The 70,663-nt window shown below is 47.2% G+C and overlaps 3 protein-coding genes across 5 annotated transcripts; 1 reads left to right on the top strand and 2 right to left on the bottom strand.

Moving 5' to 3' along the window:
- Nucleotides 1-24,862: 24,862 nt before the first annotated feature.
- Nucleotides 24,863-27,238, bottom strand: RHOB (ras homolog family member B). The gene has a single exon (XM_009467307.2). The coding sequence runs from the start codon at nucleotides 26,965-26,967 to the stop codon at nucleotides 26,377-26,379; it is 591 nt and encodes a 196-aa protein (XP_009465582.1). The 5' UTR covers nucleotides 26,968-27,238; the 3' UTR covers nucleotides 24,863-26,376.
- Nucleotides 27,239-32,944: 5,706 nt separating this feature from the next.
- On the top strand, nucleotides 32,945-36,674 carry LOC104014639 (ras-like GTP-binding protein RHO). 2 transcript variants are annotated; one of them, XM_009467306.2, is made up of 3 exons: nucleotides 32,945-33,078; nucleotides 33,710-34,350; nucleotides 35,148-36,674. In XM_009467306.2, the coding sequence occupies exon 2, from the start codon at nucleotides 33,712-33,714 to the stop codon at nucleotides 34,303-34,305; it is 594 nt and encodes a 197-aa protein (XP_009465581.1). In that variant the 5' UTR covers nucleotides 32,945-33,078; nucleotides 33,710-33,711; the 3' UTR covers nucleotides 34,306-34,350; nucleotides 35,148-36,674. The 2 variants fall into 2 exon arrangements, with proteins under 2 accessions (XP_009465581.1, XP_087631324.1); XM_087775198.1 differs by having other exon boundaries at nucleotides 32,973-33,078; nucleotides 33,670-34,350.
- Nucleotides 36,675-54,148: 17,474 nt separating this feature from the next.
- On the bottom strand, nucleotides 54,149-69,097 carry LOC104014724 (b(0,+)-type amino acid transporter 1). 2 transcript variants are annotated; one of them, XM_087777133.1, is made up of 7 exons: nucleotides 66,932-69,097; nucleotides 65,215-65,348; nucleotides 62,198-62,327; nucleotides 60,049-60,173; nucleotides 59,518-59,605; nucleotides 57,878-57,943; nucleotides 54,149-57,069 (listed from the first exon to the last, which is right to left on the bottom strand). In XM_087777133.1, exons 1-7 carry the CDS (start codon nucleotides 67,673-67,675, stop codon nucleotides 56,836-56,838), a joined length of 1,521 nt encoding a protein of 506 aa, XP_087633259.1. In that variant the 5' UTR covers nucleotides 67,676-69,097; the 3' UTR covers nucleotides 54,149-56,835. The 2 variants fall into 2 exon arrangements, with proteins under 2 accessions (XP_087633259.1, XP_009465676.1); XM_009467401.2 differs by lacking the exon at nucleotides 57,878-57,943 and having other exon boundaries at nucleotides 54,152-57,069.
- Nucleotides 69,098-70,663: the final 1,566 nt, after the last annotated feature.

Below are 70,663 nucleotides of genomic sequence, written 5' to 3'. Positions count from 1 at the left end.
GTCCCGATTTATTGTTATTGTCTATTTGCCTTTAGCACACCAGTCCAAAGACTGTTTATTGTGGGAAGCATGCACAAGACTCTTCCCCATTCAAATTGAGTACTTTGGGTTTTGTTTAGAAATGCTGCTCAGCAGATTTCTGCCATTTCAGGTAGTATCATAAACATCTCTGTGTTCAGAGGCTGTGAGAATTTGTTGTAACACTTAATTCACTGCTAGAAGATGCCCAAAATAGAGCAGATGAGCCTGATATAAAAGTCAACATACAGCAGAATCAGCAGTATAACTCTACCGTAAGAAATTGGAACTTGTTTCAATTTGAGCGAAGGGAAGAAGTGACTTGCTCAGCTTTGAACTAACTTTTAAGTCAGTCTGCCTGCTTTCACATGACAGAAATAAATAAAAACAAAGGTAAGCCCCTGATGTTTTTATTCAACTAGGGTTCATGATTAAAGCTAAAGTTAACAACCTACTTAAAAATATAAAGTTACTACATTGAGGCAAATGAATGAACTCTCAACTTTGAGATGAAAAGGCGTTTCTCCAGACGCTGGGGATCAGTGACCCCGAGCACTGCAGGATCTAAACATCTCTTGCAAATTTGTTTTTCAACAAGCCCTGACTTGCAAATTAGCAGAACTGCAAGTCCCACTTGGAGCACATGAGCAGCAGCAAGCACTTGAGTTACAACTGTAGATTTAAAAATGTTTAACAAAATGGCGGTTCCCTGCCATAAAATGGTAGCCAGAACAAAGCCAAAGTGTGACTCTTGCACCAGTGCTCCTCCACCGAGCCATGATAACCAATTCACTGTACCCACAAAGGGAAACAGTCACAGAAACCCCCTTGGAGGCTCCAGCAAGAGTCCTGCCACTGGAGGAATACGCAGTATGACCCTTGACAGCCATAAATGATGCTCCAGGTTTAGTCCTCTGCTCTGCCCACCCCACCCCACTCCCCAGGAAGTTCTCCACACTGAGCATGTTTGGTTGCTCTCAGTTCTGGCTCAATTTGCCTTTATCACCAATAAGTTTCACCTGATCCAATGCACAGAAGTTAGAGGCAGTTTTCTTCTCAGCTGCCCAACCTCCACCCGTTAACACAACAGCAGAGCCAACATACAGTAATTTTTTTCCATTGTCCACCAGTCTGATTCTTGAAGGGTTTCCAAAAGCTTACATGCAAAGGCAACAAATACCCTTTCTGAGCATTTGCAAGGTAACACATTGGCTTGTGAGTTCAGGCAATTTAAACAAATAAAAAACCACACTCCTTTTTTGGGGAAGTCTCATCCTTTTCCCTTGTTCTTCCATGCACCTGCTAAGTTTTGGCATTTGAAAATTGGCTTGGCTGAGGACAAAAAAATGCCAGCCAGGCTTTTTCAGAGAGTGCCATATACACTGTGAGAGGTATTTCAGACTCACACGAGGAAATCTCTGTGTGGCGAACACTGTCCCATCAGCTGGTGCAATGTGATTGCCACTAATGCTGACAGCTGAACAGAAAAATCTGGGAGCCCTCATCTGTACCATAGACAAAGCATACTTCTACAAAAATGTTTGGTTTTCATTTATAGAACAGGGCATGTCATGTATCTGTCCTCAAAGGTCTTTTATGATCAGCGGGTATACCAAACTTAGAAGACATTTAAAACGTGTACTGTGGCACTCTGCTTTAGATCCAGTAGTACTCCATATTTCTATGAACAGTTTGGACGATGAACAAGACGATATACTTTAAAAATTTGCTGGCAACAAGAACATCCCAGTAGATAAGTTCAGAGATCAAAAAGCTTGAAAAAAAATCAGAAATAAACCAAACTCTGCAAGATATAATTCAGTACGTACACAGGCAAAATACCAAACTTGAGAAGGATGAACCAGATGCACAGACACAAATGAGGAACACGTAGGTTGGCAGCAGTGCAGCAAAAGAGGGCCTGGATTTATAATAGATCAGAAAATAAAGATGCGTCAACAATACGAGGCGCTCTGAGACAGGAGATAATTATTCTGCTCTGCCCTACACTGGAAAAGCCTCAAGTAGACCACTGTGGCTCAATTAGAAAGAACATAGATAAACTGGGGAGACTACAGCGCAGCAGTCAGAATGATGATTCAAAACTATGACCTACGGGCAAAGGCTGAAGAATCAGGGTTTGCTTTGTCTAATAAAGGGAAATCTTAAGGGGTTAAAAATGGAGCTTTCCATTATGTAGAAAGGATAATACAGAGTTTTTCCCCAGGTAAAGTGGGAGAAAGATAGAACAAAGTTATGTTTTCAGTAAGAGAAATGTGGGTAGGTTATTGCATACCTGCGCAGGTGTTAGACCCCTTGACATAAACGAGAGATTTTAGACAGACTAGATATGCTTAATTCCTTGTCAGTATTAATTATGCTTAATCCCATTCACAGAGAGTTGCACTGCTGGGGCTATGCCTGTCTGGATTCGTATCTGAGCCTACACCGAGCACAGCATCCTGAACAGACGGAGTTAGTGCCGGACAGCCGAGAGGGACCAGGAATGAAGAGCTGCAGCGATCTGGGCTGGATGCGTGTGTGATCCTCTGCTCTGCTAAAAGCAAAGCTCATGTGTGGCCTTACCTAAATCCTGTATCTGACCATATGGGAAAGAGAGCACGTGCCATGTGGGAACTGCCTTCGTGACTTACAGGAAAGTTTCTTGCCTGTTCTTCTGGAGAGGGAGAGTATTTTGTTGTGGGATAGGCGAGTGAAAAAAAAAAAAAGGGGAAGTTCTTTAAACCAAGAAGATTGCTGCACCATGTAGGCAAATCTTGGTTTTGTAATGCAAGTAACCATTTGAAACAAGGCCACGACTGCTCTTAGTAACACTGGTGGTTTTTTACAGCAAATAGCTACTTCCAACAGTATCCTGTTCTGGCATAGCCAAAGCATGACACAGAGCAGTATTTATTGAATTTCTGTCCTAATAACCCCCAAGAGCTTGAAATCTGCCAGGGCAAGAGCTTACTAATACCTGCAACACACTCCTACTATTGCTGAAGGGAGTTAAAAGGCTTGGAAACTTAGCAGGTGCATGGAAGGACGAGGGAAAAGGATGAGGTGTCCCCAAAAAAGGAGTGATTTTTTTTTAAATGACCTGAACTCACAAGCCAATGTGAGAATGCAAATCCACCCTAAAACGCAGCAGATATAACTTGCATCTTCTTGCTGGAGTTGCATCCAACTGTGCTGCACCCCGGTGTGAGAGTTGTCTTTGTCCTGCATTGCCCTGTCCCATGTAGCAGCAAGAGACTCAGACCAAAATCTTTCAACCAAGTTGAGTGATCAGCTTCTGCAAAGCAGTTATTTCTAGGCAGTAGCCTTGATCTCCATGGGCTGTTGGCATAAGAAAGGTTTGGCTGTGTGAAAAGGGATAAAGATACAGGTCCTGAAACATTTTGTCTGAAACAACCTGGGAATGTTCCTCCATGCTGTGAGCAACCCGGCACTCAATCATCTGAAGTAGCTGCTCTGACAGGATTTTAAGTCCCCATAATTAGGTCTTTCACATAAAAATCCAAAGCACAGCCTTTCAGTTTTAAATAGTTCTCGCCTGTATTCACCCTGCTGCCTGGGTTTTGTGCTGCTCTGCCTTGTGTCTGTGGAGGCTGTGTCATTATCCACCCACAGCAGCAGCAGAAAATTTTCTTGGGCCTGAACCTAACTTTTGTTTTAGTTCAGTTTCTGACACCTCACTCCCACTCCTGCCCTCGGGAACAACTCCTAGAGAGGGTGAGTCACTTCACAGGTTGTGAAGATGGAAATGAGAAGCTCATTCTGGCTCCAGCACCTTCCTAAAACAGTTTGCGCAGTCTCAGGGCGTACACAGGTGCAGCCCCTGGAGCACTGCAGCCAGCAGAGAGACCTTTCCCTATCTCTGACTGGGGAGCCCAAAGGAGCCAGGCTTTGCAGAAGGTCTCAAGCATTTCCCCGATTTCCCCAGCACGCACACACAAACACAGACCACATTCACTCTTCCATGCCCTCTCCCAGCTAAGGTGCGACTGCAAACGGGAAGGCATAAGCCTATGGAGACGGGCAGCAGGCAAAGAGTCAGCTGAGGGCTGTGGGAGTTGTTGGTACCTTCTGCTCTGGCTTTCACAGAGCTCCTTCCCTCTCCCTTACCCGAGCTTGCTCACGTGGTTTCATCGTCTATCTCTGTCCTAGAGGTCTCCTCACTGCCACGCTCCGCATTGCTTTCCTGGCAGCATCTCAATCGCAGAGAAGTCCCAAGACGTGAGTACCTGGGAAGGTGGCGATGGTGCTGTTGACCACCTCTAAGCCCCTGGCATGGTGAGAGGATAGCGGGGAGGCCTCCAGCTGGCAGCTGCCAGCTGGGAACTTGCTGTGGACAGAGGAGGCAGATAGCTGGCAGCTGATAGATAGCTCCACAAACAGCAGTAAGCTGATTTTAAAGACTTTTTAAAGATTGGAGAGAGTTAATGATAAGGTCTAAACACAATCTGCCTTCTGAAGGAGAGCTCATGTTCGAAGCAGGAGCCTTTTGGACAACTTTAATGGCAAATAATCATGACTCTCATCCTTGACACACAAGTTGTTGATGTGGCTGTATGAGCTTCAGGCTGCTTCAAAGAGGGGTGACAATTTAAATGTCCTAAACACACATGAAAATGAGGATTATTCACAGAAAAGCGACATAAGGCTAACCTAATTGGCTTACTGTGCCTGCAAGATTATTTGTCTAGTGATGGATAATTGTCAGAATATTTAGAATTATGGTTTGGAAAAGCATAAGAGATCTGGACATCAGTCTGAACCCTCTGAACCCTCCCTTTGCAAATGAAGGCTGGCAGCCTCACACAACTGGGCTTTCCTGTTGAGTCCCCTGGCACTACTGTGTGTGTTCCTGGCTAGACGTGCCGTGAGTGAAACCTCTCCTGTGTGAACGTGGCAGCCGTGCTTGCAGTCTTAGCCAGGAAAGCAAACAAAACTGAAATGCATATGTTATCTGACGACTTCTAAACTTCAAAAGCATTTAAGGTTAAGCTGGGATGTTGGGATATAGATATGCATTAAAAAATAGCAGCAGTTGGAAAGGCAGAGAAAAGAAGCTTCCTGTGGTTGGGGTTTTTTCCCCCCAGACTGGATTTCCTGTCCAAGTACACCCAGCATCAGGAGAAAGGCACAACTGTGTGGATCAGGAGGAAGAAAGTCAAAGACGATCCCTGATGAGGACTGAAAAGAGGTAGGTGCTCTGAGTATGACTGAACTCCAGGAATCCTTTCGCAACCTCAGCCTGGCACTGAACATGCTCCAAGCTGCCCGTGGCCCATATGATGCCTGTCATCGAGCCCTCTGACACGCAGGCATTTCCTCACAGGCACTTCCCCAAGCATCTCCTGTGCAACATGGACCTGCCCATTACTTACTGTTATACATAACCAAGTAGGAGAGACTGAAAAAGGCACAGTGAAATTAGGCACATGTGTTCAAATTGCCATGTCAAACTATAACATGACATAGATATTGAAGTTAATCATAGAAGTTTCATTTTTTTTAACCCACCTACTTGCTTTTTTCCTGCGCAAACTCACAATTCAGGTATTCTTTGCCCAATGAAGCATTATGCAACTTGTTAATTAAGGCAGGCAGAGACTTTGTAATCCTAAATTCTGCCTGAGAGGCTGTCCTATGGCACAGGGCTCCCCTGGGCTCTTAAGGGCAAGCCACTGGCTTTAGCCATGTCAGCAGCAAACACTGCCTATCTTCCACAGCGAAACTCTTTTACAGCATTCCCATGGGAACAGGGGGAGTAATCTAATATACTTGCGGCCATCTGACCCACAGAAGCAGGAAAGTCAATTTTGTTTGAACTCAAACTTTTCTGTATGAGTGCAAAGTCACTAAGGGATGTGTTTTGCCAATGTACAAGACTGGCAATTTCTGTTTGCAGAGAGATTGTGCAGTTTTCTGCATCTGTGCTGAGTGAAAGGCAACTGATCTCAGGAATGAGAGCACATGCAACTCTTTAGGGCTGGTCCTTCCTTGGTGCATCCACTCAGTCTCCTGAGAGCTCAGCTGGGGTGTTGGTGGCACTAATTCAGTGCCCAATCAACAGCCCAATCTCCAAACCAGGCAGCACACAGTGACCTGCGGCCGGCTGTAACTTGTGTTGGGAAGGTAGGTGCCCTCCCTCATCACTGCACAAAACAGTCTCCATCCTCGGGACAAGCACTTGGCAAAGCTCTCATCATGTGTTACTGCGCTTACAGGCAGGGCTCACATAAGCACAAATAAACCAGCATAAATTCAGCAGCTCACAGAGCTGTGTAAGGCATCTGTTGGTCCACTTGAGTGGCATATTGCCTGCATACAATAGCAGAAAAGTGCTTTGGCTGGGAGGAGAGTGCTTCAGCAGATCCAGATGGCAGAGGGTCAGTGGGCTAGGACAGCCAGTGCTCCTCTAAAGCCTGCAGGGAACCTAGAGATGGGGACAATCCCATGTAATGGTGACCATGTGTCTATACTGCCTTTTCCCAGAAAGACGGACCTACCTCCCTGCTGAGACTACCACGGCAGCAGGCAAATTCATCCCTTACAGGTGTACATACAGCTAGCATTGAATTTAGTGGCTGTGTGGCCACCCAAAGATGGAGATTCAGCCCTGAATGCATAAACCTAGATGTTGCCTTGAAAACGAAGCCATAATTTCCCCCCTTCTTAGGGGAGATGTGAGCTTTGCCACGGCTGACAGCACTGTTTTGTCAGAGGGCACCTTCCTCTCATTTTTAGGGCTAAGAGACTCAGCTCTGTCCCATTGCCTCAAATGAGTGCTTCTCTTTGAAGGCTCATGGAGGGTTGAGCCCGGAGACCTGGATGGTTTCACCTCCAGCCTAGAAATGCTGGGACTGAGAGTGCAGTGGTGCTGATGGCTCAGCAGGCAACAAAAGCACTGAAAATCAGCTCTGTGGGTTTTCAGGAGCAGGCACGAAGGAAAGGACATGTTTTAGGGTTGCTGTCAGAGGGGGAAAGGCTGCTTTCATGTCACGTTAATGCTGGAGAAGCCTGACCGGGTTTCATCATTGCTCTCAGTGCAGCACACAGTCTGCCGCCCTGCCCAGGTGAGAGATGGTTATTCATTCACCAAACTTCAAACGCTAGGGGAAGGTCATTTAGCACCTGAGCACACGCATGTAAATCATCAGCTGTGTCAAAGAGTCTGAGGAGTTTTAAAAGGCACCCTGCCTCCTGACACAGCCTCCTTGGTGCACCAGCAAAGGCACCACCAGCCTTTGATAAGGGAAGCAAAGCAAGCCATGCACAGGCAAAGAGCTAATTCTTGGATACCAGCTTCAGCCCTGGAGCCCCACCTCACAACACAGCTTCCTCCTTCAGCCTGTGGAAGCAGAGAGAAAAGAAAACCAAAGTGTTATCCCAATTTTAATGATTCATTGCTTCAAGCCTTACTTTGGGGGAAACAGAAGACTGAAGGTAAAGAGCATGGAAAATACAAGGTGTACCTTTGGGACAAGGTCCCCAGTACATGTGTCTTTATGACTGCCCAGTCTTGGCTCATTTGGCATTTAATTGCTAAGGCTACTCCTGCTGTGTCTTCTCCATAGCAGAAAATAAGGATAGTCTGGAGAAATGAAGGTCACAGCTGGGTAGCAAATATCTCTGCCACTTAAAGGCTTGGTAGATGTGAGTAGGGATGGCAGGGTTAGGGAGAGCTACAGCATTACAACTCTTTCCCTCATCCAACACAGAACTTGTCAGTCAGAGTAGCATTACAGCCCCCTTTGCCTGCTGGGAAAAGCACCTCTGCTAAGAAGGAACATTTCTGCAAGGGCCAGCTGCACTGGTGCTGTTCCCATGTTGACAGCCTTGAAACAAAGAGCAAAGCCAGCACTAAGAGAAAATTGTTCTATCCGTATACACAATCCCAAAGGCCCACTGCTGAAAGCAGGGAATCCCTAAAAAGCCTTCTGCAGGTTTGAAATAAGGGATTCAAGAGATGGAGAAAAGGAGATGTTTCCATGCATCAAGTTCTCCCTGTTACATGAGCAAGAGGTGAAAGATAAATCTCCATTCATGGAACAACTGCCTCCCGGGCACTCCCTCTTTGACTAGAAAATCAGCCCTTATGGGGCTTTGATTTGCCAGTGGCTGAGAAGAAAATAATACAGAAACACAGTAGGATGTCCCTGCCTTCCAGCTGGCTTACAGCAGCCCAGAGCTATTGCAGGAGAGATGAGGGGTTTGTGGATCAGATCAAATCCTGCCCCTTCTTACTCAATGTAACAAAGCATCCTTATGCCAAGCCTGTTTCCTATGGAGAGGAAAGCCCCTAGATGGCCAGCTCTTGGGCTTCTTGGGAAAATCTTGCCTGTAGGAGCTCATTTTCCCCCACAATTAAACTTATCTCCTTCCTAGTTTATATGTCATTCCCTGTAAAAATTTCAGAGGACTGAAGAGGAGGGGAGATTAAAATAAAATTAATCCCTCAGGCCAGGAAAGCAGCCATTAATTCATTTGCAACCATGGCTGTATGACTGCAACTTTCTCGGCACAGCCACTTGGGTCTGAGGAAGGTCCTCTAGATGGAAGAGCAAGAAGTGCTCTAATATGAGTGTAATGCTTTGGTCTCTCCAGCTGCACCCTGGCAAACCCCAGCTCTTCCAGCTGGTAAACAGGGCACTTTTTGCCATAGGCACAGAATATAAAACAGGGCAGCAAAGCACACCCCTTCTGAGGATAGATAAGGCTTTCTACACTTTCCTTTTCCCCTCTGTTATGATCAATCCAACCTAACAGAACATCTGTATTTGTGATATATTGTTCCTAGACATCCACCAAGCAACTGGACGTTGGGGCAGCATTGCCCCATCACAGAGCGTGTTTAATAGGGGCATGGCAACATGTCAGAGCAATGGCAAGCTTGTGAGTCCTTGCTGAGACTTCAAGGGTGTCACTGGAGCAGGCAAAGATGACATGGCCTATATGGGAATCGGGCTGCAAGGATGGGGCTGATTGATAGAGAATTAGGCGAGCACTGCAGAGGCTGAACTGTGTTGGATGGTCATGGAGCAGGGCCGTCGCTGCTGCACCAGCCCCTGCAGCCCACGGCTGCCTGGTCGAGGGCACGAGCCAACCCAGCCAGGGAATGCCGTCCTCTTCGGCGCTCGGGCTGCCGTTGCAGGCGGTCTGGGCTGGCCATCAGGCTCTACGACCGCACTGTTCGAAGCTCACCGCAATATTCGCAGCCAAACACCACAGTCGTGTTTCCATGGCTTTCATGTTTGACATTAAGCATATATCTAAACATCTCAGCTGAAGAGAGGTTTTGCTTCTTGCCTGGCTGGCTATGTACATTAGCAAAGGAAAGCTTAACTAGGCCTTTACAGATCTTCATTTTTCTGTTACACTTGACATATCACAAGTTTCATCACTAAACTGAAAACCAAGGCATTTCTTGTGGCATCGAAGCTGCAAATTGGAATGTCAAGTAAAATGAAGACTTATAGGGTTGTAATTCCCTGGGAGAAAAGAGGGGCCGCTTCTATAAAACACTTCTGTCAGCTCCTTGGAAATCTTTCCAGCAGGTTCAGCCTCTGAAGGAGGAATTTACAAGCTGGCAATGATTAAAAGCCAGAATTGTGAAAATGGCTAGCAGCCCTTGCTTAAAGGGCTACTTTGGTCCAAGTCAATAATAGCACAGCTAATGGAAAGGCAGTAAGCATTCAATACATAATTTCATCCACTGTCACTAATGTAGGGTGAAACTCCACCACAGTCCTGGATATTCGTTCTGATCGCAAGTTGCAAATCTGTCACTTTGCATCAGCACCTAAAACCTCTCAGATTCCCTTCCGAGGAACATTTGGGGCCTAGCGCGGATCTAATTAAATGCACAAAAATGGGGTGAAATCCAAAATGAATGGTCAGAGTCTGCCTTCCTTACATTCGGGTCAGGTTTCGGCACTGAACAAAGTGGGCAGAATCTGGTCCTGATATCCCAAAGATATTGCGAGCTGAGGCAGAAGAGGCTGTGCTGGCTCTACCCACTGCTAGTTGCCTTCTCATGCGACTCCAGTCATGCAGTGTTCCCCAAATAGCAGTTCATACCTTTTCACCTTCAGAGCTGGCCTATTTCTGCTCTCTGGTATTCAAAAATAAGTCTCTCTCCCTCCCAGGAAGGAGCCACACTATAAATATCCCCATGCAAGTTTCCTGAGTCCTAACGTTTCTCGCAGAAGAGTGCGGCTCCTTGTCCGGCAGCGACAAGCCTGGCTGGGTTTTGCAATGCTTTTAATAACGTCAATGTGCTGCTACAGTTCCATGATTGCAGAGAAGGAACGGAGATGCATGCAGGAGCAGTAGCGTTGCTGTAGCCATGGTGGTGTAGACACCAGTGAGACAAAGTTAGGATAATCTCTTCTAACTTTAACGTATCGGCTCATTCAGGAGGAGGGCTTGATTGTGAAAAGTGCATTAACTCATGAGTGTTTTCAATGGTGTTTTACATTGGGCCCAAGGCCCTCAAAAAATAAGACACTATTTTTTTTTAGGTACTGGTTGAACTGATGGAACCAGTAAGAATTGTGCGAGGGGAGAGGGGGCCTGAAGGGGCAAAGTGTTGTGCCCAAGAGAATCAGCAGGCCCAGGAGCAGAGCCGAGGGCTCCTGACGCCATGCAGCAACACACTAGTAGGCCACACTTTTCATGCCTGAAAGGAACTTATAAAAAATAAAATAAGCAATGCCAAACTGCATGGTTTTAGCTACCTTATGGTGCCTGCAAAACAGGCATAATTGTTGCTTCAACACAACTTCAGGCTGGCAGTTTGCAATAGAGCATCTTGGCAGATGTTGGCACAGCTGAATTTTGCCTTTAGGAAAAGGAAAAGTCAAGGTTTGGTCTGGGGAAGGGGGGGAACAGGGAAAGAGAGAGACCTGCAGGGAAACCTACAGCATCAGAGAGCAGGGAAGTGAGGATGAGCCTGGGGTGTTGCTGGTGCTGGCTCTGACCATCCTCCGCTCCTCAGCTAAACCCTCTCAGCTTTCTTAGGCTGGAGCCCTGGGAAGGGAGGCAGCTCACGGTGGTGGCTCTTCTCTGTCCCTGCAGCCACTGCCCCAGGTGCCTGCGCCTCTGATCCCCATCAAGAGCCGAGAGCTGAGCAGCAGCTGGCACTGCACCCTGTTAAACTCCCGGGACACAGAACCAGGGGGTGCAGAAGAGACTCAAAGTGGAGGAGGAAATGCTTTCTACATCGTGCGTAATTAACTCAGTGCCACAAGTGTTTTGGAGTCAGGCGGTCCGCCTTGTCTGCACACAAAAATTGGCACTCTGAAAGAAATATAAACCCTGTAGTGCAGAAGCAGTGATGCCCGCATAAATGTGTTGTAGCCAGTCCCATATGGGAGGGAGACAAGCTAACTGGTGTATAGCATCTCCACACTCTGAGCTGCACTGATAGCGCCATTTCAGGGGATTTCTAAATCACCTCCTTGTTCCAAACAGTTTTCACATGAAACTAATGCCAGAAGTGCGTGTGAGCCAGGCCTGCCAAGGAGGATGCAGAGCAGAGCAATATTTGGGGTGGCTGAGGGTATTAGGCACAACCAAGCCAGTAATGAGAAACGTTTATAAGGAGCACTAGCTCTCGGCCTCAAGGCATGAAAAGATTGAGGGGGCATCTCATGCCCAGCTTATTTCTCCTGAGAAAAAGTTTTTCACCAGAGAACCCCTTCTGAAGCGTCAAACCCTCCCACCAAAGCCCAGCGTGACCTGCCGTGGCAGAGCCTGCGACTCGGTGACAGCCCTAGAGACCCCAAAACCAGCCACTGGATTAAATGGACTGTGTGGAACCCCAAAATTTGGGTAATCCTAAGAAATACAAGCTCTATGACTAAAAAAGATGCTGTCAGACTGTTAAATATTTAGCTGCCTGCTGGGGTTACTATGGAGAAGGGTGGCTTTGCATATGTTGTGTACGGTAAGGAACACTGAGAGCACAATTTAAGAGCCTGAAAGGAAGAAAAACAGTCGGGACAACAATACATGTAAGTATAAGATGGACAGATGGAAGTCCAACACCTTTCAGGCTGTTCATTTGATGCCCTGGTGGTATCTCCTTTGCCTCGTATTTTCTGAGTTCTGTAAACAACAGGCACTCGGTCATCAACAGGAGAAGAAGAAATACTGAGAGGGGAAAAAAACCTTTGTGAGTCAGCTATAAATGAACATGAGGAGAGGGAGGAGAGTCAGGTGTCCCTGGGACCTCCTCAGCCTTCTTTGCTTCTTATCTACAGGGGAGAAAAGATGAACAGGGAGAGCTGAGAGTTTCCTCAGCTGTCCAAAAATGACACGGGTGAAGGGCAAACGGTGCAGTTCATGTCTGCGGCCAGATAAGAGCTGTGCAGAGATGCAGATAAAGGCGACATTTCTTATCCAGTTATCAGGCAGTTTGGGAGTTTGGCAGGCGTGCCATATGTTTGATGTGAAAGGAAGGGACTCCCCACACCCGCTCTGCACTGGCTGCTTGCTGCGGGCCCAGCAGTGCCTGGCTGGTAACTCTCCCCAGCCTGGGAGGAATACTGCTGGCTTTGGAGGGGCTGAATATTTTCCTCTGCTAAAAAACAAATAAATAAATAGAAAAATAATAGGAAAAAGACCTCATACAAACTGTTTCCAGAACTGATTAAACCACTGAGCGAGCTTGAAAAGCAAGCAGTGCCCTACACACACTTAATCCACCTAGGAAGCATCCCTTCCTTCCGCTAGTGACTACAGCCTGAACGGGGAGAGGACGCACACCTCGGGCGTGACGGCGCGGTTTTGTAAAAGCGATTTGTTGATCTCACAGTACAAAGCTGAGTTACTGAAGGTGTAGGAGGAATAAATGTTCTGCAGGCGCAGTCTAGCTCCATCAGTCCTAATCACTAATAGGCGGTTGCAGGCATTTGCCGCTGTTTTTCCTTCCTCATTTAAAACAGAAAAACAAAGCTGCTTTCCATGACTGACAGCTATGGAAAGTAAAATCAGTTGTTTTGACCACAGAAACGGGCTGAGCGTGAGAATCGGCTGTGACTCAGCTCCCTCTCACCTTCCCCACTTCTGGTTTGGCCTCGCTGCTGGTGAGAGGCATCCGTCGAGGGGCGGGCAGCAAACAGGGCTCAGGAGTGTGGTGCACCCTCCGATCAACATGATGCTGCTCAGAGGAGCCCTGCAGCTGTGCTCACCGGTGCTGCGTCCTCACCTGCATGTGTCCTTGGGCCTGGGGGGGGGACAGCCTGCAGCTCCCTGTGCTGCAGCTACCTCAGTTGTCCCCCAGAACTGTGGCTGAGACTGGTTCCCTTCCCCAGTGGCAGGGGAGTGTGCTATATTTGCATTTGTACTGTTCCCCGTGAAAAAAGCTTCATCAAATGCAGGTCAGATGGTTCCGTGAAAAGCCAAAAGAAAGGCTGGGGGTAAGACTCAAAATTAATAGTCCTTTCCTGCTCGTACTTAAACTGGGAAATGTTGCACGCATGCTGCTGCATCGCAGGGACAATGAATCTCCCCTAGAGATGCTCAAGAGAAAAACAGAGGCTGAAACATCTCCATAGAAGTCCAGCTGAAAATTTTCCATCTGTAAAGGCGGGAGCATCCATCAGGTTCCAGTTCTTCCAAGAACATTTAGGAAAGGATCAAAATTCAGGTGCTTGCCAGGACAAAGGACATTTACCTTCCTTCTAAAAAAGTCGGACTCCTTTATGAAGACTGGGATGAGGGACAACAGTCAGGGTCAGACAGGAATGACTGGGAAATGCACAAGCAAGACGTGAATCCCAGCGACAAACGCAACCTTCTGAGCGCAGAATCTTAAATGCTTCCCATTTAAGAACTGCTTTGATCCAAGAGCTCCTCTCAGTTTGTACAGACAGGAAATATATGTATTCAGTAATTTAGCAATATGGTTTTCCTACACCAGGGAAAAGGTTCATTAATCTTGGCATATTAATAAATGGGCATCTATTAGCAACAAATAAGCTGGAGACCAGATTTCAAGTGTAAGGAGGTGATGCTCAGAGCAGCTTTCTGATGCTAGAAGTAAAGGTCAGTGGAGGAAAAAAATTAAAATCTGACTGACTTCCAGAGGGGTTTTGATAATATGGGAAAATCACAGGGGATTAGCATGCCCCAGGGTGGAGAGAGCACACAGATAACCCAGTCGGGATCCAGCCAGGTCTGCAGCCAGGACCAGGGCTCTCGGGTGCAGCGCTGGCTGTGAATGCCCACGCAAAGGGGCAGCGCCTGGGACACCAGGGTCAGCTGTGGCTGGATGGGAAGGGGCTGCCGGGCTGGCGTGTGCCCACTGGCCTGGAGGGGAGTCCTGACCTCCGTGTCTGCTGAATGACTGGTATCCCGTGTGGTCCTGTCCTGCCGAGGGAGCGACACAAGAGCAGGAGCCACAGCTCAAGCACGTGGATCCCTGTCCAGATACACGTTACAGCTGTCAGCACTGCACGTTGCGCAGGGAAAATGCAAGGAAAACAGTATTACGTGGCAAAGCAGCAATCGAGTGACATTTCGCTGGGTGTTCGACTGCCGTCCGGAAGACAAAAGCATCATGCAGCGTGTCTCAGTTTGTCAGCAATCGAAGCAGTATTTACACATTGGCAATGGGGAGTCACTTGGGCTCTGCTTCCACCAGAAATCAGCATGCAGCTCCCAGCTGAGAGGGGCCTGAGCAGCTTGGCGGGTCCCTGACTGCTGGCAGGGCACTGTCAGCTACATGGGCTGTGGAAGAGGCTCCGGCCACCTGCATGGACCTTCCTGCTTCACCTCTCCTGCAAACGCTGCCTGCTGCGATGTGTAAGCACGCAAGGTTCCTGGCAGAGCTGTATAGAAATGGGTGCAGGAGCACATGCCATGGAGTGATGCCAGCCTCAAACCCCAATGGTCAGTAAGGAAATGTCCTCCCAGTGCAGGGCATGGCCCTGGGCTGGAGAAGCTCCTGTCAGTGGACAGAGCAAGCCGGGGGAAGGTCCACTCCTCTGCACCAACACCTCGGTTCACTCATCTCATGTCCCATGTGGGTGAGGACTGGATACTCTGGTACTCGTTTCACCTGTGAAACCCAATTGATCCCTCAATTTAAATAATGCCCTCAGAGTTTAGCAGGATGGAAAGAGGTCACTTCGGATCACGTGGGCTTGGTGACTACGCATGTAAGCTGTAGTGTGATGGGTAGGACAGTCACTGTCACATCAAAGCTGTCCCTCAAAGAGGAGAGATATTTGAACATAGGTCTACCCAGCAAATAATAGATGAAAGATGAGCTTGAACCCCTCTTAACTTTGTGAGTGACAGCTAACCCTTGATGTACAGAATCAGCGTAATTTAGGTTGGAAGGACCTCAGGAGGTCACCTGGTCCAAGGGTGGGCTAATACTGACATTAGTCCAGGTGAAACACCAGCGTGAATTTCTTCTGAATTCACAGGCAGTTTCTGGCTGATCAAACCTCTGCTTGGTGGCAAATAACGCATCCAACAAAGAAAAAGAAAAACAACAACGCTGGCTCTCACCGTGGGCTGGGCTTTGCCATTCAGTGCTCTGCTCCCCAGAGACACAACCCACCCTCTCGGTGAAAGACCTTTGGGTCACAGGGACGGGAAGGGGTTAACAAACTCCTCAGCAAATGAAGCATCATTAGAAAAAGCAGGACTGCTACTTTCTAGGATCTACAACCCTTAGCCAAGGGACTCAATTTGCTGGGAATCGGTCCCAGAGCACGGCAGTAGCCCAGACAGCGCGGCTGAGTGCTGGCATGATGCCTTTCGCACTGGGAGATTTTTGCTGAAAACATCTAGTGGTTTCTTGAGAACTGCTGGGTTCTGTGGGGTGTTTTTTGTTTTTCTTTTTACTTCAGGCTTCATGGCTATCAATTATTTTTATAGCATCATTTTCAAGCACAACAGGCGTTGTCTAATCGGAGTTGTTTAAAATATAAAAAAAAAAGGCTGAAGAGCTTTATGAGAGATGTCAGGAAATTCTGTAGAACAGTTATGAAAGTCAGAAATTCTGGAAAATTTTAATCCTGATGACTTTATGGATGGAATCCCATTAACATAGCTATTTGCATATGATTTTGCAGACCTACCTTTTGTCCAGAAAAGTATCACACATCTGTGTCACCTACAGCATTGCTGAGACACCTCAATTACCCTATCTGCAACAGTTCCCTCGCCCAGAAATACATGTTACAGTCTCAAATCCACCAGGGCTTTACCCTGGGTGGACAAAGATTTAAAATATGATTAGGTTGTATCTGCCCAACAACAATAGCACACATTGGCTCTAAGGACAATCTTATTATAATTTCATAAAGACTCAAATTCATACACCATCCAACAAATATTTCTGGACAGAAAAGTAATCTTTTCACAACCTTTACTTGAATTTGCTTCAGTTTGTTGGTAGTAGGTTTGAGAAGCTGGTGACTGAAGCCTGGATATGGCCCTACGTCATTTCACCAAGCAGGCAGCCATCCTCAGTGCCACCCCGCAGTGATGCCAAGAGGCGAGTCGTAGCCAGCCCGCCAGCCGGGGCTGGAAAAGCCCACCAGCCCCACTGCCGCTGCCTCCCCCATTCGTTTCATCCACCAATCCGGCAAATTTTAGCATGTGAGCTCTTTCTGGGCTGCTTTATTTTTTATGTTAATTTTTAAAGCATGGCCACTGGATTGCCTTGCAAAGTTAACATGTGAAAATGTATATTTTTCTTGGGTTTATTAAAACCGTTCGTGTACAAAATTAAGATGGTCTGACAGTAGAAGAGCTGCTAGTTCTGAGACCGGTGTGTGACTACTTTATGAAACAGCCATCTGGGAATGCCTAATAAACAATTGCTTTTAATTTTAAACATCTGTATCTTTAGCAATAAGAGCAGCCAATGCTGCCCTCCATCAGTCCCGGGATCAAGCTTTAGTTGACTAAGGACTGGCTGCAGCCTGAAACCTATCTTGTCTCACCCTGCTTCTTTGCGTGCCAGTAATTCTATCCCTCTGTGGCTTGTCCTGGCTGATTTTCCCCTGAAACTGGATCCTTTTTCAACAGATCAAAGGAGCAAAATGAGAAACAAGAAACTTTTGCAGTGAAATTTCAGCCACTGCAGCTTGAGCTGCGTCTCCAGTTTAACCATCAGTCCCGGCCAGCCACTGGGCTGCCTGCGGAGGAGCGTGCTGGTGTTTCCACCCCTGTGTCCCCGTCCCGCTGGCACAGTTTGCCACATGGACACTCCCACATGGAGAGGGCTAACCTGAAACAGGGCAGCGTTGCTCCCAATCGCACGGGGAGTTTTACCTGTGCAACAACAGTCGTACAATTATGCTGATAATGGGATGATTATGCTGATAAACTGACCTCCTAAGATAAACCAATGATAATCCCAAAGCTTAACAAAGAGTTCATGAGTTTAGTATCACCAGCAGAGTGAACCAATACATTAGGGTCTGGAGCACAAGTCTTATGAGGAGCAACTGAGGGAGCTGGGGTTGTTTAGCCTGGAGAAGAGGAGGCTGAGGGGAGACCTTATTGCTCTCTACAACTACCTGAAAGGAGGTTGTAGCGAGGTGGGGGTCGGTCTCTTCTCCCAAGTAACCAGCGATAGGACGAGAAGAAATGGCCTCAAGCTGTGCCAGGGGAAGTTTAGGTTGGATATTAGGAAAAACTTCTTCACCGAAAGGGTAGTCAGGCACTGGAACAGGCTGCCCAGGGAAGTGGTTGAGTCTCCATCCCTGGAGGTATTTAAAAGATGGTAGACGTGGTGCTTAGGGACATGGTCTAGTGGTGGACTTGGCTGTGACAGGTTAACGGTTGGACTCAATGATCTTAAGGGTCTTTTCCAACCTTAACGATTCTATGATTCTATGATTCTATGATTATTTACACCTTGTCTGCTGTATGGTACAGGGGAACCCCCCCATCCCTGCATGATGCCGTGTCCCCAGGGCAGGAGGGAGGCTGGCACCAAACACAAGAGCATGGCAGCTACCCCGGACGCCCGCAGCACTTGCACAGCCTTCAGCAGGGTGTAGGTAGCAGGCAATTAGTGGTAAGCTAGGAAAGAAACCTTCGATGGGCATTTCTGCAGGGGTGTGCAGTGGAATGGGCATCCCTAAACCTGCCAGATACCTACACCGAGCTCAAGGACCAGGCTTCGACTCCTTTAAATGACCGCGGCCACCAGTTTCTCACGATCACATGGGAGAAATACGTGTGGCTTATTCCTTTGCCTAGTATGTGACATGTAAAATTTCAGAAGTTTGTGTTTCAAATACATGCTTATGCTAAGGGGAGTGGCTGAAAAAACGATGTCTCAGAATACATAGTACCACCAGTATAGCCATGTCATTCTAAGCATGCAAGCGAAGCATCCTGTCATCCTTAGCTGCTTCCCTGGCACGATGAAGAATTAAGAATATTCTTAGATGAAGACTGTGCAGAGGAGGGATGGCTTTTTATTAAACTCAGTGGTACAGCTGGAAAAGGCAGAGAGGCCTTCAGGCTCCAAAGCCCTTCTTCCAGTCTGAAATCTTCCCAGCAAGATACAGGCTGAGAGCAGTTGCTCTGAATTTCACACGACAGCGTTAAATCAGTGAGCCCACCCAAGAGGAGAGGCCACTGGTGCGTGGGAGCTGAGGTGGGCTGTTAGCAAGGAGCCCAGGCATTAGGCACATCTTTGCTAAATTCCTAGCCGCAAGGTAATTACTACAGTTTCCTTCCCTTTTTACCATTTTACTAGTACATGTGTGTCTTTGTCATGCCAGCATCTCATTCTAGCTAATCCTTAGGAGTGTTTTGAGTGAAATGCAGCAATCGCCATCAATGCAAAGTGTCCTATTACCATCAGGAGGGACTGAGCTCATTTCTGTCCCTAGCTGAAGGGCACTTTGTTTGGGAACACTTTGATAAAGAGCAAACATGGGAGTGACACACATCTTCCTGCCCATCGCCTCACCGTGGGAAGACAGGTTGGTACACAGCTGTTTTGACACAAGGTCTCTCCCATTCATTCTCCTTGGTCCTCTAGGTGCTGGCAGCTTTAGTGTTCCTCCCACCTGACTTTCAGAGAAAATAAAAAGAAGTTATGAGTACTTTTAGGGTAGCCTGAAACTTGGAGTTTCTTCCAGATGCTCATGAGGGCATGGTTGGTTTAAAACCAAAACATACAGATTATTTTCCCTTCAGGATTTTAAAAAAAAAGAATATATTCATCTTGCAAGGTGGCTGTGTAACTTCTACCACTGACATTCAGTTACACTTGCACACCAGGCAGTGATGTTCCTTGATATCTTCAGGGATGATGAGGCTGAAAATACAAAGCACCCATTTACTCCTATAAGAATCTTGAATGCAGAGGGCTGAATTTTCATCTTTTCTGATTTTTATACAGATAGTGTGACTACATCTAGCTATGCACATACCTTATGAAAAGCCCTGGTCTAAAACTCACTCTGTTTCCATGGGAGGAGAAAACCAGCTGTCACCAGGAAGGGTCAGACTGCTGCCACCAACCCCAGAGAATGCTGCAAAGCAGGAACCTGATTCTGCAGTCCTGGCTTGTCCTGCTGAGGGCAGAGGGAAGAGTCCCACAGAGCAAGGACTATAGGGTCATACCTCATTGTATAAAAAAAAAACCCCACTGCACAAAAGCTTAGGAGAAGGAGAAAAGGCTCTTCCAGGGCTGTCCCCTGCCAGCGCCTCCCTCCCCACCTCCCGGATGGCTCCCGGAGCTGCCACCACCCTCCCTTCCTGGGAGCCGGGAGGGAAGGGGACATTATCATGCAAATGAACCCACCAGGAAATCCACTTTGTTTCCAAATTCCTATCTCCAGCGCTGCCACATCAAGCTTTGAATGCAGAAGAGGATGAATGGCCTAAAAGCAACGGAATTAAGCATTTAGCACAAAATCCCACCCACTGGTCCCCTTTACTTGGAAGCAAGATTTAGCACACACACAAAAACCACACAGACTAGCAGGCTAGGGGAAAAATGGACACATACATTTAGTACGTGCTGTAGGCACCAATCTAATATTCTTCCTGCTATGCTGCTCCGGTTCCGTATAGGTATTCAATCAGTGCCACCGGTTTTAACCCCCACTCTTACACCCCACCTTTTAACATGAGTTTGATATTTCAGTCATGTAAGAAAAGCAGATATGCCTGCAGTTATTATTATACCAAATGGTAGTTGCTGCTGGATTACGGATGGATAATACACTGCTGACATGTAGAGGCACCTCTTACAGGTAACCGCAAAGCCTCTTGCTTCGTGGACCCTCTGAAGAACTGCAGAGAGGTCGGTCCTTCTGCGCAGGGCATGAGCATCTGACCACAAAACTTAATCTACCTGGCTGCTGCTTATCACAGACTGTGGCTTACCACTGTCACTGGGAGCAAACTTGAAGAAAACTCCTTGCTCTCAACGTGAATTTGGAAAAATTCAAGGGGGTAGGTGAGAAGGGGGAAGAGCAACTCATTCCCTTCCTCTAGTGGCATTGAAAAAAATGGTCAATGGACAACACTTCTCCCACGCCTGCCCCGGCCCAGCACCAGCGCTGAACAAGCCCCACACAGATCCAGCTCAGCTCACCAGCCCGGCAGAGAAACTTCTGCTTCCCTGCAGCAGAGGCTGTATGCGCCCCGCCGCACGTGGGACCATGCCCTGCTCTGTCTGCTGACTGACCAGGGCATGGAAACAGTGCACGTTGCCCAGACATCAGGCAGGTAAAACTGGAGGGGGTGAATGCTCCCAGTGGGAATAGACCTGCAGTGGTGTGAGCCAGCCTGCTGGGAGGGGAGGAGGCACTGGTTGGCAAAGCTCGATTCACACAGCTTCACCTGCAAGCCCTTCCAGAGGGTGAGGATGCCCCTTCTTGGGCAGTGGAGAGAGGCCCTCCGGAGCTGCCTGTTTCTGCCTGCTGGTGGTAAAGGGACCTTGGGCAATTAGCTTACATGAGATACATAACATCGAGACTGCTGAAGTGAGCTGAAATCCTTCCTCCCTTGGACTCCACACCTAAAGATGTCCACAAGGAGTTCCACAAGGTTTCAAAGAGACTCCTCCAGCAATAGATCTCAGCCTTTCTCCAAAAGCTTCTTTGAAGTAGATGCTTATCAGATTCCTCCACCCCACCATCTCTGCTGGCTCCCTCTCTGTGAAGAAGGCTTTGAGTTGCTGACCTGGAGCATCTGTATCTTCACGCACAAACTACGTTAGCCAGACCTGCAAACAGTTCTTTGGACCTGTGGGGGCAAATGGCTTGTCTTAGATAGATCTTTTAAGTTAGCTCAATGGGATATTAATGTGATTTCTATTTATGAATAGGTATTGTTACAGAACCAGCAAAACCAAAGGAACTGGATTCACTACTGCTACAGTCCACTAAAACCTGAAGGATGAAACTGGGCATTTTTTCCTTTCTGAAGTCAAGGAATAAAATCTGTGAGTGAATTAGTTAGTGACACTGATTCTAGTAAAACACTTGCGGACTTCCTCAAAGCACTTTTCTTCTTGCAGTGAGTTTGTGTCCATTCCATATTGAATTGCTAAAACAGACTTGCAACCTGTCTGATATACTGTAAGGCAAATGAAGCTAAATTAAGTTATTGCTGCAAAACCAGAAAGCCATATAAGAGGGCATTGCTTCAAATTCTCCTCCTGCTTACACTGATGCAACTCCACTGTAGTATGTGGAGTTGCAGGAGAGTTTAAAAAAAAAAAGGCAAAAACATGTGGTTTGACTTCAATGCATAATAACTGCATTAAAAAACATTTTGCCAAAACAACCAAGAATTTTGACTGATGTCTTTCTCCCACCAAAGACAATTTACCCCTTTTTTGGCACACCCTACTGAGAATGCTTTCTAAGCAGAGTCCCCATTTGATTGTGCAAGGACTACCCAGAGCTGCTGTTACTGTATCTCCAGAAGGGGAGAAGGTGATACCGACCTTCCCTGGGACGCTTCATTTTCAGGCTGCCCAGGTGAGACACCCTCACACTGCCAGAGGGTCCAACCCAGTCTTGGGGTGGGAGTGCATAAGTGAGAGCAATGGAGCCTTTCAGTGAAGCTTTTCTACATTTCCAAGATTTGCTGCTAAGGTCGCACAGGATCACCATGGGACAAACACCCACGGTGGAGCGCTGGCTCCCACCAGAACAAACACCTTTTGTAGAGGTTGAACTTGGTCTGAACAGAGTAAGGGAAGGTGCAACCTTTCCTCAGCTGGGGACATCTGTGCAGGCATGTGGACACAGCCAGGAAAGTCTCTGCGTGTCCAGCAGTGTGCACGGGGACTGTGAGATGGTTGTTGACCTTCCTTTGATGCTCTGACTAACTTACTCCCTGTCACCTCCTCTCCAGTCATAAAGTTACAGAACACAGACTGGGACCAGATGAACGCGAGCTAGGGGACGAGATGAAGACAAGCAAGGGGAGGTCCACATGAAACCAATCCTTCATCTGAACACACGGTGTGGGTCGTGGGGTGGCCTGCCCGGAGCTCGGCGCCTGGCTGGCCCCGGTGGTGGGCAGACCCTCCGTGTTAAATTGGGCAGACCCTCCGTGTTAAATTGGGCAGATGCAGCTACAGGGTGGAGTTGGTGGGTGCGATGTCCTCGCACCGCAGCCGGTGCTGCCCTGGGGCGTCAGCCCAGCCATGTCAGCACCGCTGAGTCAAGGAGGGTGGGACGAGCCACACCTCCTGTCCCCCGCCACCAAAGCCGTGACGCTAACGAGCAAGCGTAGCAATGTGGCACAGACCAAAACGAGTTATGGCTCTGATCCCACCGTCTGACCCCAACGGGTGGACTCCCACACGGTGATCTCACTCTGTCGGCTTACTCACAGCTTCACAAGTAGCAGAGAAAGGTCACGTTCAGTTAAAACTGAAATGTGTTTTCTTACAGTTTTTCCCCCTTGGGCCAGATGCTGTAGCCCTGACATGGGCAAAGGTCCAACTGGAAATAATGAATGTAATTACCTTGTAGGCACCTTAGTGGAAAATATTGGTATAGTTAATTATACAGGAATGCAATGCTAACTAATTTCCCAGTGTTTAAAATACAAATATTAATGCTTTCTCCTTGGGGGTTTTGAGAAGATTAGTTATTGCTGCAGTCTAACAGAATTTATAAGTTTTGCAGCTATTGCAATTAGTTTAAGGAAACAATTTCCAATGCTGATTTTAATATCACTGGCTGATATTGTGCAGAACAGTGCTACGCTGCACAGAATCAGGCTTTTGAGTGCCTTTGCAAGAATGAGGTCTTTGGCCGTGGCCCTTTAAACATCCAAAACTTAGATTTTTTTCAAAGGATGTTTTAGGACCAAAAAGTGATTTTAGGATTCTCAAATTGAAGATAAGAAACTCACCCTTTGAATATCAGGAGAATTGAGGTCCTTGGAGACGGATACCCAAAACCTGGTACTTGGGTACCTTTTAAGAAATCCTGGCTAAATTGCCTGAGTGAAAATGCCATTGTCTTTCATTAAGGATCATAGGAAACCATGCAATAAACTCATAGCATGGACTGAGTGTGTACTGTAGCATTTGAATGCAAACCCAGGTATTTCCACAGTATTTCTGATTGACTTCCCAGCTATCAAACAAGGAGCCCGCTATTTCTATGTTAGTCTGCTGAAAAGGCCCCATTGCTCTCAGTCGGCAGCTGGCAGAGCCCCCTGTGAATAAACAAGCAAAAGCCACTAAATATGTTTTGCTTGCCTTGGTATCTGTTAACATCTCTGAACAATCCAGTGTGCCCTAGCAGATATCCATAGGCTGGAAAAACAAAAGGCCCCACTCCTTTCTCACACCTCTGCAAAAGGAGTCGAGAGGATTTACAAAAACATAAAACTGTCCTGAGATTTGCCTTATAGGTACCTGAGGGAGTTTTTCAGGAAAAAAAATGGGCAAAAAAAAAGGGAGACATCAGCACTTCAGGCATAGACCTTGCTGTTCAGTGAAAACCGTGCAATGCATTTTGCACCAGGCCACCTCTTCTGCCAGGAGCCGCAGCTGCAGGCAGCACCCGCAGGGCCCCGTGCTCCTGCCTGCACCGGCCCGGGCACCCAGGCTAGGGCAGGGAGCACGCCTGAAGCACGGAGACGGCGAGGGAAGAGGCAGGCACGATGCCCTGCCGGGGATCCCTGATGTGCAGGGGCCTAGACTTTTTCCATTGCTAAGGGAATTAGCAAGGCCAGCAATTAGGAGATCTAGCAAGGGAGCTTGGGGGACTCCTGCAGCACAAGCACAGCCTCCTGCTTCTGATTCAACAGCGAGCCAGGCCTGTCCACATGTCCTGCTGCAGCAACACGGATATTCGCTCCAGGCAGAGGGGAGGTCACTCATAAAAACTGCTTTTATCTAAATATTTTCTTTGAAAAATAAGCGCCATTGCCTCTGCTACTTTTCAGTTCTCTGCCTGTTTTGCTGCTACACAAGCCCAGACCTCGCCCCAGCCACCGCCAGGCAGCAAGGGCAGCGGGTAAAGGAGCACGGGCAGCCTGAGCCCAAGCTCACCCCGCACAAGGCACAGAGGCTTCTTACGCTAAACAGCAAGAAAGACAGATTAGTCACCACCTTGAGTTTTGAGTACACTTCCACATGCCAGCCGTACAGAAAAATTAAGGAAGCAGCTCCCCCAAAGGAAAATATAACCACCGTTCCTCTGAAAGCTGCCAGACAGGTAATTCAGCCAGCGGAGAAAATACAAATAGGACTGCACGCAGGCAGTGGGCAAACTCTGGTCCAGTTCAACACCACCCAGGTGTAGTGTTGCAAGCTGAGGACAGTCTCCATAAATCACAACACCACTCTCACGAGTGTCAGCATAGAATCTTTTAATACTTTACATAAAAAACTGCATACACAGTTCATAATTTTATGTAAACATCATATACATCTCAGTTTTTGCCATGTTAGTTTATTAAAAACAGAACCAGAAACAGTCTCAGTACCACTGTTGAGGGAAGAGGGGAAAAAAAGTAAACAAACATAAATCGATACATTTGTTCTCTGAACCAGAGAAACACAAGATTATTTTCACCTGGGTTGGCTACCCTGTGAAAATAAAGTTTTAAATAAACCTAGATTCTTTAAATCGCCCTGTAGTATTAATGTCTGATGTACACACTGCATAAGGAACAGTGCTTTCACCCATTTTTTCCAAGGCAAAAAGATACAGTGGTTTTATTCTGTCTTGTGTTGGAATCACAATTTAAAACAAGACCCAGATGAGGTTACTGAGTAAGAATGTTTCCAATGCTACAGTGTTGTATGCAGATGACAAGTGCATTGAGAGTGTAATTTAAAAAACAAAAATCCACCAAGTTGTGCAAAGTAATTTCTTTTGAAAACAAAACTTTTAAATAAGCCCAAATGAACATACTTGCAGAAGACAACATTAAAGGAAGGAGCAGGCACCAAGATCATAATATGGCAATATCATCCCTTTCCCCCTTGCTCACCCTGCCTCGGCTGTCAGGAGGAGGACGTCCAGCAAGGAGGACAGAGCAGTTCAGCTTTACTTTCCAGCCTGGTGGCTTCTGCAGCTGGAGTCAGTTCAAGGCTCGCGTTATCAGCAGGCATCAGTCACTCAGGGCAAGTTCCTTTGCACAACACAAGTCCCAGCTGCGCACCCCCTCCCCACCTCACTTTAAATAAAGCAGCCCCTGCACCACCCCGGTTTGCACAAGACAAAAAAAGGTAAGATATATACAGGCTTCGCTTGGGATGACCCCCCCCCTCCCAGTCTCAGTCTTCAGGGCACTAACTTCCACAGCAGGTCAGGCTCAGGCCAAAACATCTGCGGGAGAGGCGAGGATGCCGCAGGCAGCCCGGGAGAGGCAGCCCCCTTCCCCAGCCCGCCTGGGGGGAGGCACATGCAGGCAGGAGGCAGAAGTCCCTTGGAGCATCACAGCTCCACCACTCTCCTCTTGCAAAAGAGAGGAGGCTGGCTGGGAGCCGGGAGCAGCAGGTGGTGGGCAAAGGGGAAGAGCCAGGTGCAGTTTGCTCAGTCCAGTCTCAGCAGCTTTTTGTTGTTGAGAGTCTGCAATTAACTCACAGGGGCCGGTGGTGGGAAAAGGCTTCTCCCCACTTTATTCCCAATACTCAGGGCATGCAATCCCCCCCTCCCTCTGTCCCCACGGCTGAGCCAGCACAAGCCTTCTCAGCCAAGGCTAAGGGACCGTGCTCCCTCCCTCAGCCCCCACCCCGATTCATCACCAGCCCCCCACGGAGGGGACGGGCAGATGCCGTGTGCGTGCATAACCCGGCTCCTCTCCGCCTGCCAACAGGTGACCCAGGCGCTGTGCCCAGCGCCGCGCTCCGGCCGCGCCCTATAGGACTTTGCAGCAGTTGATGCAGCCGTTCTGGGTGCCGTAGCGCTTCTGCAAGGCCGCCCGGGTGGCGGTCTCGAAGACCTCCCGGACACCCTCCTTGGTCTTGGCCGAGCACTCCAGGTAGTCGTAGGCCTGGATGCGAATGGCCATAGCGCGGCCATCCTCGGTGCGCACCGGCTCCTGCTTCATGCGGGCCAGCTCGTTGCGCACATGCTCGTCGTTGCGCAGGTCTTTCTTGTTGGCCACCAGGATGATGGGGACATTGGGGCAGAAGTGCTTGACTTCGGGCACCCACTTCTCCGGGATGTTCTCCAGCGAGTCCGGGCTGTCCACAGAGAAGCACATGAGGATTACATCGGTGTCCGGGTAGGAGAGGGGTCGCAGGCGGTCATAGTCCTCCTGGCCAGCCGTGTCCCACAGGGCCAGCTCCACCTGCTTGCCATCCACCTCGATGTCGGCCACGTAGTTCTCGAAGACGGTGGGCACGTAGACCTCGGGGAACTCGTCCTTGCTGAAGACGATGAGGAGGCAGGTCTTACCACAGGCGCCGTCTCCCACCACCACCAGCTTCTTGCGGATGGCGGCCATGGCCAGGCTCGCCAAGCTGGCCTTGCCGTGCAGCAGGACGATGTCAGCGCCCTCCTCCCCACGGCCGCCGCCTCCCCCTTCCTCTCGCTTCTCACAGGGCACCGTGGCGAGCCGGGCCCGCGCAGGCAGGCGGGCGCCTCCTCCTTTCTCCCCGCACCGGCACCGGGCCTCCGTCCCCCGCCGCAGGGGAGCGCTACGGACGTGGGGAGCGCCGCCGGTCCCGCCCGGCTCGGCCCTTCGCTGGGGAACCGCCGCCGCTGCTGCCGCTGCCGCAAGCGGCCGCCCGCAGCCGCTATTTAAAGGCGCTCGCGACTTTCTTAATATAGCCGGCCAATGGGAAGGCAAGGAGTGAGGTCATCGCCGGCGGAGAGCGCCGCGATTGGCGGGGGGCCGCGGGCGGGAGGCGGAGGAGGAGGAGAAGGAGGAGGCGTGGGGGGGAGCGGGGCGCGAGTGGCGCCCGGCCCGCGGCGGGGCGGCGCGGGGGGACGGCGGGTGCTGCCGTTGCCGTTGCCCTGAGGGGCGGATCGCGGTGGCCGGGCCGGGCCGGGCCGGGCCGGGCCAGGCTGGGGCCGGTGGGTCCGGTGGTTGTGGGGTGGCTGGAGCCGGCTGGAGCTGGGCTGCGGGGCTGCGGGGCCGGTGGTTGTGAGGCGGCGGGGACGAGCAGGCCGGGCTGTGAGGCGAGCGAGGCCGGGCTGTGTGGCGGGCTCCGCCGGGGGCTCACGGCGCTCGGCCGGCAGCGGTGCCGCACCTCCGGAGGAGCCCGGGGCAGGTTTCCCCGGTCGCGCCTTGCCGCCGCCGGGGGGCCCTCAACCCCCGGCCCGGTTTGTGCCGCCCTCCCGGCCCCCGGGTGGCGGCTTTGCGGCAGGGCAGGGCAGGGCCGGTCCCTGCCGCCATCCCCGCCGCTCGGGATGAGCGGTCTTAAGAGGCTGGGCGGGCAACCGAGAAAAAAGAGAGGAAATCGCTGCGTCCCAGATGCAGTCTTTAAAGCCCAGGCAAAGTGGAACTGAGATTATTGCAGGCGATTAAATAAAACAAAAGCCTTCGCTGGGTATTACTGGAAAAACACAGGACTCAACCACTTCCCTTCCTTAAAGGAAAAAATTCATCATGTTTGAGTCTCCCTCCCACCAGGTTTTGGGTAAAAGGGAACAGAGGAATTATAAATGGGGACAAGTTGCAGGCTTGAACTGAAATGCCCTTTTGGTCTCAATTTACAGAGGTATCGGAAGTCACAGTAATGAAAAAATGAATGTGGAAAATGGGCGCAAAAGGCTGGAGTTTCAGATTGCTTGGAGGATAGGGTGTAAGTACCTTAACAAACAGATGGCTCACGCTGGGTGCGTTAATAAAGCTGTGCATTGTGAAGTCTCACACTGTGAAATTGTGGGTAGCGATTCGCTATGTCCCTGTTGCAGCTATCGCTGTTTAACTGGGTGTTCTCTCAAGCTTTTTCCCTGCAAACGTTTTCACCTAAATGATGTCCTGGGCTACTGCCTCTGAGGGTTGGATCCACAGTGTCCTCTTTTGCTAGCCAGCACTGGCGTTAGTGAACAGAACAAAATTGAGTGATTTGAACAATGTGATTGTTATTAAAAATTGCATTTTAAAATGTCCACTTGAAGACCAAATGCACCACTGAGTATATCAAATTGCCTGACAAGTTACTTGTGGTAGACTGTTACAGAAGTCTGTGTCGATAGGGCCAATGGTTCACTTATGGTTCACTTAATCCTAGACATTGAAATACAATTCATCTTCTGTGAGATTTTTGTAATTCCCATTTCTCCCTGTCAAAAGAGCATGTCCCTGGATGGTGATGGATGGATTTGTACCTTGATCTTACATAGTTTGTACAGCATATTTTACATGAACATAATAAATTCAGACTGATGTTTGAAAAAAAAAACAGAAATAAAGTGTAGTCATAGGCATCAGTGTTCTACACTACCTGTGGCCTTTTAACGGGGTAAATTTCTGATTTCCATTGTCCCTTTACATTTGTTGTCACTGCCCACAGTTTTAAATTCTTCATGAAACAAAAAAAAAAGTTACCTATGTGGAAGTCTTCCCCATGCTGGCATGTCCTGGCAATGGAGCATTGGCAGCTTGTGGCTGTTTTCTCTATAAATACAATCACAAGCATGTAGAGCCATTCTGATAGGCATTTAGAGTTAATCTGCTGTATGATGTCAGTCTTCTAAATACGTGTGCTGGTGTAAGTCTCCCGAAGCTCCTCGGCGATATTCAGCTGATGGTGGATTTTTCACTGGAGTTCAGAGCCACCTTGCGGCCACCCTGCCGCCGTGGGCGCCCACCATCCTCGCGGCTCCAAAGCTGGAAAGCTCCACCTCGGGTGGCAGCAGGAAAAGCTGCAAGTACTTTATAGATCACGAGAGGTGCTGCTTAAATACGCTTTTCAATCCGTTTTTATTTGACTTTTGGGTAGCATGAAGAATCATGCCTGGATATTTGGTTTTGTCTTTTCATGAGCGAAATACTTCATTAAATAGAAAAAAAGAATCATCCAAATGAGCAATTATGTTGATTGTCTCATCTGTGCTGGGCCATGAAAGGCAGGGAAATACGCAGCTTATTTATTTCAAAGCACAGGGCTCTGTCGTTCACCTGGGGTGCTGCTAGCAATTACCTGTGGGCCTCGGCGCAGAGAAAGCAAACTAAGTGGCCCACGTTCATACTCTTTAACTCTTCTAGACTTCCAAGCAGGGTGGCCTCATCCAAACTGTCTGCTGGTCCCAACTTCCAAGCTATGTCTAAGGGAATACTCTGCAAAGGTCCAACTAACCCAAATCAAACCCATAGCAGGGGCTCTTGCAACTGAGCAGCGCAGACAGAGTTCCAGCACCCACTCATGGTCTGAGCCCTAACTGTGTAATTTTTTAGTGAGGTCTGTTGTCTTCCACACAGTTACGCTGAAGCCAAAGGGCCTGATGTTTCTTCTCTCACCTTACAAGAAAGACTGCAGCAAAGTCTATGTAATTCCCTGACCTAGGGTTTCAAATGCTTTATATTTTGTTTCCCAGAGGCTTTATATCAGGAGGCCCAGCCCTGTGACTCACTTAGGCTGAGATCACGCTTATTTCACTGTCCTAGGGTAAACTCCAACGATGGACTCTAGAGGGAACATCTAAGTCACTGTGCTTACCACACATTTATACTTAAATGTGTAATACCTGGGACTTGATCATGCCCTGGGATTCATACTTAATGTAAATTTGCTGCATGGCACCTTTCTCCTGCAGTGGATTTAGCCCACAAATATCAGTGCGCTATAAGGTAGCTGCCCTGAGCTGTCTAAGTGGAAGTGAAGAGGCCTTTAATTTGTATTATCTTTTCAGTTACATATATTTGCTTCTCTTCTCTGGAGCATTCTTTCTTCAGCCCATACATGAAAGCATGAAGCGAGCTTGTTTCAAGAGCAGTGGAAATCAGGAGTAGAGTTGTACACAGGAATCCTTTTCTCTTCTTGCTTGGATTGATGTGTCAAGGAAAACGGGAATCTGACCAGCATCGCAGTGCTGCGAGTGCAGCAGAAAGAGGAAGAGCAGCAGTGCTGTAAATGAGCACAGTGGATAATGATCTGTGGAAGTGCTTAGGCTTCCTTCTTGGGGTGGTGACTGAGAGCAGAGGTGGAAAACCTGGAAAGAAAATAATGAAAACAGGCTCTGGGATGAGGTGGCTTTTTCCTCTCCTTTGGGAATTTTGTGCAGGACCGATTCTGTATTCAAGCATGGTGGTGGTCTGGAAGGCACCAGGGAGTGTAGTCAGTTCACATATTGTAGGGCTGAATTTGAACTTTATGTTATAATTTTTATATTTTCTGATCAAATTTGCATGATATGCTAAACCATACTTCTTTAAGCAAGCTGAAACTTCACTTCCAGTAACCCCTAAATGTGCACTCTCTAAGCAGAGCGTTAGTTCTGCTGCACCACATACATCTGTATGATTGATGAAGAAAGCATGAAGCAGGAGAAAGAAGACACCACTTCTTTGCTTTCATTGCTTGTGCTGGTGGTTTTTGAGATTAAAGCTCAGCCTTTTGTTTTTTACTTGATTTAATCCAATTGGCATTTTTTGTTGCTGAGAAGACAATTCCAGTCAGTTACTGGAGATTGTTTCCAGATTACATTCCCCCCCTGCTCTTCTTGCTGAACAGATTTTTCTAAAGGGCATGTCTGTAACTCAGATAATCTCTGTTCAAGTATAAATCTGTACCAAAAGTGTGAAAGCTCAGTGGGGAAGGTAATCTTTTTCCTTTTTGTCAATAAGTAGGCAAGTAACTACATTGCCTGCTGTGGCATAACATGCTGAGGGAGACGTATGTGCCAGTAATGGCATACTGAGTCCTGCACGCTGACTTGTACTGTAACGCTAGCAACAAGCATCCTGCAGTCCTCATGCAGGCAAAGCTGCTCAGTGAAGTAAGGAAAGCAAGAGCTAGCTAAATATGAGCAGTTTACAGGCTAGTGGGAAAAAGCTCAGAGTAGATGCGGGAGGACAGGCAGAAATGGTAAGTATCTGTCCCTTTAAGCTGCTAAGAGTTTCTGGCATATATAGGAGCCAGACCACTTGTTGCGTGTCACAGCAGGTCCATTGCTTTCCAGCATCCCTGAAGAAAAACAGAATTTAACTCTCAGATCTCCTTGTGATCAGTGCTCTCAGCAGAGAAGCCAGACTGATCTACCTAGAAACCAGAAGGCCAAGGCACAAAAGGAGAAGGTGAAAAAGACCTGTGTGTTTTCATACAGAGGTTTAGGCTAAGTACAGCGCACATAAAAGCACATCATCCCAAACAAGAAATGCCTTCATGATCCTAAAGAGCTGTATGGGACCCATTGCCGCTGCTCTTCCGGGGAATAAGTGGGACAAGTCAGAAGCCGATGACTTTAATTTTGTCAGGTTCCTGTGGCAAGACTATCAGATTCATAATTGAATAGGACTCAGGAAATACGGTCTGGCAGAGTAAAATTAGACCACCATAGAAAACTAAAGCAGCCTCAGGTCTCCAGCTGACTTCAAATTAAGCAAAAACAAGTTCCTCATCCTTAGGCTAAAATTTATAGACCTAAAAACCCTCATCTCAGTTGAAGAACTCTTCTGTAGCAGTATGAAATAAATGGGCTGACCACGCAACTATACTAATCAGCAGTTACGTATCTGCATCACTAATAATGCCTTTGGGAACAGTTCTCTCTGCAGAGACCAAATTAATCTACCTCCGGTTCCCTTTGTTCTCAGTTTTTAGTGGTTGCAGACACCTTGCAGTCTTTGTCTACCAGGAAAACTGAGACAGAGAGAGTAGAAATGACTTGTCCAATGCCAACAAGATAGCAGGGAATTCAGTCTTCATCTCTGGAGTTCAACAGAGTGTCCTTAACGCGGGACAGTTTTTTCTCTTTAGGGTCTCCAGGGGATAGACTTCATTTCACTACTTTGAGGATGATCAAACACTGGAAAAGGCTGCCCAGAGAGGCTCCATCTTTGGAGATATTCAAAACCCAGCTGGACACAGTCCTGAGCAGCCTGCTGTAGTTGGTCCTGCTCTGAGCAGGGCAGGGTGGACTAGATGATCCCATCTCATCTGTTCTTTGATTCTGCAATTCATTTCTCTACAATGCCTCAGCAGATCTGGAAAGGGGTGTCTTGAGGGTCTGTCTGGCAGCTCTACTGCTGTTTTACACTCTAATACTGTCAGCCCCTCACACAAAAGTAGTTTGGCACACTCAATACTGAAATGCTCACTCAGGATGAGTCTTTCGCAATAGGAACGAGGAAATTTCTGAAGTAAGCATGCTCTGATTTGTTAATGAATTGTGTAACTTCCACTTTATTGCCAGTAAAGTAGGTTTCTTTAAAAAACAATTATGTCATCAGGTTCTCTTTGTAGATTGGTTGGCTATATTAAGAAACATCGACCTATGCCTTTAAATACTGTGGTCATCATGATAGTCTTTGAAGAGTGGTGGTGAGTTCTCTCTGCAGGGGAACCAGTGACCTAAAGAAGCTGAGGCAGCAACAATCTTAGAAGAAACCAGTCTAATACTGAACATCAAGAACGAGAAGGTGGTTGATGCTGGAAATTACTACCCTGTAAGTCTAACAAACTTCTATCTCATATAAATTAACCATGAATATATGAAGACTGAGAACATTTTCTTAACTCCCACATGACAGCAGATCTATGACCAAAAGCAGCATGGACTTACACAGGATAGCTGTCGCCACTGGTAGAATTCTACTAGCAGACCATGGCAGGAAAAATGTAGTCAATAAAACTGATTTGGGTCCTTGTTCAGTACAGTGTTTTATACTCCATCCCACTCACAAAATTAAGTCATTCAATCTGGAAAATGAAATCTGTTATGGACTGAACACTGACCATAAATGGTGTCTGAGATGATAAAACAGAAATATAGGGCACTGCAGGAATCTTGGTTACATCCAGACTTGGCTTATACCTTCATTTTTTGATCTGTAATAATAGCCAAGAGCAAGGTACTCACCATTTCAGAAGATTCTGATACCAGAGAAATTAAAAGGGGAAAAAGATAGGGAATGAAAGTAAGACAAAAGTATGGAGAAAAAAAAAGGAGATAAGGGGAAGAATTCCAAACTAATGGGATTTCTCTCCTCTTCTCCTTCTACTCTCCACAAAACCTAAAAAAACCCCAAACCACCCAGCATGGGAGTAATCCATTTGTACATCATCTTGGTTTTCAAGGGATGGCTGCTCTCAGGAGAAAGCTAACTGTAGTCGGAGATGACCGCTGTGGCAAGACATGCCTCCTCTTCGCTCTGCGTCACGAACAGCTTCCAAAGTCCTACGAGCCAACTCTGTTTGACGCTTACACCACTGACACAGAGGTAGATGGGAAAGAGATGAAACTAATTCTCTTTGATGTGGCAGGGAAGAATGAATTCAGTTATCGAAATCTGCGCTCAGTGTTCTACAAGGACACCGACGTTATTTTAATGTGCTTCTCTGTGGACAGGCCTGACTCACAGCAAAACATCCTTGATTTTTGGGTTCCAGAAGTCAAACTGTTCTGCCCCACGGTACCTATTATTCTGGTGGCTACCAAGATAGAACTAAGGGGTGATGAAGGCATTAAGAAGAAACTCACTACTGCAGGCAACGAGCCAATTAACGCTACAGAAGGAAAAGCTTTAGCTGCCAGCATTGGGGCATATGCTTACCTGGAGTGTTCTGCCAAGACAAAAGAAGGTGTTGATACAGCCCTGGAGATTATTAGCCAATGTGCATTAAATGAGAAAAGGAGGAGAAAGAGGCACTACAGGCGCTGCCAAATTTTGTAAGAGGAGTGAACATTATTTTGTTGTTGGATTTCATGATGTGGAAAGGTAAGTAGATGTCTTTGTTGCTGTTGTGTGGGTGCTATAAGGGCTGCTTTTATGTTATAGGAGGAAAAAAAAAATCCCTTATGTCTGCCAAGTGTCACACTTGCAAAGTTGGATTGCTTTTTTTCTCCACCTCCAAAACAGGCTGAAAAGCACTATTCCAGATTCGAGTTGAGTACTGGTCTTGAGAAATGGAAATGACCAAGCTCCATACAGTTCTCCACAGAGGGAGATACACACAGACTAGGAGAGGAACCTAAAACAGAACTACTGGGACAAGCACAAGAACCTGTTGTTTGGTGAATCTAATCCTGGCTTCCTGGCTGCAAGGCTTAGTGGCAAGCAGCTGCGCTGACAAGGTTTCCTAGTACACACTGCCTTCCATCCACTTCCTTGAAGGATGTCCTTAGGGAAGGGTGTCACCACACACACACACACACACACACACACACGTATCCAATAGTCTGCTGTGCTAATAGCAGTGGGTTTCTGATGACTGGCAGAACAGGTCTGACTTTCTCTAGGATTCATTCGTTGAGCTGGCCTGGGCATGGTTCCATAAATGCATCAGGAATGCAATGTGCAGCATAGGGTACACTGAAGGAAGTGCTATCTCCACCTCTTCTTCAGGCACAGGCAAATGAACTGAGGTAAAACAGCCTGGCTCTGGGGTAGGGTAATCCAGTTCTTGATAGAAGCCCTACCTTAAAAGGAGAGAAGTAAAAAGATCAGACTTCAGTTTCTAAACCTCTTTGTCCTTATGGTCTGAATGTATCTTAAATCTTTCTGTCTTTCCTTAGCACTTGCAGGCAGAACACATGAAGTAAAGGGAATGCCAACAACCACGCTCTCAGGTTTGCAAGTCATTAACAATCTGGAAAGAGACTGAGACATGCTGTCGACCTAAGCAGAAAATCTCAGAGAGGCACAGAGATGGACCAAAATGGAAAGACTTTGGGTGCATCTCCATGCTCCTCCCTTCTCTGAAGCACTGATTGCTGGCAGCCCAAGGAACTGAGTTATGGACTGACATTAAAGGTGCAAGTCTGGGAGCAGGCAAATAATGTGACTGCAGGATTTGAAGGCACATGCTGTAAATCAGTAAGCGGACAGAGAAATGTTTTAAGGTAAACCCCTTCTGATCCCGACGTAAAGGTACAGGGCTAACCGAGCATGCCTGTCATGAGCTAGGAGAACATGGAAGTCTATTGCTTTCTTTTGCTGACTTCCTTGGTGGTGGTTTCATCACTCTGGCAGCTTGGTTACAGTTTCCCAAGGGGAAACAAAATGAGAGTAAACACAAATTTCTAAACTCATTTCACCACCTGGAGCTGTACACTTAGCAAACTAGATTTTCCAGGTGAGAGACCTAGTAAAATGCACACTTGAGATTTTTTCTTACCCATTCTTCCCACCGGTATATGTCTATTGATGGTACCATGGGTAGAAATACTGGGGTTGGCCAAGTATTTATTATTGGATGGGTTGCTGATTTCATTCTACGTCACTTCTTAGTAGCAGTTTTGAAGTCCACAATCACACTGTGGCATAATAACAAATGCTTCAAGGATGACACTTCACATTTCCAAAGATACCTTTCTTCCAAGAATCTCTGAGCACTTTTCAACATGAATTACCAACCCACCTCTTGGTGATAAGTAGGTGTTATTTTCATTTCCAAAACTGAGAAACTTAAACTGCTACCTAAAGTAATCATGAACCATCTACTTCTTGGAGCTTTTTCTTGACTTATTTTCCAAGCCCTTTCCCTTTTCCCTCCTGGACCATTCTGAGCCTCAATTTCCTCTCCTCTCTGTCTATAATAATCCCCTCGATGCAACCTGATATTGTACCCAAACTTTAAAACTCTTCTCCCCCTGCAACTTGGATGTGAGTGTGTGCTGTGCATAAGTGCTCTCCTGATTCAGGTAACAGCATACATTAGTGCATTTCAAAGAGCTGTATTTATGTAGATAGGTTTAAATTGTTATTTCCATTTTATATGTGTATGTGTGGGTGGGGAGGATTAGACTGCAGATAAGTTAAAGAACACAGGTGTCTCAGGTGCCTCTGATGTGGGGTACTGAATCGGAGAGAGGCAGTTTTGCAAAGGCGCTAAGCACTTATTGCTCCCACTACTTGGAAAGTTCAGACCACTTTGGCGAATCTGAGGTTACACTGCCTGTTGCTTAGGAGGACACTGGTCAGTGTATTGACTGCCGTCTGTTTTCAGTCTAAATAAACAAGTATTTTCCTCCAGAAGCGTGCTTTGTTCAAGATAAGGGTAACTGGTTTCACTCCCAGTAGTCGCTGTACCTATCTCTGAATTAAACTGTTGTTACACTGATCTTGGTTTCTATTTCTTAACATTAACCTTTTTATTGTTTTTATGTGAAATAAAAAGTTGGCAATCTATTTCCACTGTATACTCCTCTGCAACTGGAAAAGAGAAATCTGTGGGAGGATTTTCATCATCCTTTTGCTAAAGCTGTATAAATTCTCTTTTTGCCACTTTTGTCAAAAAATCCAAATGCTCTTCCTCTGTATCTGTCTCAGAGCACTTTTGCAAGAGCAGGTTACTATGTGGCTGTTCAAGAAATCCGTTGGACAATTGTCCATGTTTTAGGGCATCTGGCTCCCATGAGAAATCCACAGACTGGATAGTTTCCTTTTTTTGTATTTTAGCATCGGCCTGTGATTCAGAAAGAAGGGGATAGAGCCCAGTCAGGATATTAGCCTAAGACATATGTATCTGGGGTTGCTTCTCTATTCCACCGCAAACTACAGTCCGTACGACCGTACAGAAGGGACTGTGCACGTCTGCACCGCAAAGTAGCTGGAAGGAAGCGGTCCCCCCGTAGCGGCGTGGAGCTCGGCAGGTGCTGCTTCATCCTTCCCATTTACGGTTGTGTCTTCAGGAGCCCCTGCAGCCTGCAGCGCACATACGCCCGCTGGCCGATCTGAGGCTTCCTACCCCCAGGCCTGCTGGGATGGTGGCTGCGCTCGTGCACGTGAAGAGCTCAGATACTAGCCGTGGGAGAGCTAGGAAGTCTGTATGAGACTGACGCTGGGAAAGTGATACATTCCCGTATCTTAAACCCAGAACAAAAATCAATAGTGATGAATCCATATAGAAGCAAACTGCCAGCAGTCGATATCCAGGCTAGACTTGAGCCAGAAGTGCTATCCTCTAATACAAGTCTTTCTTCCAGTGTTGGAGGGGAGAGGAGGGGAGAAGGAGAGGAAGAGGGAGAGGGAAAGGAAAATCACAAACTGTTTTATTAACCATTTTTTTTTTACTTTTGTGAATTTAAATATGAAATATGACTTTTTATTAAGGAAAATAAAAAGGAAAGGAAAGAAGTACTGTGAGAGAGAAGATGGAAAATAACTGAACATTCACGTATCATTCAACAGGGCCATTTCTAAGATGAAATACACTGTTTACTCCCACCACAACAGTTTAAGACAGATGTCCAACTGAAACAGCAGGGGAATTTATACTATATTAGGTGAATATGATAATATGCATGGCAATTAAATAAGAGCTTCTTTGCTATTTCAATGAAGCAAATAAGCAAATAAATTATATTGATGTCTTTCAGTAGACATAAAGAGAAAGAAAGAAAGAAAGGAAATCAGTACATGGCAGTAACAAGGCAATATGTGAGAGCAATTTTCCATTTTCAGTGCAAAGATGGTTTATGTATTTCATGCAGTAACGTTGTAGTAGCCTGCATGCCTGAGAATGTTGTCAAGACACGGTTTGTACACAAGCTGACTTCATTGGGGAAAAAACAGATGAGCTCCTGGAGGCTCATGTCTTCAAACACCTCTTCCAGATCTCGTCTGAGAAAGGACCTGACTTCTCCCTATAAAGCTCTACATATTGTGACAAGCCACGAAAGCCGTGACAATCTAGAATGTTTTTTGTATAGAGGTTTAGGCAGAACCTGTAAGCTTCAGTAACATCCACGAAGTGACATACCAGTAGTGCTTTAGCAAAAACATACCCGCACAGCACACAGGGCAGGGCTTTGGAAAGAAGAGAAGTTTGAAACTAAAAAAAGCCCCATGTGTTATTTCCTTTTTGTTGCCTGTTTCGGGGATGGAGTGGAGAGAGGGCAGTATGTCTTGCTTAGCAGGACCACTCTCCGTTTCGTGTGAGCTTCCTGTGTAAATATGTCTCCCCAGTGGACATCCTATCAGCCTACCTACTAATTCGTCTGTTTACTCAAAATTTTCGTCAGACAGGAAGCATGCTATATTTTATGAAAATAGATTTTCCTAGGCTTTTGTCTCAGTTTTCTTCATAATATCTTGCCACTTAATCAAATTCATTTTCTGAAATGTACTGCATCTGTTTTAAATAATTCATCAGCTTGGAGTGTATCTCTGCAGTCACTCGGAAAATGACAAACTGATATGAGAGCCTGTAATTTGTTATTATGGTTTGATGGAAATAAGGGGCTGGCTCATGGTACTCCTCCACAGCAGCTCAGAGCAGCGTATGAAAAGGCAGAAGGACTGCACCTTTATTTGCCAAAACTGAATTTTAGGTGTCCCTGGGGCCTTGAAAGCCTCTTTGTTCAGCTTCATCTGTGCTAGTGGACATATCCATCACTGAAACTACCTCCACGCTGCTGATGTGTTCACGTGTCAATCTGCTCAGTGCCTGAACAAGTGCTTTATGCCAGCCACCTCCTGTGCCAGGGTGAGACAGCTGTTGGGGGCACTTAGAATCATAGAATCATAGAATCGTTAAGGTTGGAAAAGACCCTTAAGATCATCGAGTCTGACCATTAACCTATCGCTGCCAAGTCCACCACTAAACCATGTCCTCGAGCACCACGTCTACCCTTCTTTTAAATACCTCCAGGGATGGAGACTCAACCACTTCCCTGGGCAGCCTGTTCCAATGCCTGACTGCCCTTTCGGTGAAGAAGTTTTTCCTAATATCCAACCTAAACTTCCCCTGGCGCAGCTTGAGGCCGTTTCCTCTCATCCTATCGCTTGTTACTTGGGAGAAGAGACCAACCCCCACCTCGCTACAACCTCCTTTCAGGTAGTTGTAGAGAGCAATAAGGTCTCCCCTCAGCCTCCTCTTCTCCAGACTAAACAACCCCAGCTCCCTCAGCCGCTCCTAAGACTTGTGCTCCAGACCCTTCACCAACTTCGTTGCCCTTCTCTGGACACGCTCCAGCACCTCCATGTCCTTCTTGGAGTGAGGGGCCCAAAACTGAACACAGGACTCGAGGTGCGGCCTCACCAGTGTTGAATACAGGGGCACTATCACCTCCCTGGTCCTGCTGGCCACCCTGTTCCTGAGACAAGCCAGGATGCCATTGGCCCTCTTGGCCACCTGAGCACACTGCTGGCTCATGTTCAGCCGGCTGTCAACCAACACCCCCAGGTCCTTTTCTGCCAGGCAGCTCTCCAGCCACTCCTCCCCCAGCCTGTAGCATTGCATGGGGTTGTTGTGACCCAAGTGCAGGACCCAGCACTTAGCCTTGTTGAACCTCATACAGTTGGCCCCGGCCCATCGATCCAGCCTGTCCAGGTCCCTCTGTAGGGCCTTCCTACCCTCCAGCAGATCGACACTTCCACCCAACTTGGTGTCATCTGCAAACTTACTGAGGGTGCACTCAATCCCCTCATCCAGATCATTGATAAAGACATTGAACAGAACTGTCCCCAACACTGAGCCCTGGGGAACACCACTCGTGACCGGCCGCCAACTGGATTTGACTCCATTCACCACCACTCTCTGGGCTCGGCTGTCCAGCCAGTTTTTAACCCAGCGCAGAGTGCACTTATCCAAGCCGTGAGCAGCCAGCTTCTCCAGGAGAATGCTGTGGCGGACAGTGTCAAAGGCCTTACTGAAGGCCTTACTTGTCTCAGCACATCCCTTGGGCTGTGCCTGTTGGGGAGGCAGGCTGGTAGAGGAACATCCAATCCATGAGTCACACCAGTGACTGGTTTCTCAGCAGTTCGATGCTGTTGGGAGCAATTTTGTCAGCTCAGGTGTGTCTGAACCAAGCAGTGTCGCAAGGTGGATGTGCCTCGGTGCTGGGAGCGGGGGATTTAGCTGCCTGTCATCATCCAGCTTTGGTTGAGAGGGAGTTTGCAAGCTTGAAGGCATTAAAAAGAGCAATCTTCTCCCTTTCAGTCCTTTTGCTCAGGCAGTGGGATAGTCTTTGCAGAGGCTACCTTTGGCTCACACCTAACTGCTAGCCCAAGTGAACAGGTCATTGTCACAGGCTGCCGAATCCAGTGGCCTGGTACAGGCAAGGCTGCGGCAGCTCCCTGCCCCCAGGTCCAGCTAGCAGTGGGGCTAAGCCTGTGTTCCCAGTGGGCACATGAGCACAAACACGCATATTCGACACTTATCTACATATATACATGGCCAGCAACACAGAAACACTCAACACACACACACACACACAAACAGCACCAAGGGTCTCATCCTGTGCTGCTCTCTGGCTGATCAGGATGAAAGCCCATTAATGGAACAGATATATATTTATACAGACCTATACACAACGTGTATCCCTCTGGCCACTGGCCCGAGACACTCAGTCTACACAGTGGCTGGCCCCTGGATCCTCTCATCCTCAGCTGGCTCCTGCACAAACACTCGCAAACAGGTCTCTCACTTGACTTTCAGACCCCACAACCTCCTCAGTAGCTGGCCAGGACCTCCTGGTCCCACCAGTAGCCAACGCACAGACCTCTGGTGCCTCCAGCATCCAGCCCAGGCTTACGATTGCTTCAATTCCTGGCTTCGAAAGCCTCTTACCTACTCACCAGCTAGTCTGGCTTGGCATTCACCGGCGATCACACACTGACACACGCACCCACCAGCATGCATGCACACCGGTCTCCCCACTTGCTGGCACTGCTGGCACATGGCCCCCGTGATTTGTGGCCTGACCCCAATTGCTGCACCCAGACCCCCAAACGCACACGTGCGCATAGAGCCAAGTCCCTCACCCAGGAAAAGTATCCGACGTGGAGTTCAGTGAGAAGACAGCCCCTGCTGACCAGGGACAGGGCATGGCTGGACAGACATACAACCAGCCAACTCTCTACATGCTACTCGCTCCTTGTCACTCTGTTTTCCCACGCTTGTTCCTCCCCAAACCACCCAGATCCCTCCCTTTCCCCACCCTAACATCCCACAGTGAGTGCTGTGCAATCTCAAGGTGCTCCTCCATAACGTGTCCCACACCCCCGAGGCACTAACTTACCCACCTCGGTCCGTGAGAGCCCTTCCCCTTAGCTCAGGGTGCTGGGTGTCCCCCGGACCCCAGGCTGAGGCTCCCCTGGGACAGCCCTGGGAGAGGCTGTGTTGGGGCTCATGTCCCCAACCACGTTATTGGGGTTCCTGCCCCCACCCTGCCTCTGTGCTCCTTCGTGTTTGTGGGGTGAGGCTTTAGTCCCACTCCCCGGCCACCATGGGAAGACACTTCTGGGTTTGCCTGCTGCTGCCCAGCCAGCAGGATCTGCCCGTCGTTGGCTGCTGTTTGCCACCACTTACCCCTGGAAGGAGATGAAATGTGGCTGTATTTAAGGCCTTTGGCAGGGTAAGTCTAAATAAATATTTATCAGCAGCCAAATGTAGAAGAGAGAGGTGATAAAAATGCATCATTTGGAAGGCTCCCTGTCCACCAGTTTTCTGCAGGAAGGTAAATTTAGATTAATGTTGCACTAAAGCACTGCTTTGCTATTAAAAAGGATGAATGGGTCCAGGTACATTTCCAGTGGCCTGCTGTAAACATGGTATATGCTGCAGTAGTAGTAAATTGCCAGCAGACAACAGTGCTCTGAAATACGATGGAGGCAGCTCAGTCTGCTTCTCTTCATCCCAGTCTCGCTGGACAGGGCACACTGGCTTCTTCCCCGACAACTGGAGTTCAAGGCCCGCAGGACTCAGTCAGCCCCTGCCATGGTTGTCAGAGCATCGCCATGCTCCCCTTCACTGTGCCGGGGCTTCAGCCTCGAGCAGGGGCCACAGAGGGAAAGCTGAGGGCTCGGGAATGAGCAGCTTCCAACGTCTCTGCTGCTACCCAGACAGCTGGATTCCCATCAGAAGACAGACTTGGCTTTATAATGAGACGGGTACAGAAAAGTCTCATCGTAAGACGTATCAGGCTTTTTTGACACACTTCTGTGACGACAGCCATATGGATCAAGAGATGTGATTGCAAACTCAGCATCATCTTTTTGGTACGTGTTTGTACAGTGCCTAACACGAGGGGCACCCCAGAGGAGAGGGAGCAGCTCCTGGTGGTGGCAGGTCTCATGAGGCCCCTTGCTGCTGTCTGACCAAACCCAGATGCTTTAAGACAAGAGCAAACCATCATGTCTGGTAAACTGTGCTAACCAGAGATCTTCCCAGATTCTCAATCTGTGAAGAAAAGGGGTTAATACAGTGCCAGCACCACAGTCGCTTCTCGACGTGGTCATATAGCCAATCTCAAAGACCCCTGGGGAGAGGAAGAGCCCAGGGTCAGTCCTTACTCACCGTGACTCACTGAGAAGCCGTCCACCCAGCACGGGACCTGGTCCTGGCACTCAGTCTGCTGCACTAACTCAGCTACAAATTAGTGTTAAACACAAATGTTATTTATCTCTAATTAATTATTAAGGCAGTATGTAACAGCACTCAAGAAAGATCATGTTCGTATGTGTCTGGATGCAACACAGCCCTCGCTAAATCATGCTGAAAGCTGATTTTCCTCCTGCTATATAGCAGATTACTTCAGGCTCGGTGCTGGTACATAAGGAGAAAATTTGTTACCCTTCTGGAAAATCAATAGGCTCTTGGCAAACTGGGTCCGGTTCTGTTAATCATCTTGATGGCACCATCTGCCTATGTACCAAAGTACAGCAGGAGAACCACCCCACCGCCTGTCAGAGGGCTCTGCCGCGGGCAGCTGCTCCGGGACCTGCTCAGTGGCTGCAAAGCCCCAGCACAGCCAGGCTTGCACCGCTTGCTGCAGCTGAAACGCTTCCAAGCCCAGCTGAAGTTGCAGGAGGATCAGGGGACTGCGAGTTCAGAGCTGGCCAGGGACTCTGCCACATCCCCACCAGGACTTCTGCTCCACGGACAGGGGCAGCGCCTCTGCCTGGTGCCCAAAAAGCAGCTGAATGCTCAGGGGAAAAGCGGAGGAGTCAAAAATACTGAAAAAAAAATCCAGCTGCCTGAGGCATCACTGCTGGTGCGTGCAGCTCCTCAACACCTCACCGGCATGTGGAGGATGTGAGAAATCCCGTGGCAGAGCTTGCTGGCTACGGACCATCGCTTGTTGCCACATGAGGCTCTGGTATGAGGCATCCACAGCAAGGCAGGGTCTCCTCCCTCCTAACGGAGCTCAGTGCTTCTCCAGCAGACAAAAGCAAAGAGCTGAGGGAGCACCTTCCCTGCAGGGCCAGGATGGGCTGGAGGGGCTGGAGCAGAACCCCAGGGAGGGGTGAAGCTGGTGACACAGTGCAGCATGAGCAAAGGAGCCCTGGCCGGGCTTACAGTGGGCATAGCTGCGGCAGAAGTCCTGGCTGCTGCCCTGGAGACGTGTTCGAGAGCAGCTGCTGCCAGCTGCTGGGACGGGGAAAGGACCCTCACGCCAAAGCATGCAGCTTCCCCATCCCGTCTGCTGGGTCTCTGCCTTCCCCCAGGGCCGGCTGGCACCGCACAGGACCTGCAGAAAGCCAGGCTGACCCCAGCGAGCTGGGGGGAAACGGGCAGGAGCAAAGGGCAGTGCTTGGCTTACTCCTGCTCAGTATTAATCAGCGCTTTTCTGAATCACAGACATGGCTTTGTCTGTGGGATATCAACTATGAGATTCAGAAATTAATTCAGCTTGGGAGCTTTGGATGACTCAGACTGCTATGAAAACACCCCAGGACAGAAATGAGATGTAGGGAAAATTCACCCTAGGGGTATCTCTCAATGGACTTTAACTGAGGATAAATTTAATTTGCAGAACCAAAACATATTTTATTTACTCTTTGTAAGTAGCATTTTAAATTGAAATATTCAAATAGACAATCAAGAGGCTCTTAATGGGTTTCATTTATTGAAAGAGAGTTTGATTTAAATTCCTCAACCTTGGAGTACCAGGCATACTTTTTTTCCCTCAAGTGAATTATTTGCTGAATTTCTGTATTGCACTAATGTATGAAAATCTGAATTCACCAAATAAACAGACAAGATGACACAGCGCTGATATTAGGTTGCTCACAACCCACCCAAGGATCCTGCTGGAAGACGTCTGGAAGTCTCAACGGAAAAGCAGGATGCAGTAGTCATATGTGTTTTTATGAGTTTGTAAAGACTGAGCTCTTTCTCATGCATCACTGGGCTCCCAAAGATGGGTCTAAGTTATAACAGCCCTTAGGGTTCATTTAACTCTGCTGCCAAATGTCTGCCTGGAAAAAAAAATACATTTTGGTAGTTGGAAAAATATTGAGGCAAAGGATTTGAAAGGCTGAGCCTTGTGGACTCCTGCCTTAGCTCTCTCAGTGCAGCAATACTTCCTTACAATCAATAAATGTTTCATCATCATTTCTGGCGCAGGGCAGGGAGGCTGTAAGGAGCCCAGGCTCAATTCTTGGCTCCACTCTCCACTCCCTGTGTGCTCTGAAGCATCATTTCAGGTCAATACAGCAGGACTTCAGTGCCCTGTTGTCTTCAGTGCCCTGTTGTCTTCAGTGCCCTGTTGTCTTCACGACAGGCAGGCTGTGTGCTGGGGACTCCCAAGGAAGAATCATAGAATCATAGAATCATAGTTTGGGTTGGAAGGGACCTTTAAAGGTCACCTAGTCCAACCCCCCTGCAATGGGCAGGGACATCTACAACCAGATCAGGTTGCTCAGAGCCCCCTCCAACCTGACCTTGAATGTTTCCAGGGATAGGGCATCTACCACCGTTCCAGTGCCTCATCAGCCTCATTGTAAAACATTTCTTCCTTACACCTAGTCTGAATCTACCCTCTTTTAGTGTAAAACCATTACCCCTTGTCCTGTTGCTACAAGCCCTACTAAAAAGTTGTCCCCACCTTTCTTATAAGCCCCCTTTAAGTACTGAAAGGCTGCAGTAAGGTCACCCCGCAGCCTTCTCTTCTCCAGGCTGAACAGCCCCAGCTCTTTCAGCCTTTCCTCATAGCAGAGGTGTTCCATCCTGCTGATCATTTTTGTGGCCCTCCTCTGGACCCTCTCCAACAGATCCATGTCTTCCCTGTGCTGAGGACCCCAGAGCTGGACGCAGTACTGCAGGTGGGGTCTCACCAGAGCAGAGTAGAGGGGCAGAATCACCTCCCTCGACCTGCTGGCCACGCTTCTTTTGATGGGACCCAGGACACCGTTGGCTTTCTGAAGTGGGGCGAGGGGCTGCCAGGGGGTCTGGGGCAGCTCAGGGTGCCCAAGAGGATCAGCCCTCCACTCCCTGGGTGCGGGGGATGGACAGGCATCAGGCTGCAGCGATGGAGGGGAGAAGGCAGTATTCTGGCCATACCTTCTCTCCCTGGGAAGCCGGTGCTGATGGCTGGGAGCTGGAGGGAAGCCAGGCGGCTGTACGTCACGAGAGAAACCCCGACAGCAAAATCTGGGGAAAGATCTGCGAAAATTCCTTCTGAAAGAAAAGCCTTGTGCTGGAGGACACATCTGGATCCCATTTGCTCTCCACCATCTCTGGCAATGCATCAGACTGTTCAAAAGCTCCCCCCAACCCACCCAGCCCATGAGAGACGAGGAGCTGGATCTGGCTGCATTTTCATAGAATAAAGTCTGGGACGGGAGCAGAGGCTGAAACTCACTTGGAGGAAGAAGTTCAGGGAGACCTGTGTGTCCCTCAGAGGGAGCTGCACTGGCCTTCGGGAGAAGCTCAGCATTAAGTAAGGGACAGTTTGGCCCTGTCTGCCCCCAAAATGGCACTGCTGCAACAGAGGGGTGGTTTTAAGGCTTTGTGATTAAAATGATGCAGGTTTTATACCAGGTTTGATTTTCTTGCACTACTGATGGTTGTGCCTGTTCCTCCCCGACACCCCCCAGCCAGGGATAACGCAGCGCGTGGTTGCGCCGGGGGAACCAGACCTTCAGCTCAGACACCTGCAGGAAAGCAGGGACGTGTGGCGTTCCCACTGCTCAGCAGAGAAGCGCGACCGGAGCCCACGCGGGGTCCGTTGCAGTGCCAAGCAGGGGCTCTGTGTGGCTTGGCAGGTGCACAGGGAGCACTTGAGGGACAGTGCCGTCCTCCTGCTGAGCCGTGACAGAGCGGCTCAGGTCATCGAAACACACCCCCATGCTCAGCACCCATCCCTGGCAGCCTCCACCATCCAGCTGGGGAGCTCAGTCGCAAACAACAGGGCTATGGGGAGGAAGAAAAGACAGGGCCAAGAGGTCCACCTGGACCTCCCCAGGGGACGTCATCAGTGTCATGGTGGAGAGAAGAAGTGAGATTTCCCCCTCTGAAGCTCTGGTCCAGGACAGTCTGCTCCCTGTCTCATGGCTTTGGAGACTGCAGGCACTTTGGGGCACAGCTCCCGTCATGGTGCCTGGCTTCCCACAGGGGCTCCAGCCTCGAGTACCATCTCTAGCCACTGCTCGCCAAGCACGTAAGAAATCATAGTAAATACTGCAGTGCTGGGTGGGAAAATGTCTGTTTTCTTTGGTTCATAATATGAAGATGCAAAAGGCTACTCTGAGTTAATCTTCTCCCTTTCCTCCACTCCTTCACCTTGGTTTCCACCAAATCCTTTTTCTCCTTATGTTTGATAGCTCCAAAACCGAGCCCTCCCCAGGTGATGGCATTGTAGGCTGTGGAGTTGTCCCTGCTTCGACAGACTTCTGGCTCTTCCATCTCTTGGTCTCTCTCTCCCAGTGACTCCAAAAAGCCATCCAGGTTCACCCCCCTGCTCTCTTCTCACTTCTCCCTTCTTCTCCTGACTGTTTCTTTGGGCCATGCATTCACCACCAGGCAAAATCCCCATGTTTTTTTCAACAAACCTCAAGACAGTACCCAAGTCTAAGCCAAAGCCACCCACACAAAATGCTGGGATAGTGTCCTGCATGGCGCGGATCCTCCCACAGAAAGGATGCTCAGCTTCCCGGGGGCAACATGGGTCCCAGGGCAGTGGCTTGAAGAAAGCCAGACAATGCATCATAACCCTGGAGAATTCGCTGCTCGGAGTCGTAGCAAAGAAATAGCATCATTATCAGGTCAAAGTAACCTGCTAATATTCAAAGTGTTGTTAGTGAATTAATTAGCTGTAGCTAATGCCTTTCATGGCTGGCTCACTACATCTGCCTGGGACGTTTTCAGAGCAGACAGCCAAAGTTTTTGCCCTTTCTGCACTTTCTTTTCTATGTCCTCTTACAAAAGAAAGCAGGTATATTGTTTTTACATGTATTCTTTGCTTTGCAAGCTTTATGATACGGGTTACATATCTCCATTTCTGCTTGAAGCTGTACCAATACAAGACATCTCTGTGGCTGCTGACATGTCATGAGCATGGATCCTGGTATTCCCTACAGGAGAGGTGGGGAGGGAGATGATACATCCTTGTGGACAAGCCGAGCTGGCAGACGGATAACTCTTTTTCCTCTGCCCCAGGAGGAGTGTCCTCCCCCCGCTGTCCTACCTGAGGGAATGCTGGAAAGGGAAAACTGAGTTTGTTTGCCAGTCCCACCTCTTCTAAGAAAACGGTCCTGGAGGAAACACTGTCCCACAAAGCATTTCCATGGGTCCCGCTTTGCACGTGTGATCCAAAGCACATTGAATTGCACAGTAATTGGGACTCCAGGACGTAAACTGCATCCACTGAAACACAAGCGAGTTTCTTCTGCGCAGCTCAGGCATTGTATGGTGCAGTTATGCTAAGAGGGACTCTGGCAAAAGGTTTCATTTTTGAGGGGTTTCTGCATATGTACAGCACTTAGCAAAACACAGGTCCTAATTCACAGCTACAACTTCTCTGTTATGGACCAGCCCATCATAAATAAATGCTAACTTTCCTCCACCAAAGCACCGAGCTATGGAAAATTTACATCTAATTGACCCTTTGCCATTATTCCATGTGTTTATCTGTTTGCACTCACTTTGGACAGTGAAATGAAAAAGTCAGATTCACTTTGTGCTCAGTTACACAACTCGAGTCTTGAGTTTTACCCTGTGGGTTTCCAGCAAGCCCTGAGCTCTGCTGGGCAGGGTCCCGCACGCTCCAGGAGGCCGCTTCTGCTTCCCAAACAGCTTTGATCTCAAGACAAGACAAAGAGATGGGTTTTTAAAGTATGCTACAGAAGTACCTCTGGGGGTATCCAGCTCCAGCATGAAAGCATTTTGTCTGGATTTCCAGCATGGCAGGGGAATGGTTATGTTTCGAATACAGCCATGAATAATTCAGTTTTCATGAATCTGCCTGACTTCAGGCTGATTTAAGCGTGATAAGCTGTCTTCCTTTCTAACCACTGCTGCTTTAAGCAAAAAAGCAATGGCCCTTAGGAGGCTGCCCTGTCCCGGGGCAGGGAGAGGTTGCTGCAGGGCCATGGTCGCAGCCCAAGAGAAGTCTCCCCGGTGCTGTTCACTGGGCGGCTCTGGTGGGTGCTGGTGGATCTGGTGGATCTGGTGGATCGCAGGTGCCTGGGATACGGCCGCGGGGGCAGAGGGGTGCAGGGACCGGGAGGGCAGGGCTTGTTCCCTCTCCCCATCTTGCTTCCAGCCGCAGGATCCCCCCTCTCCCTCGCACCAGAGCTGGTATTTGTCTGGCCATGAGCAAAGCTTGATGGATCTCATTCACCTGCTCCCAAAATGAGCTTTTCTGCTATTTCAGTGAATCGAGCCGTACTGTGGTACCACAGAGCAGGCTCTGGGTAAGCAAGGGGCTGCACGCTGGCTGCCTACGGCTGCACCATGAAACAACTCCCTTGGCATGAGAGCTAATCCCTTCCTCGGCCTCTTCTGTACACCCGAGTGCAGCTTTGCTGTTTGTCCTGCTTGGCTGTCCGCCGCGGGCGCAGGAGGAGAGGCCGATGCTACCGAGCTCTTCCTCCATCAGATGGCTGCCACCGCCATCTGCCGGCACCTATTTCCCCTGCAAAATCATCTCCACGGCCTGGAGCTGCCAGACCAAAGCCCTCAGCTCTGACAGCTGCCTGTGGGCAGTGGGATCCTCACCCACGCCTTGGGGACAACAGCCCAGGGATGTGCACGCCCGCGTGTCTGAGCTAACGGAGGTGAGGTTTAGCTGAGGCTTCAGCCCAAGGCTGTGTAATGCTGTCCTGGTTTCAGCTGGGATAGAGTTAATTTTCTTCCTAGTAGCTGGTATGGTGCTGTTTTGGGGATTTAGGATGAGAATAACGTTGATAACACACTGATGTTTTAGTTGTTGCCAAGTAGTGCTTATACTCGTCATGGACTTTTCAGCTTCCCATGCTCTGCCCGGTGCACAAGAAGCTGGGAGGGGGCACAGCCAGGACAGCTGACCCAGACTGGCCAAAGGGCTATTCCATACCATATGACGTCATGTTCAGTATATAAACTGGGGGAAGAAGAAGGAAGGGGGGGACGTTTGGAGTTATGGTGTTTTGTCTTCCCAAGTCACCATTACGCGTGATGGAGCCCTGCTTTCCTGGAGATGGCTGAACACCTGCCTGCTGATGGGAAGGAGTGAATGAATTCCTTCCTTTTCTTTGCTTGCATGTGTGGCTTTTGCTTTACCTATTAAAGTGTCTTTATCTCAGCCCATGAGTTTTCTCACTTCTACCCTGCCAATTCTCTCCCCCATCCCACCGGGGGGGAGTGAGTGAGCGGCTGGGTGGGGCTGAGCTGCCGGCTGGGGTGAAACCACGACGAATGCCCCCCTTGCCCAGTTCCCTCCCTGTCAGCCTCACCTGTACTGTGGGTTTTCCCCACCAGACCCCTGCCCTTAGCCCACGTTGAGATCTCCTGAGAAAAGTGTTTTGGTGTTGCCTGGGGCAGTCTTTTGCATTGCAAATCCGAGGAATGGTATTTTTCTGCACGAAGTAAATTAAATGAGAGTGGAAAAACAGGCAGGGGGTTGCTGGGTTGCTGGGCAGGTTGGCAGCCCAGCCGTCGGGGCAGCAGGAGCGGGAAGGCTTGGTGCTGGGGGAGAGCAGAGGGACACAACCCATTGGGAAGCTGGTGAAGGCTGCGGGGGATTTTTTAAGGCCTGTTCCTGACCCCACAGCAGCTTGGCATCCAGGCAGCACCAAGGGGATGAAAAGCCACCATATGCTTCCTCACCTGCAGTCATGCTTGTGCCTGGTACCTGGGGAGCCTGACACAAAGCCCCCGCAGGATCCGGTCCAAAGTTTTCGCCTCACGCCAAGGGGCACAGCTCTCTGCCTCGCCTCAGGCACAGGGGATTCCAGGGACCCTGATCCTTGGGACAGTTTGCAGCATCACCTGGGCATGTTCAAATGCATGCTCCACATCCAACCTCCTCTGCGCTGTCTCGCTGTGCACAAGGCATGGCTCCTGCCTGCAAGCTGCCTTCGCTGCCCACATGGCCCTGATGGACTGGCATCCATCCAAGGACACCAAAGCGGTGGCTCAGCTGGATATGACTTACAGGAGTGGCCCTTCAGCCAGAATCAAACCCTGCGTATTTTCTGCAGGCTCTACACACTTAATATGGAGTACAGGTAAAAGGGGCTGCTTGGCCTAGGGAGAAAGAAGCATTATTGGCATCATTTGACCCTCCTGCTTCCTCTTCAGTAAGATTATTTCCTTTTACTTTACAAACTTGAATGAACTAAGCTCCACAACAGCCCAGCAAGGCTTAAGTCTCATTAGCCTCCTTTTAAAAAGGCTGGGATGCAAGTGGAAAGCTGAGCATGCAGAGCCCTGGAGTAAGGCTCAGCAAAGGGGGGACAGCAGGACCAATACTCTGAGAGATCCCCGGGGCACGTCCGAATCCCTGATTCAGGGACCAGGAGCAATGGGGCTGTGGTGATGCCCCTTGTGCCAGGGCTCATACTTTCTGCTGAAATTTTGGGTTCATTCTGGAGCCATCTCTTCAGAGAAATTGTGACGTGATGATGAAGTCTGGCATCCACAGTCTTAGCAACGAGAAAAAGCAAAATACTGAACTGCTGCTCTACTTTGTGAGTTAATGACACAGATGTGCCGTGGAAAAAATAGATTATGCCCAGATAAAGATAGGCCCAAAACACACAAACAGAAAGGAAAGGAATCACTGCAGAACCAACAGCCTTATTCTGGCATTTCTGAACTTCTGGCACGTTTCTTTGCTGCTGAGGTGTTGTCCATGTCTGGATTTTACATATGTAATTCAGACATACAAGCCAAAACTTGCACATATAGGAATTCTCTTTCAATCTGCTTCTCGTTTTCCCTTTTCTCAGCTCCCGCATTGCTTGTCATCTCACTGTATGAAAACCAGGGCACAGTCCATGAAATTAAATGATATGAATTAATGACCAACCTTTAGAAGAAAAATATGATCATTTATCTGCCAGACACTCAAGCCATAGGGTTCACTGTCTCTGAGGACAAAGTTGACATGGTAGCCTGATTCTAAAAACAGATGGGCTATTTCACTACCCGTTAGTCTCACTGCTAGTTCAAAAACCTAAGACCACCCATTTATTGTATGACCCTGGGTTTGCATCCTTTTTTAGCAAAAATCATTCCTTCACAAGGAATGAGTCGCATACACAAAGACCCCGATGATATTCAACTAACTAGTCAATAAATGATAAACAGCAAGATATAGATCCCTCTAAACTGCTAGACTGATTCATCCTGACAGGTAGATTTATCACAGCCTATCCAAAGTTTCTTATACTAGCACCAACGGTATAAAATAAGGGTTTGCCATTGCCTTCCACTGAGTTAGCTGAAGCTCTTAGAAGCGTGTACCTTACATAGCAAGCTAAGGCTACATCAGTGACTTGACATCTGGTCAGCAGCTGGTGGTAAGTACCACAAGAGTTGAACCTGGGGCCAGTGTTGTTCAGTATCTTCATGGGCCACCTGAACAACGTGACAAAATGTGCTCTCAGCAAATTTGCAGGTGGTACTAAATTAGGGGGAGTGGCTGACATGCCAAATGGTGGAGCTTCGATCCAGAGGCACCTGGAGAAACTTGAGGATTAGGCCAGCAGATGCATCCTGCAGTTCAGCAATGAGAAGCATGAGTCCTGCATCTGGGGTGGAACAACCCCGTGGTCATACAGGCTGAGAACTGACTGTCTGAAAGGAGCTGGGGTTACACATAGTGGCCTACATCAGAAGTACGGTCAGCAGATCAGGGGACATCAGTGTCCCTGTAGACTCAACAGCTATGAGGGGCACACTTGTAATGTTGAATCCAATTTTCTGTCCCCTCCCAAGTTCAAAAGGGAAGCAGAGGAACTGGGGAGGGTCCAGCACAGAGCTCCCAAGATGGTTAGAGGCCTGGAGCACACCACCTACGTAAAGAAGCTGAGGGAGTTGGGCTTGTTGAGTCTGGCAAAAAGAGGGATAAGAGGCAATCTAAGAGCAACCTGCAAGTCCATGAAGGAGAGTTACAAAAATTACGGAGCCAACCTCTTTGGCAGTAGCAGATGATACAGTGAAGGGCAACAGCCACAAGCTGTGGCTTGAGGGGTTCAGGCTGGACTTCGGGAGAATTTCTTTATCAGGAGGGCAGCGCAGAGAGATGGTGGGGTCTCCATCCTCGGTGTTTTGCAAGACGTGTCGAGACAGTCACAGGTTACCTGATCTGGTGGGGGGAATAGTCCTGCTCCAAGCAGAGAGTTGGACGTAAGACCTCCAGAGGTCAGTTCCAACCCACACTTTAATGGTCTATGATTCCCAGAGTTGGCTGTATTTATTTCATCTCTGAAAACAGAAGCTCCACAATCCCCTCAGCGTGATGACCTGGAGAGCAAGTTAGCACTGCTGAGAGGCTCCAGTGAGGCCTTGATTACTCCCTGTGTCCCAGGAAAGAGCAAGAGAGACTTAACACCAAACCCTCTGCACTGGCAGCAAACTGATAAGATAAACCCAGCCAATCCAAGTGGGTGAACTGTGTTTCTGCAACAGAGGAAAATTAAAATCATTACGGATTCTGTTCTGTCTCACCCAAGGGGAAACTCCTCCTCGACCACAAATGATCACTTGAACTTGGGCATATGAGCAAGGCTTATCAGAAAATCACCAAAGGAGGATTTTCTGTACCCTCTCACACACTGGACCATCCTTGACTGTCCCCAGGTGTAGCCCATCTCTGATGCTTCTGAGGAAGTCAGGAAAAGACCCAGAATACATTCAGCTTTGTGCACCAAGGTAAAACTCCCAACTGGTGGTTGCAGGTTGCCAGCTGAAGCGTGGGATTCAATTACACTCAGGGTCTTGAGGTGAAGTATAGATCTTATGATTACCTTGAGGGCAATGCTGATAGCCCAGTTTTCCTCAGAGCCCACGAAGGAAACGGCTAAGCACAGCTCACATGGATCTGGAGCTTCAGAGACAGACATAACCAACATGATCTTACAGCACGACCTGTACACGCAACGGCAGCTGTAGAGCTCTGCTCGCCATCACGTTTGTTACTGTGCTGCAGTAGTGAATGGCAAGGACACGCTGCCTCTTCCTGACACTTCTATTGCAAATGCCTGATGAAGGAAAGAGAGATTCTGATTTGCATATGCTGGCGTTGAAATAGGTAAGCAATCATTTTGAAAAATGAGTGTACGCACATATAAGCACCCACGCATGTAGTTAAACCTTCCATCCAAGGAGAGATGAGCCTGATGCTGATTGTTTATGTTCATGCAGTAAAATTTGTATGGAATTGTTTTTCTTGGATGAAAAACAGAAACAACCACGTCAACTCACTTCATTTTAATGTCCATTTTATTGTAATTATCTTGCCATTCTCTGAGCTTTCAGCATCTCATTTTGGCATTATAAACACCTGCGCCTGCAAACTATAGGCAACATAAATAAAAAGAACATCTTGTTACAGTAATATCTATAGAAAATAAGATTGGTGCAAAATATGATGCTTGCAGCTTTTCAGCTGCCCTATAGCCATACACAAACCAATAACATATAAAGGCTACGTATCCAAAGTGTTAAGTCTTTTTGTGGTCATTATTATTGTTCATATGTTACAGGTGCTCAGAGAGAAAGGACAGGCTACGTGGTAAGATGCTTGACTGGACCTTGGGAAAAACAGTCACATTTTCCACACATTTCCTGCGTGACTTTGAGCAAACCACTTAATTCTTTTGTCTTATCATCATCTATAGTGTCCTACACCCATAGTATCAAACAGCGGCAATAACTCCTGTTCCACAAAAATCATGTGCAGACAATACCAACCTTGATTGTACTTGGGTACGCAAGGATAGGTGGCTAAAGCCACAAATACTGTGCATGTCTAACCTTTAAATAAGCCTCTAAATTCCCACCTTTTGGGCATGGACTGCAGATCTTCAAAAGAGCACAATCCCATGTAGTAGGCTCCATAAATATGTGTAGGCAACAGGGATTGTTTCAAAAAAATTATAATCAGAGAAATAATATTATCCTCATTTTTAGATAAGTAGCTGAGATGCAGATCCTTTAAGAAGTTTGCCTGACATCAGATGAAGAGCCTAGGGCAGTGGTGGGATGTTAACCTAGAGCTCCTGAGCTTATCAGTCCTTTAAGTACACACTCTCCATCAAGGTATACAGGGAGGGAAGACAAGGTGGCATCCCAAGAATTTTGCATTGTCATAGGATTCAGGAGGGAAAACTGTTCCTTCATTGGCCTTTGTCGACAACTCCAGTAAAAGCAGTGGAAGGAAATCCTCCTAAACACTGTTTAAGCTAAGGATTTAGAAGATAAGCAGCAACTGGCCGATCCCATTATCATATCTAACACTTGGAAAAAAAGACCGTTGTTGCGTCTCTGTAGCTGCCGGTATCACCACTCCAAGGAACAGAAGGGGTGGCATTGCAGAATGAGATTGTAATCAGATACACAGCTCTGAGATGGGCTGGAAGAGGCCTGGAGGATCAAGTGACCCTGTTCCAGGAATGCAGTGTTAGGTACGGATCTGCAGAAGAAATGCTGACAGAAAGTTGACCTGAGGAGCAGTTGGTACTTCGAGACACAACAAGACACTTTAGGGACTAACACCTCAACCTTTTTAGCCTATGACAGGACAGGTCCCATCCAGGAACAATCTGGACAAATGGAAAGAAAATAGCATATAATGTCTCTCTTGCCCCTAGAACAAGAGAAAAAGGGTAGAGCCTCAGGGTAATGGGCAACAACAGCCACTGTAGTGTGTTAGGTGTGGGTGAGAGCACAGCCCATGACTTTTTTTGTGCTGTGCCTTTAGAACCATGGAAATTGGTGGAAAAGGCAGTGGCGGCAAATGTATGAGAACTGAGATGTCACCACCTTCCTGCACACTGCTCCAAGGTTGCAGTGCCCTCGTGGTGAAGAAATTTTCCTGAAGTCCAGCCTTAACATCTCAGGCAGGGTTCAATACTGGATGCAGTATTTCAGGTCTGTCCTCACCAGTGTGGAGTCCAATGGGACAGAGTATTCCCTTGATCTGCTGGCCACGCTTCTCTAATGTAGCCCAGTGTGTGGTTTCTTTAATTCACAATGACAGTATCTTGCTAGCACATATACCGTAGATTTTTTTTTTTGCTTACTTTGTCAGAAGAGAAATTATTTCTCTTTGGGGGAATTACGGGAAGGGTATTGGGTGACTGTCGGTACTTAAGTGATGTTGCTGGTGTCCTCACCACGAATGGATGGATCCCAGATGACAAGTGCATTCTCAACTGAGTAAACTAACAGAGCTTTAAAGCGCTGCTCGTCTCACGTCAGAGGTTTTTCTATGGGAGATGTAGGATGATTTGGGCTGAAATGTGGTGGAACCATGTACTGAGACAGAGCAAGGACTGTTGTGACTGTGCACCTGGGACTGGAAGGAGCAAGGGAAAAACACACTCCTAGAGTGAATACCTGAGTGGAAAATGTTTTTTTTTGTTGTGAACATGGTATGCCCACGCTTTATTTATTTGAGAAGCTCTGTGGTCACAGTGGGCAGAATTAGGCAGAAATAATTAAAGGCTTTGCCAAGAATGGCTTAGGGTCACAGACTGCTATAGAAATAATATTTCACTGACAGTCTTTTGTTGTCTGTTGCCTTGAAATATAACAGCTAAGTTTTGATGAACAGCTCTTCTTGGGATGGAAAAATCAAAAGCACGTATTCCTTTGGAATTTGTATGTAATCTGCCAAGGCAGAGCTGAAAATGAGAAAAACATGTCCCCCAAATCTTAAGGAAATGTGAGGAGTCATGGCTCTAGTCTCTCTCATCTAGACGTTTTAGTGACACTTTTATTCTACTCATTCTCCCTTACAGAAAAAATATTTTCTGAGCCTTGAAAACCAAGGTGCTGGGATAAACCATGAGGGGCAGGCAGCCATATGCCAGGAGGACGTTATCTCAGTTTGCATCCCTGGTGGTCGGAGCGACTTCCAGGAACAACTGGAGATGTACAGTGACTCTCTGTAAAAAGCGAGGGTGGCACTTGAAGCGAATCAGTGGGAAATAAAGAATGATGCCACTGAAAATGAACAGGACGATGTAGAGGATCTCAATTTGGGGTTGATCAATGATGGGAGCTAACACCAGGTACACAGCCGCTATCAGCACGATTACAGGGATGACAATTGGGACCTGCGAAAGCAAAACATCAGCGTAAAGATTCACGTAATCCTGGGCTACTGTGGGTCTGGACAACCCTGAAATTCATGCAGAAGGCTTGTTAGATTAATCCCTGCTGCAGCCTGAAGTATTAGCCAGAAATCCAAATTAATCCAGACATCCTGTTTCCCAGCCCACCCCGACTCCAAGGTTGACCATCCCTGCAAGAGCTACATCAGTGCCACACACCCTAACCCTTCGTCTTCCCTGCCCTCGTAGACCTAAAGATGCAAACTGCTGGTTTTAGTGCCAGGTCTGTTCTTGCTCTCCCTACTACCTTGCATCCAAAAGCCGAGCTATAGACAAACCACACAGCAACGTGCACAAATCGCATAACTGAACTTTTAACACCCTCGGGCAAAAAGGTTTTATTCACGTGTTGACAGATAGGTGGATAGACAACCTCAGAGGCTACTTCTATAAGCCTGGTCATAAAGCATTTAAATTTGAAGCCAACCTCCTTCAAAGCCTAGTGAATGCACAAGACAAAACGATTTCACAACAAGGTGAAAAACTAAATGTTCTAGCTGGGATTTTCCAGTTTTTACTTTTGCGCCTTTTGTCCAACACAAGGGCACTGATATAGACCAAAGGAAATGTTGTTCATGGTTACCTGTGAGAGCGTGGAGAAGACCTACCATTGGCTTCATCTGCCTTAATGGGTTGCTCCACTCTGCTCCCTCCATACTGTGTTCTAATACATTTGGCACAATGCTAATAAAAATGATTGTTTTCAAACCAAGGGAAATCTTACCCTTAAATATAAACCTGCAAAACTTACACAGATTCTGCAGGACGTCAGCCATACATTGTCAGTTGACCTGGAACCTTCAGACATGAGCTGCTTCTAGTTAAGGAAAGAGTTAGGCCATCAAGCCAAAGGCTGCAGCAGGCTGACATCCTCAGGGGACTGACCTGGAGGACTGCAGGAGTTTTTTACAGTGTATGAAACACTACTGCAGAAACAAAACTTCTTTTCCTTAAAGCTCATTCAGCCAACAAGTTGGGTGAAGGTCCTCATTCAGCATCCTAATTTCAGGACAGAGCCACAGAAGCCAGTGACTGGAACACTTAATAGAGCACTGCTCTTCTCCTTCATGCTAAGCCCCACAGGACACTCGATATTGCTCCACACAGCCTGGCAGTGTCAACCTGTCATCTGTCTCCTGGAGGAACTCCATGAAAACCAGCATGTTCATTCAGCTTGTCTCAGGGAAAAGTCACTGTTCTGCATTCAAGGTCTTACCACTCCCCTGCTCCTAGGATTCTTTTCTGTAAAAATATTTTCCTCAGTCACTGAGGAAGCACTGCAGCTCAACTTACAGAATCATAGAATCGTTAAGGTTGGAAAGGACCTCTGAGATCATTGAGTCCAACCTGTTAACCTAACTGCCTGATCCACCTCTAAACCATGTCCCTAAGCACCACATCCACACGTTTTTTTAATACTTCCAGGGACCGTGATTGTACCACTTCCCTGGGCAGCCTGTTCCAATGCCTAACCACTCTGTGAAGAAATTTTTCCTAATATCCAATCTAAATCTCCCCTGGCACAACTTGAGGCCATTTCCTCTCATCCTATCGCTTGTTACTTGGGAGAAGAGACCAACCCCCACCTCGCTACAACCTCATTTCAGGTAGTTGTAGAGAGCAATAAGGTCTCCCCTCAGCCTCCTCTTCTCCAGGTTAAACAACCCCAGCTCCCTCAGCCTCTCCTCATAAGACTTGTGGTCTAGACCCTTCACCAGCTTTGTTGCCCTTCTCTGGACACGCTCCAGCACCTACATGTCCTTCTTGTAGTGAGGGGCCCAAAACTGAACACAGGACTCAAGGTGCGGCCTCACCAGTGCCGAGTACAGGGGCACCATCACCTCCCTGGTCCTGCTTGCTCGCGGATCCAGGGGGGAAGAACAGGTAACTCCTGATTTAGGAGGACTTAAAAACACTTAGCTGTTTTTTGGGGAACGAACGTGTCCCCTGGCCATCTCAAAGGACTTGGGGCATTCTGGCTGGGTTTTCTGTCCTCTGCAAGGCTCTTTCGCCTGGGCTGCTCTCTGAGGAGTGCAACTGAGCTCTGAGAGCATGAATAGGCAAATGCATTGTTGATCAAAATCATCCTTCATTTTCCTCTTAAATCTCTAAGAAAAAAGAGGATATGGTAGATATATTTTCTACAGTGAGGGGGCAGTGCATTATTAACTTATCAAGACAGAGAATTCAACCTTGACTTATGCCTGTATATTCACACTATCTTGCCCCTTGTTGACTTTGCTGAGACAAAATGTGAAATTAAAAAAGGAAGGAGAACCACACTAAACCCGTAAGCAACCAACCCCAGCACTCTTTGTTTTCTCCTAAAGCTCTTTTAGTCATTTAGGCAATAAAGGAAAAGGGTTTGAGGCTTTTATGCTATTACTTCACCTTGTAAGATCTTGGCAATTCCGGTTTCTTGATTTTTAAATACAGGAGACCAGAAATAGTCATGCCATAGAAAAGCCATGCTATAAAACTGGAAGAAGAAGAAGAAAAAAAAAAAGACAGCATGAAATTTGGGGTGAGGTCATCCAGGAATGTTAGTCCTGCCTTCCAGATCCCAGATGTTCATATCTTCAATTAAAAAGGAGAATATTGATATAAATTTAGTAGTTCTTACATTCATTTCCTTTCCAGCACAAACAATGAGAACTTTAGAATGATCTGAATATTACAGATTCATTTCAATATGAGAATGAATCACATCCAGTTAAGTATATAGTGACAGAAGCATTCATGCGTTGCAAAGATGCTGGTTCCTAAGCTCTTTCTTTTCTTTCTTCACCCCCTCCCCTCCCCAATATTTATTAGAAAGCAATAGCCTAGGCTCAAAAAAATATTAAAAGAAAATACTTCTAAAGCAATATGTCAAAACCCAGGACCACAGGGAGTGCAAACAGAAACGCTACACATACATACCTGAAAAAGTTCACGATACTGGTGAAGCTTCCTGGTATTATCATTATTAAAGACATAGCAGATGTAAACAGCAGAGCAGGGGAGGGCGTGAGGCATCGCACATGAGCCATAGACAGAATGTCTGGCTGAAAGCCAAAGCAAAACAATATACCGTCATATCACGTACTTGGAGGTCCTTACTCATCCCCTTCAGCTGATGGTGGGAGCTCTGCCTGCAGCCAGAGCCACTCTTCATCATCAAATAAGCATCATAATATAAAAGCAGTTCAACTCCGAGGAGTGTAAACATGGAAACCCCCCTCAAGGCTATTTTTATTGTGTCTCACTGATTTCATATCATATGTGCTCAGTTTAGGCAGCCAAGTGAGGTTTTCAACCTCCCAGTGTGACAAAGGCTGAGTCAAATCAGAGCTTTCCTGATCACCACCAGGACCTTGTGCATGGTCCCACTCTTCTGCCCTCTGTCACGTCTCTCTGGGACGTGACTTCTCTTGGGCTGACTGGAAAATGAGACGAGTACTACTCCTGAAACATTTATGCAACCAACCGCAAAGCAACCAGGATTTTTTCCAGAACACAGAGAGAATTATTAGACTCTTTATTGCTTGGTTCATTGGGAAAGTTTAATGAGAAAGGCTTCTTTTTTTTTTCTTTCCAACCAAAATAAATACAAGCACTTCTGCTAGAGCTGAGTGTCTGAGAAATGGCATCAGCGTTCAGCTCTTAGTCTGGTACGGTCAAATTCAGAACATCTGTGAACTGCTCAGCACGGAGCTTGCCACAATACAGCAGACACTGTCATCAGTAAGAGAAGCTGTGGAACCAGTAACCACCAAGACCAGTAACCACCAACCCAGTCATCTCCACCAACCTGGGCATTCATCTACATAAAAGATTCCCTCCTGTGTACAAGGAGTGGAGCTGGTGCAGGGCGGTATCCTTCGCACCTGAGAGCAGAAATCCCAGATGGCGTGGGGAGGGAGGACCAAAGAAGCAGATAGGTCCATGAGGAACACAACGTGCCTGCTCAAAACCAAGGACAAATGCAGCTCAGCTGAAGGACTAAGAGGGAGAAGGTTTGGGGGGGTGTTCCTGTGAGTGAGGGGGTCCATACCAGCAGCTGGAGTCGGGCAGCAGCCTCGGGGGCTTGTATGCTCTGGTACCAGTAACTGGTGGGACTGGGATCCAGGGGCAGCTACTGGGCAGACTGAATGTCTGAGCCCAGCTGCTGGAGGCACCCACATTGTACATATCTTTATATATATATTTCCCACTAACAGATCCCTGATCAGCCAGAGAGGGCAACAAGATGAGACCCTTGCTGCTCTTTGTGCTAGTGTTTGTGTGAGCGCTGAGCAGCGTGGCTGTATGTGTAGATCTGTGTGGCCTGCTGTCTGCATATATATACACACGTATATATACTTATGTATGTGTGTATATATATGTTGTATGCTTGTGTTTGTGTGTGTCTGCCTATTGGGAACACATGCTCAACTTACCAGTTGGACCAGGGAGCATGGAGCTCCAGCAGCCTGACCTCTGTTGGGCTACCAGATTTGGCCCCACCTAACGAAACCAATTACAAACCCCAGCTAGGGCAGATGTGAGGCTCAGTGTCACCTTGCAATTGCTATGAAGCTTGAAAAGCAGAGGTATCCTACTCTGTATCTGAACTGCACTACCCCATGGGAAGGCTGGAACACCCCTGAGACCAGCTTGCGTAGTCAGTATTGCCTGCAAAGGCAGCTTGCCAGTGCTGGGCTGCCTTCCCAAGTGCGAGCAAGGGTGCCTTACAACACACAAGCACGGCCAGGTTTCCCCTCCCTGGCAGGCTAGGTCACCCCAGAGCCTGTGCCAGGTGCTCCAATACAGCAATATTTCAGTTGTTCATCTCAAAGCTGTTCTTAAAATACAGGCTAGATGTAATTATGTATCTTTCTGAAATTACGTGGTTGAAGAAGAAAGTCAGGAGACAACATATACATTACATTTGAAAACGATGGGGAAGAAAGCCTTTGAGCAAGAAACAAACCACTGAAGATCTGTCACTCTACCAGTTGAACATACATGGTGTTTTCCTCTCTGCTTTAGTGTCACAACAGGGTAAAGTTGCTCAAAGCAAGCCAGACCCCCTTTTTTTTGTCCTTACCATATGGCCTTCCCTTGCAGCAATGTAGCACACGCGGCCTCCGCTAAAGAACGTGCCATTCGATGAACCAAACGTAGACAGTGCCACCGACAGGGAGATGAGCCATGCCCAACTGCCCAGGACTTTGTCCCTGAGGTGGGAAAGAGTTCACAGCATAACATCCAGCTCGTAGGTGTATCAAATACTCATCATAGAACCAGACAGGTTTCTTCCCTCCATTATTCTCACTGAATTTTTTTCCAATGCTTTTCTAATGATTTAAAGCCTTCTTCCAGTTCCCATAATATTTAGTCACTGGTAACTTCATCTTGTGCAGAAAAGGCAGCTTTCCTTCCTGCCTGGTGTATATACATCTACATATGTCTACATTATAATGGTGTACAAAGCTGTCACAACAGCCAAAATCCCCTTTTTTGTGTACAGGTGCTGTGGCACAAATCCTGGAGATATTGCTATTACAGCCAACAATATTAGCTTGGAAATCGCATAAAAACTGTTCCCACCAGACCTGAAGAAATATCCTGCATTTTAACCTCTTCGCCAATATGCATAAGAATTTAACCCTTTAATCCCATATGCACGTATTTCTGCTACTCTGTCAATCAGGCTTAAGCCAAAGCAATCGTTTGAATTTCAGAAGTTTGGTTCTACAACATATTCAGACATTTATGTTTTGCTTTGTTCATAACAGAATAAGTAGCAAGGTTACAAACAGAGTTCAAGGTAAATCTTTGGAAGATATGATAATCTTCTCACTTAAAAGTGAAGCTTGTCTTCTGGAATGAAGCAGCATGAAGAATATTAATTGAGTAATAAATGCTGGTGTTTGGGGTAATTATCACATAAATGTACACACACACATACACAAGCACACTGTTCATCTAATTGGCAAAAATCCAAAATTCAAAAGTTTTTTAAAACATTTGATATTTCCATCTGAATTGTATGGCTTTAAGCCATATGTACTCTTTTTTTAGTATCACCTATCCCAAATGTTCAAAAAACAAGAGTTGGGCTTTCCAAAATCGTGGCAGGAGCTTATCTACCACAATAATTTCAAAAATGTAGTTTAGAAGCTTAATATCTGGGTTATGGTCCTTCAGACTTCAAGTTATTAAGCTACTTGCAATAACCAGAACTAAATTTTTTCCCTTTTTCAAAATGGTGGAATCTGGGCATCTCCTATGATCATGCGACTCCATAACCTCAAGATCTCAAGGGAAAACAACATATATCACAAAATTAATAATAAAATCCTTAGCAATTGTGTATTTTGCATTTATGAGATCAGTGCTTTGCTGTTTGGACCCTGAAAATGAACTACAGGGGCTACTGAGAGTAAGTTCTTACAAGCAAACTGAGATCTGCAGGTGCTGTTAAATCACTGGCACCAAAGAAATGCTGGGGAGAGTTTCACGAGCTCCTTTTGTGGCTGCACCTCTCATCACTGAACAATGTTTCTCCCTAGCAGTTTTCTTCTTATATGGGGAATAAATGCATTTAAATGTGATGTGTCCTCCTCTGGCTTCTTTATAAGCCTCCCATCCTTCCTTAATTGCCTGAATAGCTGCTTTTCTTGCTCGTGAACCACAGCCATTACACCCTGCTCAGCCTGTGGCTATCTACTTGTCCTCCAGGCTTTTGAGCGCCCAGCTTTCTGGTTGCTAGTTCAATGTTTCTTCCTAAATTGCACTCTCGGGGTGAAAAGGTTAATCAGGCAGGAAAAGGAGATGTGTTAAAAAGGAGGAAGCTCACAAATAACTTGTTAATCTGGAATGATGGGAAAGGCAGTGCAGAGAAAGTTCATGACACTGCAGTTTAGTGAGGCTTTGTAACCTGTTCAAACAAAGCACTAGACCTTTAAAAGCTCCTGCTTATAATGACATGAAAGGCTGTAAGAGAACACATCTAGCAAGAGCTCAGTCAGTTCTTCAAACTGGAGATCTTGTGAAACGCACACAGCAGCAAAGCCGCTGCTGACTTTTTAGGAAGAGGATGAGCAGCAACATAATGTCTGGATATACTGTGGCATCGTTTCTGCCAGATGACTCATTTAGGGCTATCATGGATTCTGTGTCTTTGGAAATAGTTAGACTAAGGCTGGATGTTCTGGTGGAAGATCATCTGGCTAGAAGTTGATGGTGCCTACATCTCTCATGACGGTCCCTTCCTTCTCTTCCTAAAATCCTTGTCTTGCACAGAGCCTGTTTAATATCACCAAACACTTCAGGTTGATGGAAGGTACAAATAGTTTCTGTGCAAGTCTGGAAAAGCAGAAGCCACCTTAAAGATACAATTACAAAGGTTACCTAATCCATGTATAACACTTCTCATTCTCAGAGGTGTTGTAGAGATCAGTGTCATTTTCCATTTCCCCACAGATGGAGAAACTGAACCAAAAGACTCTGGTCTGGTCTGATTTCCAGGTGCCGACTGGACAGGATTCACCCAGTTTGCTCCTGTCTCACTCCCAAACCACTTTCTCTGCGCTAGTGGGGCAGCACATTGTCCTCTCCACTTTTCTGGAAATATCTAAAATGTGGGGCATCTCCCAGTCCCCAGGTCTGGATATGCACCCTCGCTGCGTCCTCACTGTCTGTGGGAGATGCTCCTGGTGTGCACTTCATCCCCTCTTTGTCGCCACTTTCCATGGGGAAATACATGAGCTGGAGGGGAGCCACAGGTTCCCAGTGGGAATGAATGGGAATGGTGAGTAAGGGGTGTGCTGCAGAGCACCCCATCTCAGCAGCCTAGGTGCACCTTGGAGACCATGGGCCAGACGGGGCTGGTCAGCCTTGGCCTTTGGTAGGGGATGGCCACCAAAAAGGTCACCCTGAAGGTGACAGAGCGGGGACTGGCACCATGCTTCCCTGTAACATGGCCTGACAGGTCTTCCTGGCCTGACCAAAGCAGTGCTGTTATTCCCACTGGGAATAGCACCTAAATGTCCTGAAACTCAGGACACAACCCATATTTTACAGGACTGCATTGGCTGTGTTGCCACAAGCAGAGCTCACCCCCAGGTGACGGCCACAGCTCCTGAAGACAGCAGTTCAGATGGAGTCATGGCTGCTAAGTAGCTCACGTTTACCAGCAAATAGAGGCATGTAACCAAGGGAATGGCAATCATCACAGCTCTGGGAAGGGTGACCTGGAAAAGGGATGACAAGAGTGTTGGGTGCAGCACATTTTTGCCTGCACTGGGCTTTTTTGGTTTGTTTTGTCTTTGCCACCACCCACGTCTCTCATTCAAACTCCTTCGCTCAGTAAGCTTTTCCACAGAATAAGACTTAGATCCAGATTCACATGGCAATTTTTACACCAGTCTCCCAAAGATGTCAGGCAAATAGTAAGGCTGTACATTTCAAAAGCTACTCCTTAAAAAAAACAAACAAAAACTAAAAAACAAACAACAAAAAAACCCCACAAATCTTATTCAAAAAGACTTTGGTTCATAGCTGCCCAGGATGTCTGTTGCATACTTCTTGATTACTTTAATATTGATTTATTTGTTACTAGTCTGTTATGTCTCCTGGTGTGCTGCATCTTCCCATGAACATCCCACTGACATGGATTAAGTACCAGTGTGTGTTGCATCACATTTAACTGCTCTAAAGGCTAAATCAAAGCTGGACAGCACAAGGGAAATTTGCTCTGGGAAGGAATTCATTTTTTCTTCCTAGTGACAGGATGCTGTCTTGGAACTTCATGGACCATTTTAAGGCTCAATAAAATCAGCAAACACTACCTTATGCATCTGAAAGCACTGGAAAAAAGAAAATAGTAGGGTAACCATAGAGCAACTGTATACATCTAAAAACCTGAAATATCAATTTTTTGCATTCCCCATTCCCACCGTAGGACGAGATACAGCAATTTCTTATGCTGTTGCCACTGCAAGGGTCTGTAATATCAGTGCTCATGGTCCCGTGAGAGAGTCCCACATGACCCTAGGATCTTTGCTGCCATTTAGATTAATATTTAGCTGTGTACTTTCATTTAATCTGTAAAATCTTGTTTGCTGCACTGGTAGAAGGCATACTCTATCCACTCTGCACTCACACAGCTCTTTCTAAAAAAGAGTTGTTCACTGCTGTAATGTCTGATCTGTGAAAAGAGGTAATATGGCATAGAGAGGGCTGATGTGAGATGCAAGTGAGCTACTTCAGTGCCTATAGCATGGACAGAACAATGCCTAAAAAGCAGACATTTAAAGACAAGGGTTATTCAGAGAGTTAGATTCCCTCTCCAGTGAGGCTTGGCTTGCTCTAAAGTTTCCCCTCCAAGCAATGAGGAGAGATAAGTGGTTTTTTGATGTATACATTATGGACCAAGTCTTTTAGGGAATATAGGGTGTTAAGAAACCTCTATGGATTGTAGCAGTGAGTGCTTTTCTGCATAAATCCAGGTGTCTACAGTGAGATCCTCTAAACACTTAGAAAAAACTTCATCCCCAAAGCATCCAGGTGCTGCCTAATAGCTTTTTTCCAGTCAAAGGGGTATTTTAGTGCTTTCTTGTGGGTAGGCTGTTATTTTGCTTAGGGACTCATTTTTATCCTTTCTGGACACATCCATAGGTGTCTTGCCCCACAAGACAGAACAAACCAGGAGGAAAGCTCAGTAGTCTTTCCATGATGCTCTAACCCCTTGATTACCCCTCTTAACACAATCATAGATAGAATCAAACATATTAGCAGCAGGATTAAGTAAGTAAAACCCAGCTCACTCACTCACCTCAGGGTTCTTCAGTTCCTCAGTTACATAGTTCAGGTTGTTCCAGCCATCATAGGACCACAGTCCCTGGTAAAACGCCACTCCAATTGTCCCGATACCTGCAGTCGTGTTTTGAAAAGCATTTTGAAAACTCTGAGTTTGCCCCTTGGCAAGCAGCACCAATCCACCCACCACGATCACCAGCAAAGCCAAGAGTTTGGCAGCTGTAAAAATGTTCATAATAGACGTCGCCAGCCTCACGTTGAGACAGTTGATGATAGTTAAAAGCAGGATGCAGGCAGCAGCTGTACATTTGATGACAACCTGTGGAGCTGAACATCCTGGGTAGAACGGCGCAACGGCGTATTCGGCAAAGCTCAGACAGACAGCTGCCAAACCAGCTGGTCTCACCAGAATAACAGAAGTGTAGGCAAAAAGGAAAGCAGGAAAAGAACCAAAAATCCTCAAGATGTAAATATAATCTCCTCCAGACTCTTTAATTATGGTTCCAAGCTCAGCGTACGACAAGGCTCCAAACATGGCCAGGAGACCACATGCTGCCCAGATAAGTAGGCTGCTGGCAGGGCTCCCCATATGATGTAGCACCCACTCAGGGGACATAAAGATCCCTGAGCCTATCATAGTGCCTGCAATTAGTGACACTCCACTAATCAGGCCGACCTCTCGCTTCAGTCTTAATTTCTCCTTCCCTTCACTCAGATCTGAAGACGAATGAGGTGAATCTGTTGTCTTCCTTTTCCTCATTGTGGAAATGTTAGGAGATATTGTTGTTAGGAGATAATATAGAACAAGACTGAGGCATTTGAATAAGGACTCTCTCAGGCTTTTAGGGTTAAGTTAATAATTACAAAAGTCACACTGAACACTGCTGAGAAATACAAACTTACCTTCCGCGTTTTGCATTCTTTCATTACCTATCTTATCTTGGTAATTTATCGTGGTTCAGATCCTGCCGGGATTGATTACCTTCAAATCTCATTGCAAGCAATGGTAATGGATAGCATTCAGCGCCACCTCAGAGGCACTCAGCACCTTACTGGACTGTGTCCCTGATTACCTCTCCTTTAAATTATGCTTCAAATGGTATCCGAAATAAGGAACAGGTAAGCAAAATCTCCATGCAAATCTGTACTTTATTCTTTGAATAAAAGTCAATGCTCAAGCACCTGCTTTAGTGCTCAGTCATATTTTCATTCCCCACTATAAAGCGATTAAACAAACAAGCCTGTTGCCCAACATGCTATGGCTTTGCTCAGCGAGGAACATTTCCAGTGTCTTAATCAAAGACACTGAAATGTTCTGCTAAAAACAGTCCAGAGATTGTTTTTTCTGCACAGTAGTAGGGGGCAATTCTGTTTTTTTCAGATTTTAGAAAGTGCAGGAGAAGAGTGAAAAGGCTGTAATTACATTTTTATGGGCCCTTTTGGCCAATGGACATGAGGTATGCATATTCTTACCAGACCATGATCTTCAGAGTACTTTGTCACTGCTAATCATATATACATTCCAGTGCACACCCAAGAGAAACGTTAGAAGTACAAGCTTTTGAAAATGCCACTGACGCCTTCTTAGATATCTAACACGTAAAATTTCAGACTTTGGGGACGATTCTGCTACAAATCTGAATATTGTTACAGTGCATGAGGGTGTATATTTTGTGATCTGGAATATCTACAAAGTATTGAGCAGAAGGGAATGTCATTATGGATTCCTTTGAACTTAAACTAAACTTTACTGACTGCAACTGTAAAGAAGGAGAGTTCCTGTCCTTGGTGGTCTCTTGCAGACTTCTGGTGTGATAAGTACCAGAAAACAGGAGTGAGACCTTCCTCAGCCCTTCATGGAAAGAGCAGACCTTGAATCTTTAAAACTATCTGTCCTCCTCAACCACTGGAGCTAAAAAAAGCATGAATATAAACAGAAAAGTATTTTTATTGTTTGTCTAAAAATTCCTTCTCTTCTAAATCATTTAGATTTCTCTTTGCTCGCTTTTTTTTTTTTTTTAATCATCTCACTAGCTTTGCAGTTTTCTGCAAGAAGAGTTCAAGATAACTCTTGGACTCTGAGCAAAACTCATGGGCCTGTAAGAAAAACAACATATACAAGTCACATAATTTCTCATGCTGAAGCAAATAAAGTTTTACAAATTTTAGCATTGGGTTGAGGGCCTTTAATTTCTTCAGAGAAAAAAGAAGTCAAACAATGTTGATAATACAGGGATGTTTTAGTTACGGCTGAGCAGTGCTCACACAGAGTCAAGGCCTTTTCTCCTTCTTACCCCACCCCACCGGCGAGGAGGCTGGGGGTGCACGAGGAGTTGAGAGGGGACACAGACAGGACAGCTGACCCCAACTGACCAAAGGGCTGTTCCATAGCATATGACATCATGCTCAGCATATAAAGCTGGGGGAAGATGGAGGAAGGGGGGACATTCAGAGTTACGGTGTTTTGTCTTCCCAAGTAATGAGGGAGCCCTGCTTTCCTGGAGATGGCTGAACACCTGCCTGCCGGTGGGAAGTAGTGAATGAATTCCTTGTTTTGCTTTGCTTGTGTGCACGGCTTTTGCTTTACCTATTAAACTGTCTTTATCTCAACCCATGAGTTTTCTCACTTTTCCTCTTCCGATTCTCTCCCCCATCCCACCGGGGGGAGGGAGTGAGCGGCTGTGTGGGGCTTAGCTGCTGGCTGGGGTTAAAAGATGACACTCATTTAAGAGCAGGGATTTTTTACAGTATAAATCTTATTATTAGATGAAGGAAATAATGAGTAAAGTTTGGGGGGGTTGTAAGGGACATTAGAAGCCATTCCTAATACCAACTCACTAGTATTCACTAGGAAATGGATCTCAGCTGGATTTCTCCTCATTTCAAAGTCCCTTATAAAAATTCACAGCTGTTCAAGCTGTAGGTTTAACAAGAGTGAAAGGTTACTTTATCTGTATCAGATAGGTTTTTTAAGTCTTCCTAGAAAAGATGTGAGTTCTGAGAATAAACATACACACCTTGTACTGCAAGGATGCAAGTTAATGCATTTCAAGTTAATGGATTTCAAGTTAATGGTTTGCAAAGTGCTCGAGAACTTGGAGGGAGGCATCCCAGTAATGAAGAGTATTTTGTTTTACTTCTACTAAGTGACAGCACTCTTCTTGTTAGCTGGTTTAGCTATTTGTAAAATTGCTAATCATAGTGTTAGGCGATGCTGGAATCTTTCAGAGGTCTAAAGGTCTGGCTTTTTCTGCACTATAGACACTCTACTTCTGTGTGCATCCCTACATGTATTATGTATCCCAATCCTAATTGAAAATGTATTCACAAAATACGGCTAAATCAATGCTAAAGGAAAACTTAATATGACTACAGGTAGTTAAGTATCCTTCTAGTAAGGTTACAGATGTATTTCCATAATTGTTTTCCTGTTTCAATGAAAGAGCTTCTTTTCTAAAGTGTAAATGCAAGGTTCTTGGAGGGCCTGAGATGATCTTTTCAAACCTTTACAGTTCCTGCTCCTAGAAATTAAGAACTTTTAATCTAATGTTGTAGAAAGAATCAGAATATCTTCAAATTTGATCATGTCAAAAAAATTTCTATAAGACCACTCAGATAACAAGGATTAATTAACTGGTACCTCAATAGCTTCAGTCAGTTCCTAAAGGGAAGTCTATTTCCAATCCCAGGATCATTGTTGCTCAGTTCTAACTGCTTCTACCTAAAGTAATAATGAATCTAATTAATA

The sequence above is a fragment of the Nipponia nippon genome, unplaced genomic scaffold (genome assembly GCF_047370975.1).
Source record: "Nipponia nippon isolate SJK-2023a ecotype South Korea unplaced genomic scaffold, ASM4737097v1 scaffold_4, whole genome shotgun sequence".
Classification (NCBI taxonomy): Eukaryota; Metazoa; Chordata; class Aves; order Pelecaniformes; family Threskiornithidae; genus Nipponia; species Nipponia nippon.
Note: the sequence above shows the minus strand (reverse complement) of the source record. Positions and strands in the feature narration are given on the sequence as shown.

Excerpts from the sequence above, each read along its gene's own strand:
- RHOB (XM_009467307.2), bottom strand. The coding sequence starts at position 26,967 with ATGGCCGCCATCCGCAAGAAGCTGGTGGTGGTGGGAGACGGCGCCTGT.
- LOC104014639 (XM_009467306.2), top strand. The coding sequence starts at position 33,712 with ATGGCTGCTCTCAGGAGAAAGCTAACTGTAGTCGGAGATGACCGCTGT.
- LOC104014724 (XM_087777133.1), bottom strand. The coding sequence starts at position 67,675 with ATGAGGAAAAGGAAGACAACAGATTCACCTCATTCGTCTTCAGATCTG. Across the intron at positions 62,328-65,214 it reads GCTGTGGCCGTCACCTGGGG|GGACAAAGTCCTGGGCAGTT; the intron begins GTGAGCTCTGCT and ends TTCCCACCTCAG. Across the intron at positions 57,070-57,877 it reads TGACGTCCTGCAGAATCTGT|GTCCCAATTGTCATCCCTGT; the intron begins GTAAGTTTTGCA and ends TTGCTTTCGCAG.